General features: G+C 36.3%; 3 protein-coding genes across 5 annotated transcripts; 2 read left to right on the top strand and 1 right to left on the bottom strand.

Moving 5' to 3' along the window:
• Positions 1–4,622: 4,622 nt before the first annotated feature.
• Positions 4,623–14,118, top strand: DNAJC4_2 (DnaJ sub C member 4; the record flags this gene model as incomplete). 2 transcript variants are annotated; one of them, XM_051211575.1, is made up of 4 exons in its annotated part: positions 4,623–4,706; positions 10,902–11,090; positions 11,127–11,350; positions 13,817–14,118. In XM_051211575.1, the coding sequence occupies exons 2-4, from the start codon at positions 10,920–10,922 to the stop codon at positions 14,007–14,009; spliced, it is 588 nt and encodes a 195-aa protein (XP_051071649.1). In that variant the 5' UTR covers positions 4,623–4,706; positions 10,902–10,919. The 2 variants fall into 2 exon arrangements, with proteins under 2 accessions (XP_051071649.1, XP_012800418.1); XM_012944964.3 differs by having other exon boundaries at positions 13,814–14,009.
• A 15,859-nt stretch (positions 14,119–29,977) lies between these two features.
• On the top strand, positions 29,978–38,851 carry MS3_00003718 (uncharacterized protein; the record flags this gene model as incomplete). 2 transcript variants are annotated; one of them, XM_012939568.3, is made up of 8 exons in its annotated part: positions 29,978–30,134; positions 31,638–31,732; positions 31,765–31,837; positions 31,874–31,973; positions 32,579–32,683; positions 35,509–35,757; positions 36,797–36,976; positions 38,006–38,156. In XM_012939568.3, exons 1-8 carry the CDS (start codon positions 30,035–30,037, stop codon positions 38,154–38,156), a joined length of 1,053 nt encoding a protein of 350 aa, XP_012795022.3. In that variant the 5' UTR covers positions 29,978–30,034. The 2 variants fall into 2 exon arrangements, with proteins under 2 accessions (XP_012795022.3, XP_051071648.1); XM_051211574.1 differs by having other exon boundaries at positions 29,978–31,973; positions 38,006–38,851.
• A 139-nt stretch (positions 38,852–38,990) lies between these two features.
• MS3_00001175 (uncharacterized protein) lies at positions 38,991–57,701 on the bottom strand. The gene is made up of 4 exons (XM_051208667.1): positions 57,654–57,701; positions 57,523–57,600; positions 45,713–45,810; positions 38,991–40,567 (listed from the first exon to the last, which is right to left on the bottom strand). The coding sequence occupies exons 2-4, from the start codon at positions 57,590–57,592 to the stop codon at positions 40,349–40,351; spliced, it is 387 nt and encodes a 128-aa protein (XP_051071647.1). The 5' UTR covers positions 57,593–57,600; positions 57,654–57,701; the 3' UTR covers positions 38,991–40,348.
• Between the last annotated feature and the right edge of the window lie 347 nt (positions 57,702–58,048).

Genomic DNA, 58,048 nt, shown 5'->3' with positions numbered 1-58,048 from the left:
CTCGTCACTGTACATCAACTTCATTGATTGTGAAAAGGTATTTGACAGTGTAGATAGGAGGACGTTATGAAAACGTCTTTGACACTACAGAGTTCCTGAGAAGATTGTCAACATTATCCGGAACTCATATGATGGACTACAGTGCAAAGTCGTGCATGGAGGACAGCTGACAGATGAATTCCAAGTAATGGCCGGAGTCAGACAAGGGTGTTTATTCTCTCCCTTCCTCTTTCTTCTGGTGGTCGACTGGATTATGAAGACCTCGACATCTGAGGGAAAACGCGGAATACAATGAACAGCTCAGAACCAATTAGACAATTTGGACTTTGTAGATGACCTAGCCCAAATGAATAAACTATAAAGATTCAGGAGTCATAATAAGCAGCGACCTCGAAAGCACGAGTAACTGTAAGGCTATTGTTGCCGAAGGCTTTAGGGTATTATGGGCTATTAGGTCATTCCAATATTTGGACAAGGAAATGTTTAAATTATTATACCAGACATTCGTCAGGCCACATTTGGAATATGGTATTCAAGCAGAGAGTCATTATCTCAAGTATGAGGCGGATATACTGGAACGAATCCAACGACGAGGGATAAAATCGGTAGGAGATTTCTCTGGCCTATCTTATAAAGACAGACTGAGACACTTCAACTTATTTCTGTCGTCTTACCGTAGAATATGAGGTGGTCTAATATTGACTTATCGTATAATGAACGATAACCTTGGTACCAATACGTCTTATCTTTTTCTTTCGTCTTGGACTGATCATTTGTGAGAATATTCTGAGAAGTTTCGAAGACTGAGATCAAATCGTCTACGACTGAAGTCCCGCATCTCACATCGAGTACTGAATTACTGAAATTCTTTACCAGAACACGTAATATCAGCACATCCTGCTGATATATTCTATACGAGATTAGACACCGACAGTGTTAAAAATTACAAGGATCAATATAGGTCGACAGATCTGTCCTTATTACTGAAGACTGAAATTTTGGAGCTTTCTAAGATTATATAGAAAAGGTCGATATCTAGAGTATGACTAGAAAAGATGTTAAGGATGATAAAATTGCTGCTCATTTCCTCACATTCATCAGATAAGTTACTCATAGCTTACGAAGAACTCTGGCATTTACTGATAAGCCTACCTCGTTTCCCTACGCAACTCGAAGGACTACTATCGAATCACGTAAAGTGTACTCATTTCGAATGCCGTTAAAGAGCAAAATGTCGAGCGGAGAAGCTGATGCGCGCGAGGCGAATAGAGAGTCCAGTCATTTAGCAAAATACGAGCACAAATATGTGAAATATGTGAATATCGTTGAAAAGAGGGGGAAAGAAGTGAACCAGAGAAGACAGATGAGCCAACTTATCTTGATAAAGCAAAACTTAATATTGATATGCGTAAAAGCTACCAATGAGTACTGTCCGTTCTTATTTCCCAAATTACGCCTTTCTGATACACTAAAGATGGAAGGAACACGACAAGATTTCACTAACAAAATGCTTAAAAATGATTCACCCGTTGACTATCATTCCTGATACCATATCCTAGGACTAGAACCCCTCTGAAAAAGGAGGCTTAGGTCCAATTTGATTATGTACTTCAAACTTCTCAGAAATCCCACTTATTCTACATGTATTATAGTCATTAACCAGGGTCAACATATATATAACTTTTGATGTAAAGTATCTACGGTCAATGTTAAGTAATCCAAATCGAAACTCGGGAGGATTTCCCCACAAAGTATTCACTAATATGGAACGTTGCCCCCTCCATGATATGCATGGCAGATGGGTTATATACGTTAGCGTTAGAACGCTCGGTTTTACTTTGTCCAGTGTTATAACGGTTGGGTTTTTACGTTTACATGTATGGGACGTCAACTTACCTTAAACGATTATCTACACTAGATTCCCTCCCATTGTCTTTTCTACAGGACTTCAGCACAACTCAGATCAAGAACACGTGATTAGTCTGACTAGAACGTAAATACATTTCCACACCAAAAACCCGACACAATCCAGCAGCAATTAACAATCAGTAACAAGTGATTAATAATAATAAGGATAGGGGGATATATAACTCATCTGACACCTGTCAGACTATCTACATGTCTGACTAAGCAAACAACCAATCATTATCATTCTCGCCCACACAGTAATACTTCTTCATGATGCCACTGCTTGTTCTGGTCTTCTAGCACGTAGGAACATGTCTGAGGCCTAAACAGATATCATAGATCCTCTGAATTTTCGAATCGCATTAAGATCTGAGTTTCATGACTCTTTCCCTCTATGAATTGTTAAGTACACCTTCGTAGGTATCGTGGCTGACCCTAAATGAAAAACGGGAATAATGAAGAATATGTATTAAAAGATATAGTTATTAGCGTTTGTTAGGGCTCCTTTCTCTTTTGATGCACTTTCGGTTTTGATCAACAGCCTTCTAGACTCCAAGTGTGACAGTCCCTCATCATTCCACTCAGTTCCGTCTCGTTACACACCACATTTTATTTTTATTTATTACTTAACTCTCTTATCTGGAAACTCATTAAACACAGTCCACCCTAATAATGACAGCTAGTATGAGTTTCATCTACTAATTTACCATACTTCGGCCGAAATCTTGTTCTGCCTTTTTCTCATCCTTATAGCATCACGTTCGCATTACATAGCTATGGAGCTTCTTCGTACAGGTTTTACAAATGCATAGCTCATATTATGCACCTTTTAGTTGCTATTTTATATTAACCATAAACTTATCAAACAGTTGCAGTAGATAAACACCTGGGAGCAGAAAAATTCTAACACTTGAATGCCATTGTAGCGGTAAATAAATCCCCAAAATAATTAGCTCTGTAAGTTTTCGACATTGGATGCTGACCACATGTTTTAGTGGACTCACCTAGCTGAAGGCGCTCGGTCATGCATCCGCACCAGATCACGAGTGGGAATGCCGTGCTCAACATCTACTGCAATCGCTAGCCAGATTAGATCAGACGATTCTCGATATATTGATAGTTATCAAATATATCTTCTAATCTCCTCGATTCTGTCTTTCGATTTTTCTTGGTGGGTACGAGTTATATTAGGTGTTATTGGTTAAAGCGTTGTCAAACACTGAACACCTGTGCCATCTTCACCATGCTTGGACGTGATGTGGGTTTGTCATGATCCCAACGTGGACTCAATTACGCTTTGAACAGATCGTGTAAACTGAGAACTCATAGTACATTACAAACGCATATACCTAATTGCTGACTTTCTGGCATATCTGCGCGAATATTCTGCCGTTTATTTTCACTGATTTTACCCTACATGAGCTGTATCTTATCTGTAAACCAATGTTTTAAATCATTGAGGATGCCTGTAAAAATGGCGTACCCTCGCTCTATCAGAAATATGTGAGTATTACTACGTCTGTTGATCGATATGATATCGAAGACACCAATCAAACAATTATTGTCAGAGGTTCAAAACAATGAGCAGGCAGAAGTTCTTAAGTCACTGAGGGTTAATTCTAAAGTCACTGTATAGACATTTACAGAATTAGAAAGGAATAAACTAATAATTCATCAGATCAATACAGAAAGTGCAATGTTATTAGATAAGGGCTCTGGAGAACCTCGATCGAACTTCAATCCGGATTGTCTTGTATGATAATGGAAATATTGAACAATGGCCTTAATATACAATCACAGTCTTCATGGACATACCCAGTAGTGCCTACCAGAAGGAAGACTGGAAACGTTAGGTTTTGTGTTGGTCATTAAAAACTAAACACAATGGCCCCTTCTGATCCCACTTATTGATGAAACTTTGGAGGTACTATCGAGGTCCAAATGGTTTTCAACCTTGAGCGTGGCATTAGGCATCTCTCAGGTCAAGGTACATCCGAACGACAGAGCCAAAATGACAACTGTCGTCCCCAAAAAGTTATACGAGATCCGGACAATGCCTTTCAGAATGATCGATTCCCCTGCCACCTTACAAAGACTCATGCAATTCGTCACGAAGGTCCGAGTCCAGAAGGTGTGCATGGCTTGCCTACCCTTGGGAACACCCACATAACGAAAACCTTAATCCCAATTAAAAATTCTACAACCTAATCTTGGTTATAATTTTTAACTCCAAAACTCTTAAACACCTACTTAAGCTTAGTTCCAACACTAACCTAAGGGGTAACACCCAAAAACTGGAGACACAACATAGCAGAACGAACTGTAGACACAACTTCTACTCCTTAAGAGTTGTCAAATGCTGGAATGCGCTGCCGATCGAGTCAGTCCAAGCGACTACCCAGGAGTCCATTAAGAGGTAACTTGATCTATTCTTAAGGACTAAGGATAATATCACACTATGATTTACTAATTCCTATTTCCTCTTTTATTGTTAACATACCTAGGTTCCTGCCTGGAGGATTTGGTGATCCCCTGCTACTAGACACGGAAGCCTGTTGAGCGAAAGCCTCTTCTATTCCGTCCACAACCATTTGAACCATTTGAACCTTGCTTAAACTCCTTACTTTAATTCATAGCCTGAAACATCAACCATAAACCTCTATCTTTAACGTCAGAAATAACTGACAAAAATTGAATTATTCATACCAAAACTCGCTACACTTAAGTAATTTTGCATCACATCAACAGTCTGCTTCACAAGGTCATCGGTACTTGACCTCGTTGTAAACTACAGAAAGGTAGCTCTGATCACTGGCCGACTGTTTGGTCTTTGTTTATCTCGATTCTCTTTTATATTTTAGAGCGAGATTACATTAACTGAGAAGTCTAGACACCAGCTAATGCATTTTATTGCAGATCTGCAATATATATAGCTGTTAACATTTAAAAGATGCCTGAAGTACTTCGAAGTACTGCAGTTATGTTTGACTGACCAGTCGAAATATATCAAGTCATATATTTTGGCCATTCGAATAAAATGCTCTTAATGGTCATGTGGATCTTTGTATGAAAATCTCTCCTCATATAGTGTACAGTTTGTCCAGGGAGATATATATCTCCCTGGACTGATGAGTCATCAATGTTGTGCAACAATGTCGTTTCATTCGTAATTATAATTTCGCTGGTATTCTGATAACTGCTCTGGTACCATATCGAATTTGTTTTAGTAAGACTGATGCACATTATTGTACCTAGTTATTGAGTTTCACTATCCCTGACGTAATAATTATGCTTCGTAGTTTGGAGGATTTACATCCTTTTGATTACCTAGCTGGGCGATTCCCTTAGGTTCAAATGGTTGTGGACGGAATAGAAGAGGCTTTCGCTCAACAGGCTTCCGTGTCTAGTAGCAGGGGATCACCAAATCCTCCAGGCAGGAACCTAGGTATGTTAACAATAAAAGAGGAAATAGGAATTAGTAAATCATAGTGTGATATTATCCTTAGTCCTTAAGAATAGATCAAGTTACCTCTTAATGGACTCCTGGGTAGTCGCTTGGACTGACTCGATCGGCAGCGCATTCCAGCATTTGACAACTCTTAAGGAGTAGAAGTTGTGTCTACAGTTCGTTCTGCTATGTTGTGTCTCCAGTTTTTGGGTGTTACCCCTTAGGTTAGTGTTGAAACTAAGCTTAGGTAGGTGTTTGAGAGGATGCCCAGAAGTGTTAAGAATACTATAAGCCATCAGTTCACCTCTAAGACGTCTATACTCTAATGGGTAAAGGTTAAGTGAAAGGAGGCGCTCTTCGTAAGGTTTGAATTTGAGTCCTCGAACTAATTTCGTGACTCGCCGTTGGATACGCTCCAAGGTGTCCTTCTCCTTTTGAAGTGAGGGAGGAAATACTATGTTTCCGTATTCTAAATGGGGACGGATAAAACTATTGAAGATTATATGGAAAGTTCTTCCGTCAAACTGGCCAAAAATGCGCTTCAATGTTACCAGTGCAAGGTTTGCTCAGAAGGCATTTTTGTCACAATCAGCATAAGACTTTAAATTGTGGGGCACCAAGTCGTTTTCGACTTGGGATAATACGATAGAGGAGTTTCCTAAGTCATAACTGTAGTCTGCTACATGTCGCAGATGGACTACTTTACACTTTGAAGTGTTAAAGGTAAGTCCTTTATCGTCTGCCCAACTTTGAAGTCGAGTCAGATCCTCCTTAAGTGCCTGTATATCCTCTTGGTTGCGTACCTCTTCCCAAAGTTTCACGTCATCAGCAAAAGTAATACGTTTGACGACACCTGTTGTGAAAGATCATTTATATATATCAAGAAAAGAGGTCCTAGTACTAAGCCCTTGGAGACCCCACTAGGACATTCCATAGCCTGAGATAAAGTAAAGTTAACCCTGACCCTAAAATGTCGAGTTTTCAGATATGAAATGAGCCAATCAATTAGAGATCGCCTGATACCCAATCGTTTGAGCTTATTGATAAGACATGTATGGTTAACCTTATCAAAAGCTTTTGAGATATCTAGGTAGATGATATCAAACTTCCCATTGTGATCGAGGATGCTTGTCCATCTGTCCACCGCAGTCAGCAGGTTGGTTATACAAGAGTAACCCTTCCTGAAACCATGCTGTTGGGGTGTGAAGAAATTTAAGGACAGTAAATAGTCATTTATACCATCACATATCAGGGACTCCATGATTTTTGAAGGTATTGAGAGAAGAGCCACCGGTCGGTAACTTGAAGGTTTGCTGCGTCGACCTCCTTTGAAAATTGGTGTGATGTGAGCAAGCTTCCAATTTTCCGGTAGTATTCCTCGGCTTAGCGAGTGTAAGAACATCACGCTAAGCGGCGTTGCCAGGATTGAGGCTGCTTCCCTCAGTATGGCAGAATGAACCATATCCGGGCCAGGAGAAGTGTCAACTCTTAAGTGCTGCAGTTTCCGGAACACCAAGTCAGCGCTCAGGTACACCTCGGAAAGTCCTTTGGAGTTGCAGATGAAGCTTTCGTCAGTATAGTTTATGTGGGTCGGTCTAAATGTCCGAGATTATTGTTCAGCCAAAAGGTTAGCGGCGTCGTCGTTGGTCGGGCCATTAAGACCTAGCAGTTGGGAAATTCCTGTTTTGGCTTGATGAAGAGAGGCTGCATAACGGAATAAGCTTTTAGGATTAGAGGCAAATATTTCCATAAGCTTTGTCTGGTACTGAAGCCTATCTTCTCTTATAACTTTCGTGCATATGTTCCTTATATGTTTGTATTGCCTGTACGCTCCGTCGTTGTCAGTTCGTTTGTACTCTGCCCAACAGTGCCTTTTGCGGCTTAGCAGGCGAAGAGTGCGGTTCCTGATAAATGTAGGTTGCTGATAGCTGTGGGGGACCGTTTGAGGAACTGAATGATTTGTAGCACTTAAGAGCGTGTGCAGTAGGAAGTCTCAATGAGCATCCACATCAAGTTGAGGGTGAACATCCACCTGTTGTAGATAGTCCTGTGGAGCTGACACATTCAACCGTTTGAATTTCCAGCGCAAGTTGTTGGTGGGATATCTTAGCTCAGTTTTGCTGACGAAATTGAAAGCTATAACGGCGTGATCGCTTTTGCCCAGGGAAAGTCAGGATTGAAAGGTTGTCAACTAGAAATTCTTCATTTGTAAATACCCAGTCTAAACGCGATGGTGTCTGACTGTTTTTCCAACTAGTTGCCGACTTCACATTTTCGTGTAATCCCAGATCCCTAATGAGGTTGAAGAACCAAGCTTCAGTTGAGTTTTCACCTCCAATATACGTATGTTCCGCAAAACTGACTCCTTCCAGCATATGACTGTCGTACTCGATGTCGGCGATAGGCTTTCTATATATGACTCCGACTAGACACCTCGAAGTAGCAGACAATCTTACAGAGCACTATATGGATTCCTCAAGATCGTTAAACTCGAGATTCTGAGCTTGGTGTACCTCCAAGCAAGATCGTATGTACATGGCTACTCCACCCCCAATTCCCGATTTTCTGTCGTTGCGAAACAAAGACATCCCAGGTACTGCTAACTCTTGGTCCGAGAACTGAGATGTCCAAGTTTCAGTTATTTCTATCAGATGAGCCTTATTAGTATTGCTAAGTTCATGTAGCTCATCCATTTTATTCGGTAGACTCGCGGCGTTCATGTATAAGCAGTTTATGCTTTCAATTTGAAACGTGTGAGCTTCTTCCTGTTTGTCTGTATGAGCCTTATGTGAATGGACAGGTAGCCTACCTATATAATGTTTGCCGAGTTGGTAGGCCCTGTCCTTTACACGTTTTTTTTATCATCGAGACAGTCCACAAGTGGAATGGTCAGCTCCAACTTGCTTTTGTGCTTTTAGTTCAGTAAGTGGACTAGATCCAGTCCTTCTTCGAAAATGCTATGGTATGTAATGCTTTTACTGATAGTCAGTCAATCAGCTGAAACGCAGGACCAGGCACATATCTGCATCGGTCCAAGTTGCCATACCTCATTAGCACAGGAAGATGAACAGCGAATTCATAGAAGTAGTTAATTCAGTGGTGGTAATACATAAAAGAAAGATTGCATATAAGGACATAGTACAGGAAGAAGGAATTAGTTCGTAGATAGAAAGATATGAAGTGATTTTAATCTCTTAGTTTAAGGGAAGACAGAGAGTGTATACACCTGCGTTATTGTGATCGATTCCAAGCCGCCCCTACCTTTCTCCCAACCATCCCCAACCCTAGTCACCATTGTGTGTCGTGGTAGTCGGTGTTCAGGCATACGTAACACGTGACCCGACCACCTCAGTCGATGAAGATTCGCAACCGCATCAACTGATTTACCGTCATTCCCTATTACCCTGCGTCTAACCTCATTATTACTTACCCGATGATCCCAACAGGTGTGAGCAGTATTTCTAAGACATCTATGATCAAATACTAGCAACTTACGAGTATCTTCTACTCTTAATGGTCACGTTTCGCAGCCGTCAATTAGAACAGAACGAACTGCCGGATAGTATACTCGTCCCTTAATTGATAGACGGATATCTCGCCTTTGCTATAGGTCACGTAAGTTGGCAAAGACCAAACGAGCTTTTCGAATCCGTACAGAGATTTCATCAGACACCAACCCATTAGGACTGATCACACTTCCAAGATAAGTGAAGTTCTCGGTGTGTTCGACTACTTCACTCCCTACCCTTAGTTCAGGTGTTGACTCAGACCAGTCCTGAAGCAACAACTTGCATTTAGAGGGGAGAAACGCATCCCAAACATTCTGGCATATTCAGTCGACGAGAGCGTTATTTCCATCAGTGGGTCTGTGATGAAGTTAAACAAAAATGGAGAGAGTGGACAGCCTTGCCGGACAGTAATTGATGCAGCCACGACCGAGTTTGAAGCCAGCCTGATTTCGTCGTGTTTGCAGTTCACGAGTCTTAGTTAGGCGACCGGTAATTATTGACGCTAGTATTTTAGATGCTATATTAATCAAATCAGTCCTTCTATGGTTATCACAGGATGATTTTGATCCCTTCTTATGTATTAGGACAATCAGTGACTGCGATCAGTCAGGTGGGATTACGTCCGACTCCAAGATTTTAGCTAAAATGTTAGTCGACCTAATCGCTAAAACTGGACCACCATCCTTAAAGACCTCTGGAACCAATCCATCTGAACCAGCTGGTCTTCCTTGTTTGAGATTAACTATAGCCTATTGAACTTCAGCTGGCGTCGGGGACCTACTTCAATGTTCCATTCACGCTGTCTGGGAATGGTGGGTAGTTGCAGAGTAACTGAAGGCCGGCTGAACTGCTCCTTAAAGTGTCCCACCCATCGTTCAAAATGTCTGGACTGTGAGAAGATAAGAGTGTCCTCTTCTTCCGAGATAGTCTCATATTTGACTTATAAATTCCAGTTTCTTTTATTAGTCTGAAAAGTTATCCTGTTCTAACTACAACCGCTGCCTTTTTCATTTCTTTTGCCTTCGTTGCACACCACTGCTCACGGTCGTTCCTTAGACTTTTGGTTAACCTAGACCTGATTTGTGTTTGCTGTTGTTCGTGTTCAGAGCATGATGGGATGAGTTTACGAGAATCTATCAGTGCATTGTTAATCCACTATCAGACCACTAACTAGTAACAGAACGTTAAGGAACAACTTAAATGACTTAATATTTCTTCCCCTATAGGTTCTTCATGTTTCCATGCATTAATCATGAGCTAGTAATCAAATGCACTGTCCTTATAAAATTTGATAACCTCTGCTTCTTACCCTAAGCCTTTTAATGTGGCTAGTTTCTTTGACCTCTAGGGATGATTTAGACATTTACCACTGTCGTCTACCTTGACTTACTCGACTGACTAGAGTTGGTGTTGATGATGGGGATTATATTTAATCACTGCATTTTCGTGGGGTTTTTGTTTGTTTATTGGATCTGCTTGAAGTCGTATACTTTCCGGTTGAGATATACAAGGTAGTTATATTTTCTGCATTTGCATAAATGCATATACTGAACGATTTGTGGAAGGTATTCGTTTTTATGGTATTTATACTAAGTTTCTTGATGATAAATAATAACTTTCCATGATAGTCAGTCTCAGCTTAGTTAAGAACGCTGTATTGTTAGCACCAGATGCGCATCTGCGTATTATACAAATGCTTTTACTACTGACTTTTTATTTCACGTTTCTGTGTGTATGGCTTAACTTATTATTTTATCCCTGAAATTCAGTAGCCACCTATTATCCTAAACTTAAAATTGGTCAGCGGTTGTGTGCTTCAATTGAGATTTGTTATTGATGGGATTATGTGGTTACGTGCTGATATTGTCTAAAAAGACAATACTAGCTCAGAGAACTCAACCCCACTAAAATTGTACGGGAACTTTAGCAATGAAAATTAGAACTATTACGCTGTTTCTCCCCTGGTTTTAGACAGTTATTAACGAAATATCATAAAACTGTGTATTTTAAGTAACTGAGCTTTTTTTTCTTATTAGGGAATTGTAATCGATCATATGTTCCTAGCCACTTCTGATAAAACTAGAAGATTAACTCATACTTTTCGTTGGGTATACAAGTATTTCAGCACATTGACAGGAGTTAGAGATTACTATAATATCTTAAATGTCAAAAGTACAGCATCCCCAGAAGAAATTAAAGCTGCCTACTTAGATCTATCTAAAAAGGTTCTATTTACGTCTAATTAATGATACCTTTATTAGTACCATCCTGACAAGTGTTTAGATGATAAAGCAAAGATACATTTTGCCGAAGTAAGCGAGGCGTATTCGGTCCTTGGGAGGTCGGAATCTCGTCAAGAATATGACTTAAATAGAAAAGTCAATGCTTTTGGAATTAGTGCTGGTGCTTTTCGAATGCATTATCCTCATCCACCACCTGATCTTGACAAGGTTGGTTTTGAAGCTTATGGGGACGAAATGCGAAGGTTAGTTCTGTTTGCTATTTGACTGTCCAATAGATTATTGTGTCCACAGGTATTCATACTATTTTTATAAGCTTTACTAGGTACAAAAATGTATAAGAACTCTTTGCTTGGTGTATAAGTTTATGTTTCAATGGATAAGACCTTAATAGGTTGTTGTGTGGATTTGTAATATTGGCCCCTCACTTTCTTTATTGTTTTCAGATTAGATTCACTTATCCTTCAACAGGGTTAAGCATTTAGCCTATTAAAAATTAAGAGTGGTAAAAGCACTGAATTTTGAGCAATTAGGTCAGGTTTACACCACTTGATTTAACCATTTTAAAAAGCTGGTGTACTGAAAGCATATATCTTACTTACCTTTCGTATCATATATGTATCTGCTCACTTTCCTCCTCACATTCGTAAAATTACAGATAACCATGTACGATTGTTAATGATAAATTACGTTCCAACTAACCAGGGAAAACTCACTGTGTATACGTTGTGTGTTGCAACTGAAGTTCCTATTTTCAATTCATCATTAAGTAATAGTTACTAGTATCTAAAACAAATATTTTTTCCTATCAAAGATTACGTGATCATGCCATTAATTAGTTAGATGGGTTCGTAATCAAGTGCATGTACATTAATGAATAAGTTTAGCTCGTGTTTTAGTAAAATATACTTAACATCAGTTTAATTAACCTTTGAAACCTTAACTCTCACGAGTTCTTCATAGCGAATACAATAGCAACCAATGGATCACGCTTTTCTGTGGTAATAAGTTTTAATTATATTAGTTATTAGAGCAATGCAAGACACTTCTTTTATATTGATTAAGACTGATTGACCAAGAATATCTGTATTTACTGACTGTTTTGATTAAAACTGACGGAATATTTCACACATGAGTGTGCTTCGGGAGTTAAGTCCTTCCGTAACTTTTATCAGGCAATCGACATTGTGCTGGACCATTTCTGTGAAATATATACATTGCTATTGATCAGTATGATTTCGTTTAAAATATATATATCCTAACAGTTAAATAGAGAAAGAATGTGATAATTTAATTATATGCTCACCAGTATCTAACTGTAGGTAGTAAACCTTAAATTATAGTTGTTCCGTAAAGATTAGATCTACTACACAATACCATTGCTTCACTTGGTGTTACACAATAACTATTAATTAATGTAGCTTAGTAACTGTATATTTTTATACTAATTGGCCTACGTGGTTAGACAATACTGGTTCCCATTTTAAAATTGAATAATAAATTGGGATTAGTTGGTGTGGTTACAGTAATCTATCGCCGCTATCTCGTTATCTGGCTGAGGTTTTAAAGACACTACTTGGTTCTTGTTATGCTCGATTGACTATCCTTATTTTGTCAATTTATACGTTCAAAACTAGAAAAGTTATTGTCTTTTTGTTTTCCTACGACTAACTAACAGGTTTTAAGATATAATACCTGTTAGCTATCTCCGGCGATTCATCCTAGTAAACGAAAATAAAATATAACCATTCAAAATGTTCTGTAGTTGATTTTCATTGACTTTTGAATGACCGTAATTGATATTTTTAAGTGCTTTCATCCATGTATTACCGATAACAAAAATAACTGATTTTGATTTGAAATTATGTGTTTGACTCTTTAACCTACTCAATTGATTGGCAGTTTTATTGTGATGCTCCAATATCCGGTTATGTAAATGAGACTAAAACTCATTAGGTTATATTAAGTTTCTGTGATAATCATACAAACTGTTTTTCATCATACATATAAATGAAACGTCGATAACCGTGTTTGTCTTTAAAAGTTTAAGTACCCAAACTCTTGTTTTCTTTCATGTATACTTTAGGAGTGTGAAGGTCGCCAATGTAAATCTTGAAATCCAAATTGTTGATATCAAAGGAATTAATGATTAAGATAATACTTCTAGTCGTCATCTTTCTAATCGAATTTGTATCGGTTTCGGTTATGCCGTTGTTGATATGTTGACTGAATTAAAACTAGTCTTAGTTGGCATATGTATATTCTGTGCAGATAGCCTTGATATTAGCCATTGACACAAGTTTATATGAAATAGATGGACAGGTTCCAGATAGAGCGAAACGCGCGTCTTGGATTCTACTGCTAGCCAAATGCCATCTTTTTGTAAAACTGAACTATCTGTCTAGTTACATTCAATGAATTAACACCTTTACTATTAGACCACAATTGATTGATCACTGGGTGGTGATCAGTGTCATGTTACTTTACTATTAGAGTTTTGATAACCCAATAACTGTTCAATCTTCTTTACTATCAACAGTTTTGTCTGTCGAAATATAATCTTCGCATTTTTTTCCCTATGTCCTTCTGGTTGTGTTTTCACTCTAATCTTATGGTATATGAATTAGTTTTTTCTTTTTTGTGTTATTTGTTCTTACAATTCACACAATTTTATTTTAGTTTTCTTGCTCTCTTTCCATTCGTATTAGAAGATGGGTGGAAAAAATGACACAGTGGGCAAAAGCACAAGGTCAGTATGAACTCGAAAGAGGCAGAGCAATGAAACCTAGCACGGGTGTTTATCAATTTGTCCCTCCAATAACCGGATATACTCATACTAATGGTCTTCTTTTCATTTCTACATTTTTAGCTGGTGCTGTATTACTCATAAAATCACTGTCATAGATACATCATATATATTTTCATCCTTTAAATTTTTAAAAGTGTAACTATCTGTAGATCGATTCATCTTGTAACTAATCAGTAAATTTATATAAATACTTCTCAAAAGTAATTTGTAAACTTTTATTCCTCTAATACTTTCTTCACAAAGTGCAGAAAACTTATAATCCTACGATTTTTGTCTATATGTATATATTGCGCGGATGAGTGTACTTCCAAAAATATGAACCTGTATTTGAGTGACCCATAAGGGATTTCAAAGTGCATACTTTTCAGCTAAACAGTGAGGATTTGTTGAACGGAGGTTTTTTTCCAAAAGTTACCATGGGACTTTTAGCTCTTATGTCGCTTTATAAACTAGATGACCATTTTGGCCTCATAAATAGTCATTGTAGTGTTTCGTGTTATGATATTCATCTCTGACCGAGGTTGAAAGTGTATGTTAATAGATCCTAATTGTGGTCCAAGTGTAGTGCACTCGCATCGAGACCTAGAAGTTTTGAGTTGAATCTCTATCAGAATGGGCTGTTGCCGACGGTTCGTGCCACCCGGTCGTTGCTACTACCTTGACATGGTGGTCGGGCTTGCCTACCGTGATGAACCAATCGAACTATAATGGCTGGGAAAGTCGTCCTTCAAGGCCCCGTCACGTCAGGCAGGTCGGTTAAAGACGGATAAGACTAAAAACAGCAAACCGAATGGTCGGGGGAGAAGTCGCACCGATGACTGCACAAAGGTGTGATGACAGTAGGGTGCTTCCCTCAGACAACCAGCATGACAGCGATGCTGCCTTCCCACAAGGAGGGGTGGGGTTAGAAAAGGTCGACCCTAGAAATGCACACATCGCTTTATCACACGGATATCCGTCTCCGACGGTAAGGTTTCAACAATTACGGAGCTAACACGGAAATTACTCACATAGAGGTCATGTGTGACCGACCTCAAGCAGTTGTCCCTTGGGCACTGCGGCCACGCTCTCAGGTCACTAAGACCACCTCTAATCCAATTTCCTTTTCAGGTACCTCCAGGACAACCCTTCCACGGTGTGGGCGACTGGGAAGTGATAACCGCCCTCATACCTCTAACAGCACTCAAGACTACTGTATTCATAATCAACCTCCGTCTTCACTTCCTATTATTCCTCCTACATCGACTTTCAACTACAAACTTCCGCACTTGACTTCCTTCTCAAGTGTCACCATAGTCAACGATTCTAGTGCGCAAAACCCTGTCCCAGGTCTACTGAAACCTCGCTCTAAACTACACATTGGAGCCTTCAACGTACGCACATTATGTCAAATCGGTCAACAGGCTTCCTTGACTAAAACCCTAGAGTCTCTTTCCATTGATGTATGCTGTGTCTCCGAAACACGCATACAGGATTCCAGTGTGGTCATTCACTTTACCTCACCTTGGCAAAACGGAGAGCCGACGAGATACACCCCCCGTGTATCTGGTGACCCGATAACCAGTTCTCGTGGACTGGGAGGTGTAGGCATAGCACTAAGCATGAGGGCGGGACAAACACTATTAGGATGGGTTCCCGTTGACAGTTGTCTATGTGCTGTTCGGTTAGACGGCTCTGTAAGAATTCGGAAGGATAGAGACACACCTCGTTGCCTTTTCGTCATTTCTGCCTACGCCCCAACTGACTGCAGATCGGATTAAGTGAAAGATGAATTTTACAGAAAGCTTTCTGAACTTCTTCAGTAAGCTAGTCGTTCAGACATAGTACTCGTAGCGGGTGACTTTAATGCTCAAGTAGGTAGCCTAAGCCAAACAGAAAGGTATTTAGATGGGTATTTTAGTATTCCGGCACAGCGAACAGATAATGGTGATGGTCTGCTGCAACTGTGCTCAGACAATCGCTTATTTTTAGCGAACACAAATTTTAAGCATAAGGAGAGATATCGTCTGACATGGAGACCCCCTACACCAAACCAACGATGGACTCGAATTGACCATATTGCCATCGGTCATCGTTGGAGAGGGTCGGTAGAAGACTGTTGCTTGTTCTAGAATATAAGTTTAGACTGTGGTCATGCTCTAATACGAGTATGCATTTGCTTGCGCCTCACTGGACGCACAAAAGCTATATCAAGGAAACCTATTAGAATTGAACTCAGTGACGAGGATGACCCCGATGTTGCTTGGAAAGATGTGTATACGGCACCGACATTAATTAGTAAGTTGAAACAAAGAGTTACGAAAGCCAGTAGAATTCTGAAACATCTGTATTACGGATGAAGTCTCGTAAGCTCATTCCATCAGTCTTTCAGCACAATAAAGAGCAAAAATGAGCAGTGGTGGGCAACGAAAGCAAAAGAAATGAAAAAGGCAGCGGTTGTAGTTAGAACAGGATAACTTTTCAGACTAATAAAAGAAACTGGAATTTATAAGTCAAATATGAGACTATCTCGGAAGAAGAGGACACTCTTATCTTCTCACAGTCCAGACATTTTGAACGATGGGTGGGACACTTTAAGGAGCAGTTCAGCCGGCCTTCAGTTACTCTGCAACTACCCACCATTCCCAGACAGCGTGAATGGAACATTGAAGTAGGTCCCCGACGCCAGCTGAAGTTCAATAGGCTATAGTTAATCTCAAACAAGGAAGACCAGCTGGTTCAGATGGATTGGTTCCAGAGGTCTTTAAGGATGGTGGTCCAGTTTTAGCGATTAGGTCGACTAACATTTTAGCTAAAATCTTGGAGTCGGACGTAATCCCACCTGACTGATCGCAGTCACTGATTGTCCTAATACATAAGAAGGGATCAAAATCATCCTGTGATAACCATAGAAGGACTGATTTGATTAATATAGCATCTAAAATACTAGCGTCAATAATTACCGGTCGCCTAACTAAGACTCGTGAACTGCAAACACGACGAAATCAGGCTGGCTTCAAACTCGGTCGTGGCTGCATCAATTACTGTCCGGCAAGGCTGTCCACTCTCTCCATTTTTGTTTAACTTCATCACAGACCCACTGATGGAAATAACGCTCTCGTCGACTGAATATGCCAGAATGTTTGGGATGCGTTTCTCCCCCTCTAAATGCAAGTTGTTGCTTCAGGACTGGTCTGAGTCAACACCTGAACTAAGGGTAGGGAGTGAAGTAGTCGAACACACCGAGAACTTCACTTATCTTGGAAGTGTGATCAGTCCTAATGGGTTGGTGTCTGATGAAATCTCTGTACGGATTCGAAAAGCTCGTTTGGTCTTTGCCAACTTACGTGACCTATAGCAAAGGCGAGATATCCGTCTATCAATTAAGGGACGAGTATACTATCCGGCAGTTCGTTCTGTTCTAATTGACGGCTGCGAAACGTGACCATTAAGAGTAGAAGATACTCGTAAGTTGCTAGTATTTGATCATAGATGTCTTAGAAATACTGCTCACACCTGTTGGGATCATCGGGTAAGTAATAATGAGGTTAGACGCAGGGTAATAGGGAATGACGGTAAATCAGTTGATGCGGTTGCGAATCTTCATCGACTGAGGTGGTCGGGTCACGTGTTACGTATGCCTGAACACCGACTACCACGACACACAATGGTGACTAGGGTTGGGGATGGTTGGGAGAAAGGTAGGGGCGGCTTGGAATCGATCACAATAACGCAGGTGTATACACTCTCTGTCTTCCCTTAAACTAAGAGATTAAAATCACTTCATATCTTTCTATCTACGAACTAATTCCTTCTTCCTGTACTATGTCCTTATATGCAATCTTTCTTTTATGTATTACCACCACTGAATTAACTACTTCTATGAATTCGCTGTTCATCTTCCTGTGCTAATGAGGTATGGCAACTTGGACCGATGCAGATATGTGCCTGGTCCTGCGTTTCAGCTGATTGACTGACTATCAGTAAAAGCATTACATACCATAGCATTTTCGAAGAAGGACTGGATCTAGTCCACTTACTGAACTAAAAGCACAAAAGCAAGTTGGAGCTGACCATTCCACTTGTGGACTGTCTCGATGATAAGAAAAACGTGTAAAGGACAGGGCCTACCAACTCGGCAAACATTATATAGGTAGGCTACCTGTCCATTCACATAAGGCTCATACAGACAAACAGGAAGAAGCTCACACGTTTCAAATTGAAAGCATAAACTGCTTATACATGAACGCCGCGAGTCTACCGAATAAAATGGATGAGCTACATGAACTTAGCAATACTAATAAGGCTCATCTGATAGAAATAACTGAAACTTGGACATCTCAGTTCTCGGACCAAGAGTTAGCAGTACCTGGGATGTCTTTGTTTCGCAACGACAGAAAATCGGGAATTGGGGGTGGAGTAGCCATGTACATACGATCTTGCTTGAAGGTGCATGTGGTATTTGAACGAAGTAATGATGCCTTTGTACTGGTTGAATGCTTGATTTCGAATTCTAAATACAATACATTCGTTTTTGCCTGTGTCGTCCTAACTGAATTGCGTTAATCCTGGAATTCCTAGTTCATACGACAATTAGAATACCATATTGGCGTCGCGATGGAGCCTGCAATGGAAAAGTTAGATATTCATTCAACTCCTGAAGCTTTTGAGGATTACTTGGAAAGGTTCGAAATTTGGAGCATGACCAAGAAAGATGTTAAAGGTGAGAAAATTGTGGCACATTTTCTGACATTCATTGGGAGAGAAGCGTACAGCTTATTAAAAACTTTGGCATATCCAGAAAAACCTATCTCACTCCCCTATGCAACTCTTAAAGAGCTATTATTAAGTCATGTAAAATGCACCAGTTTTGAATGCCGTGAAAGAGCGAAGTTTCATAAGATGGTTCGTCAAAATGACCAAAAGGCTCGGGAATTCATCCTTGAATTACAGAAACAAGCTGCCAAGTGTAATTTCGGTGATCAACTTCATGTGCAACTGAGAGATCGATTAATTGCAGGAATTAACATAACGAGTTTGGAAAGAGAGCTATTAAAAATGCCAAACTGTTCCTTTCAAGATGCTAGAACTGCGTGTATTAACTACGAAGCAGCCAATAAACTTGATATCCAGTCGATGAAGATTTCTAATACTTTGCTTAGTCGTCGTGATGAACTACAATCTCAGGGTCAATCAAACTTTCGTTCATTTAACAGTGATTCCTATTCTCGAGTAAATATGAAAGGTGTTTCAACGAGGAATTACAAGGCAAATCACAAAGGTGAGATGAAGTTTGGTAAATGTTTACCTTATGGAAAGTTTCGTGCTAGCAATTCATGTGTATTTGTAATGCTAAATGTTTTAAATGTGGTAAGGTAGGACACTTTCAGTCAGTATGCAAAGCTACTGTCCATTTTGCTTCAAGCTGTACTAAATCTTGTAATTTAAATCTCAATAATTCGGATGTTTCTAGTGATCATTTGTCTTTGTCTACTATTTCGAAAGGTAATGCTCATATTCAGAAGCGACTATATACATCGCTTGGTTCATTTCATGACTTTATTCTGGACACAGGCAGTATAGAGTCCATTATTTCATTCAAGAACATGAAAGCTTTAGATCCTAACGTTGTTGAACGACCCACTGAAGTATCAATACTGGGGATTACTGGACACAGACTGCCTATACGAGGATGTTGTGAATTGCTAATCAGAGATGATAATTCTTCATACATACCTTGTGAATTTTTAGTTAGCGAAACAGGACTGTCAATTTTGGGTTTAAAGAATTTGAAAAGGCTTAAGGTGGAGTTGTCCTTCATCGTTTCTAAAGAAAATTCTGATACTTTACTTAAAGATTTGATAGCTATGTGTGCTAAGTGCAGTAGAGGTATGAAAATTAAGCCTATAAAACTTCAAGTACAGGGTGATCCCGTCTTTCTTAAAAGACGAATAATTCCTTATGGTCTTCGAGAAGCAGTACATAAGACATTAAACGATTTGTGTGTGAAAGTCATAATTGAACCAATTCAGTCTTCAGCATGGGGTACTCCTATCGTTACACCACTGAAGTCGGACGGCAAGACCCCTAGAATTTTTGGTGACTATAGATTAACTCTGAATTCCCGTTTGTTGAAGCAAACGCGCACGACGGTAGAGGCTGAAGATATTTTAAATCGACTTCATGGTTCCAAAGTGTTCTCGAAAGTTGACCTAAAAGATGCTTATTTTCAAATTCCTTTAGATGAATCTTCATCTATTTTGACGACAATTAACACTCCGTTTGGTCTGTTCAAATACAATTTCCTTCCATTTGGTCTAAGTTGTTCTCCAGCCATATTTCAGGAAGTTATGAATAAAGTAGTTAGTGATCTTGAAGGTATTGAAGTTTATCAAGATTGTCTCATTGTTCATGGCTCTAATAAGGTAGTTCATGACCAGAGACTTATTGCTTTATTACGTCGTTTAATTGAAAAGAATATTACAGTTAATCCAAATAAGTGTTCATTTTGTGTATCTAGTTTTGAATGCCTTGGATACCTAGTTGATGGTAATGGTTTTAGACCAGATATGAAACGACTAGCTCCACTGACTAATGCACCGTCTCCGAAAAATCTTACAGAATTACGTTCACTAGTGGGTGCTCTTCAGTACTACTCCCGTTTTATTCCTAATTTTTCTTTTCGTGCAAATTGTTTATTTAATATTTTGACATCCAATTCATTCAAGTGGAGTGAGGAACAAGAGTCATGCTTACGAAGTCTACTGAAGTTTCTTCAAAGGGATGCTGTTCTTCGAACGTACTCCCCTAATGTACATTCTGTGCTTATTACTGATGCATCACCTGTGGGAATTGGTGCAGTTTTGGAACAGGAAGGTAGACCAGTTATTTGTGTTTCACGCAAACTTACTGTTACTGAACAAGATTATTCACAGACTCAGCGAGAAGCATTAGCTGTGTTTTGGGCTGTTAAAAGACTTCATAAATATTTATTTGGAAAGAAATTCACTATTGTTACTGATCATGAAGCTTTAAAGTTTATTTATCATCCCGAAAAATCCTTAGCACGTTCCTCAGCAGCTATGGTTCAGCGATGGAGTATTGCTTTGAGTGCATATGACTATACGGTTCAGCACAGAAGTGCCAAACAGATTCAACATGTTGATTACATTTCTCGAAAGTCATTACAAGATAAACCTATTAATACTTCGGATTGTTTGTTAGTGCAACCTTTACCAGTGAGACGTTCAGATTTCATTAGAGAAACTCGCAAATATTTTGGATGTATACTCAGTGCTATAAGGAAAGATTGGAATGCTAATTTGAAACGTAGATTTCCTATCTATTTTTCAAAGCGGGATGAGCTATCTACTACTCCTGATGGTATTCTGTGTTTAAATGATCGTGTTGTCATTCCTCCTTCATTGCGTAAATCTGTTCTTGAAAATCTTCATAGTGGTCATTTAAGTGTTGAGAAAATGAAGTCCTTGGCAAGACTCACATGTTAGTGGCCAGAGATAAATGCAGATATATGTCGTACGGCAAACAATTGTGGGAAATGTCATCAGTTGAAAAATCATCCTTCGAAGTATGTGCCATGGCCAGTATCGTCTGAGGCCTGGCAGAGGATTCATGCTGACTATTGTGGACCATTTCTTGGCAAATACTACGCACTAGTAGTCATTGATTCTTTTTCAAAGTGGCCTGAAATTTTTTTACAACTTCACCAAATTCTGATTTCACGATACAAGCATTGGGAAAGGTGTTTAGTCGAGAAGGGGTTCCCTTGGTGTTGGTGACTGATAATGACTCACATTTTGCTGCAGATACAGTCACTACCTGGTTGAACGGTATAGGGTGCAAACATCTGTTTACTGCTCCCAGACATCCGTGTTCTAATGGTCGGGCAGAGAATTTTGTTAGGACATTAAAGACTGCTATTGATTCTATAGTCCCTTCAACAATTAATGGGCTGGAAAGGGGAGTAGATACCTTTCTATTGCAATACAGAAATGCCAAACATTCGGTGACGAAGGAGACTCCAGCGAAGCTATTGAAAGGAAGAATTCTTCGGTCAAATATGAGATGTTTGGGGTCTGCAGAAGTTACATACTATCGAGGAAATGATCTTCGACCATCTACGGGTATTGTTCTGAAGAATGTCGGAAAATCGATGGTGAGAATTCTAGACATCGATGACTTAAGTACACACAGTCGACATGTAGATCAAATACAAATTCAGGTACCAGGTGAGTCAGTTCCAATTTCGATTGTTAATTCTAATGCTAATGAGCACATTCTAGATAATACAGAATCCTTATCCAATACAATGTCAGACAGACTCAGGATGAATTTGAGAAGAAGACGTACAATTGATTACAAACACCTAGACTCCAATTTAAGCTGTGGCGGATGTGGTGGTTGAATGAACTAATGATACCTTTGTACTGGTTGAATGCTTGATTTCGAATTATAAATACAATACATACGTTTGTGCCTGTGTCTTCTTAATTGAATTGCGTTAATCCTGGAATTCCTAGTTCATACGACAATTAGAATAAAATAGTACACCAAGCTCAGAATCTCGAGTTTAACAATCTTGAGGAATCCATATAGTGCTCTGTAAGATTGTCTGCTACTTCGAGGTGTCTAGTCGGAGTCATATATAGAAAGCCTATCGCCGACATCGAGTACGACAGTCATATGCTGGAAGGAGTCAGTTTTGCGGAACATACGTATATTGGAGGTGAAAACTCAACTGAAGCTTGGTTCTTCAACCTCATTAGGGATCTGGGATTACACGAAAATGTGAAGTCGGCAACTAGTTGGAAAAACAGTCAGACACCATCGCGTTTAGACTGGGTATTTACAAATGAAGAATTTCTAGTTGACAACCTTTCAATCCTGACTTTCCCTGGGCAAAAGCGATCACGCCGTTATAGCTTTCAATTTCGTCAGCAAAACTGAGCTAAGATATCCCACCAACAACTTGCGCTGGAAATTCAAACGGTTGAATGTGTCAGCTCCACAGGACTATCTACAACAGGTGGATGTTCACCCTCAACTTGATGTGGATGCTCATTGAGACTTCCTACTGCACACGCTCTTAAGTGCTACAAATCATTCAGTTCCTCAAACGGTCCCCCACAGCTATCAGCAACCTACATTTATCAGGAACCGCACTCTTCGCCTGCTAAGCCGCAAAAGGCACTGTTGGGCAGAGTACAAACGAACTGACAACGACGGAGCGTACAGGCAATACAAACATATAAGGAACATATGCACGAAAGTTATAAGAGAAGATAGGCTTCAGTACCAGACAAAGCTTATGGAAATATTTGCCTCTAATCCTAAAAGCTTATTCCGTTATGCAGCCTCTCTTCATCAAGCCAAAACAGGAATTTCCCAACTGCTAGGTCTTAACGGCCTGACCGTACCTTGTACCTGAGTGACTGATTGACTGAACGTTTATTGTTAAATGTACGTGTCTTAATCCTACCTCTACTATAGAATTAATTGACTCTGCAATTCAATTATAAACACTATATAGACATTCTGCGTTTCTGATTGACATTACTTTATGTGTCATTATTTTTTTCCCTTCGCTTCACTCTTTATACCGGTTCTAGTAGTATGTCATTTGTTCAAATTGTGTGAAGTAGCAAAGAACAGAATTCGCAAATCACTGCAGTCTATGGATTTATACTTCGTGAGGCGGAGTTACATTTAGCTATTTTACATGCTATCCTCCAATAAAAGCACGCGCTAAAGAGGAATTTAATAAAACAGTAAAATAATTATTGTAATATTAATTAAATACATCAAGGGGCCTACAGAAACAAAGGCAGGATAATGAAAAACAACCAGTACGTTTGGAAATGATTTATTTTGATATTGAGTGCGGTTGCAAGCGATGAAACGTGTGAACGTACTAAGCAGAAGTACGGCCAGTTAATTGTCGTTAAAGTGTGTATATAACATATTAGTACTGTTAGATTTGTTGTCTGGTTTGATATTAAGTGAATTTATCTTTGCATGTTAAAAAGCACTGCAAACGTAATAGACAATCTAAAAATAGTGAAATGTTGCTGATTTGTTTTCGGAATACGCCACTGCTAAGAGAGTTCAACGTCTGTGTCGAGGTATCCACAGGTATTTCGTTTGATCCTCCCATCCAGTTTCTTCATTGTTCTCTAGTTGGTAGAGATCTCTAGAAAAATGGCAAATCCCATAGGCGTAGCTTAAACACACTACTCACCTCAGTCGAAGATTCTTCGTCCTTTTGAGACTTCCTCCTGCCGTTGTGCTGTGTTCGAATTACAGTTCTCGTTAAACTGTTTCGGGGTAGGTCCACTATCGACTTAGTATGGAAATAATATAGGATTCGTATACAAAATGCAAATGGTCTGAACAGGAATACGTAAAATATCGCTTAGGGATACTACTATTTTGGTACTTTTTCAATCATTCTTCAAAATAAATTTGTGTATGGATGTTTATTAAATAAAAAAGATTATTTCAGCGAAGAGTTCTCTTTTCGGCGAGTTCATTTTCAAAGCTGTATAATCGCAAATATATACTTATTTTCACAGGATGATAATCATACTGATAATAAACTTCTATTAGGCATGTTGACAGTAGGGTTAAATAAACAAAGTTAATAAAAATTCTTTTAAAAGATCAAGGGAAGTTTAATAACCGTTTGATCGTTAATGGCACAAGTATTCATCAAAAGATAGATAGAGAGACGGATAGCTCAGCATGATAAGACAAATGTTGAAATTGAGATTAAATGTAATGAGGATGATCGTTGGAATAAAATGAACCAGTTGGGAGTAGAAAATTTAAGGGGGAGATGGACGGTGAAGCAGATGGATGTGAAGGAAGAAGAGTATGAAGAAAGTGAATGTTAAAAATAAAAAACATTTATCCAACTTCAAAATCTCTTAAACGCCATGAACAAAATATCATCGATTCTATCCACCCACTCATCCCGATACTGGAATTTAACATTTCACAAAGATCTCCGGTGTTATATGAATTTTCACCCGATGAACGCAATGTTTTCACTGAATATGTCACCACAGTTACTGACAAACGCAAGAAACAATTAATATCGAACCTCATTAAAGGTTTAGACACCACGGAAATACATCATAAATTTCCTAGCTATCCTGAAAGGCATGTGTTTAATCACTATTCAATTTCCTTAACAAATGTACAATTAGAAGTCTTATCTTTAGGTATAAAATTCTGTGACATAAACGAAAAAATTAATAAAATCCATACCTATGTTCAGCTCGAGAATTCGATCAAACAAACAAATGGTTTTAAACCAGTCTCTGACCAAGAATTTCAACGTTTCATATCTACTCTTCTCGATAGCTGCTTTTAATATATTAACACATAAGTAATAGGCAAGAGTCTTCTGACGAAAGAACATAGAAATCAACTAAAACTACTTAGAAATAGTAAAGACTTAATTATTACACGTCCAGATAAAGACGCTGGTTTACTGCTGCTAGACCGCAATAATTATGTTGAAAAATGACAACGTTATTATCAGATGACACCAACCAACGTAACTGACTGAAGTTCCTAAGAGAATGAAAAATGATCAGTTAATCGAAGAACATGTCTGTTAGCGGATGAAACCAACAGGATCGATAGTACCACGATTATACGTTCTGCCAAAAATACACAAACCCGGCCTACCACTCAGAACTATTCTCGATATGTCAGGAACCCCTTACCACTCTATAGAAAAGTGGCTGACAAATCTCTTAGAACCCTCAGAAAACACATTTGTAAACACTCTATACGTGGTACTTTTGAATTTATTGAGCACATAAAATAAGTGAATATAAATGACAAAATTATGCTATCTCTGGATGTCGAATCATTACTCACTAATTTTCTACTCACAGAGAGCATTAATTTCATCTGCAAGTACGTAAATAACAATGAGATTAACATCAGAACACCGGATGTTTAGTTGAAGAAACTGTTACTGCGGTGCACTCGCAATGTACATTTTACGTTCAACGACGTAATTTATAGACAAAAGGACGGTATAGCAATGGGATCCTCTCTGGGTCCATTACTTGCAGATTGCTTAATGGTCAGTATCGAAAACAACCAACTCAAATTGACTATAGAAAAACTTCACTTGTATAAAAGATACGTAGATGATATCTTTTTCGTTTGTGACAACAAATATGACTTGAGTCATCTTCTGAAGACATTTAATAATTGCCACCCAACAATAAAATTCACATTAGAAATTGAAAACAAACAAAATATTCACTTTCTTGACGTGGAAATGACAAGAAAGAAAGACGGTACTCTAAAAAGATCTGTAGTGACTTACTTTTATCACGAGAACACGACTGCTTTAATGAAAACAATTATTATTATGCCCAATTGTACCAGTGACTGTTTTAATGTGCTCTTTGTTTAACTGTGCTAAAAACACTCATTATACTTACTTCAATTGTGACCTCGCGCGAATCCGGTTGCGCTCAGTAACCATGCTTGTATCCTGGCATGATCTCGGTATTCTTTCGATACCACGAGATCGCCAGCAAATATATCTCGACTTGGTCCATTAACTGCCTTCTGATATTTGGCTTCCTGGAGATTTCATGGATATCCCGGCACGCATTCTTTTGTAGTGGTGTTCATAGTCATTCGCGACTCGACGCCACACAACAGATCTATCTACAGGAAACCCATGTGAAATGACCAACTATCAAGTTTCCACAGCTGGGTCCTCCTTAAACGAGAAAAAAACCTGATAATAACACTCGCAACAAGAATACAACGAATCTGTAGTCACGACATCATAGAGAAAGAATTGGAACACCTGAAGGAGATACTTGTTAAAAACGGATATCCTTCGATTTTCATTGATAAGAACACAAAGCCAAAAACTCCGAAAACAAAGATAACTACAGTAGAAAAGAAAACTTTATACATGAACATCGAATTCACAAAGTGACAGAGCCATGCATACTCTAAAGAGGAGAATTTCCGATTCTTCAAAAAGAACATTCCCTGCAGCAACTTTACGAATGGTATTCTCCAGCTGATCATTGTTCATTAATAATCTGAAAAATAAATTGTCGCATCTGGCCAACTCAATGTGCATTTATCAATTTACCTGCTCATGTGGAGCTAGGTTTATAAGTCGTTCGATGCGTACTTTATCCCAAAGAATTCAAGAACATTGTCCGACTTGGCTAAAAAGAGGAGGAAGTGGCTAAATAAGAAGCTCAGTAATTGAACACCTTGTGAACACAGGTCGCTCAATCAAGGTAGACTTTGTATTCAAGGTCATCTATAAGGTAACCATAAGTATCGCAAAAACAATTAGACTGCATCTTCTTTGCATTGCCGAAGCACTAGCCATACATCTGGAAAAACCAGAATTGTGTGTGCAAAAACGACTGGTACAACCTGTTCTTCTACCATGGTCCTGATGTCTTATAATTTTTAATATTATTTTTAACATTCACTTTCTTCATACTCTTCTTCCTTCACATCCATCTGCTTCACCGTCCATCTCCCCCTTAAATTTTCTACTCCCAACTGGTTCATTTTATTCCAACGATCATCCTCATTACATTTAATCTCAATTTCAACATTTGTCTTATCATGCTGAGCTATCCGTCTCTCTATCTATCTTTTGATGAATACTTGTGCCATTAACGATCAAACGGTTATTAAACTTCCCTTGATCTTTTAAAAGAATTTTTATTAACTTTGTTTATTTAACCCTACTGTCAACATGCCTAATAGAAGTTTATTATCAGTATGATTATCATCCTGTGAAAATAAGTATATATTTGCGATTATACAGCTTTGAAAATGAACTCGCCGAAAAGAGAACTCTTCGCTGAAATAATCTTTCTTATCTAATGTCTTAATGGGTGTATTCCGTATATGAATGTTCAGTGTTAAATACACACCAAAATTTTAGAACTTCGGTGTTAAGTTGGAGCTGTTTAATCCGTTGTGCCCACGTAATCCTCTTGGTCGCATGTGAAAAATCCTCTCTGTTACTTGTCAGTTCATTAATTATTTTATCAAATAAACAGTCTAATAATTCATTTAGTGGTTTATCAACAAGACAATCTCGTTTTGGCCTGCTGATTCCTAATGCGTCTGTTTCTATGTCCTTGCACAACGGAATATTTAGGTCTTCTTGAGACAATTTTGAATGGATCTTCGAATAGAAGATTGTGTGGTACTTTTACTCTGTCACGCCTCATCCAGTCGCGAATGCAGGCGCCCAAATCTGTGGGCACATATGTAGCTCATGGCTTGTTATGTCATTGATCTGTCTACCCAATAGTATACAGGAGGTTAGCTGTCTCGATGTAGATTAAAGCCTTGACGCAATAGGCTTACTGGCTTAACCTCGAGGCCAGAAATGCCTGAATCCGAACTGAGACTAACTGTCTTAGGTAGAGAGAAAAAGAACATTCTACCACCCGGTTGGTTGACAGTGAGAAAGAAGACGAGTTAGCTGGAACACTACTTGATTTGTTTCCGACTTCGATTGGAGTAAAGGGTACATAAATAAATAGATTATTAGCATGACCACAACACACAAACAATTAGAACAATGCAATTATGTCCAAGCTAGGAATTCAGATATAAAAATTGAGTACCAAAGGTTACGTTTAAATTACAGTAGCTTTGAAACTAAAAAGAGTATGCTAGTGGTTCATGCATCAGACAAAAGCTTATGGCTTGTAGAATAAACTAGCGGCAAAACTAAATGTTAGTATTATACAAGTTTTGAATTGAGTGGAATAGTGTCCCCCAAAGTAGCTTCCATTGTTTGTCATGGCTTCTTTATTTCAGTTCACATCATCTTTATTTTTGACAAAAAGGGTTATAACTGTCATTTATCTAACTGTACAGGTGAAGGAAACTGGCTAGCGCTGTGATCCTCGTGTAGATCACCAGCACAGATGATCTGTGTCTAATGATTGTGGGCCCACTCGATTTAGACGGAAATGGTGTGACGAACTAGCCTCGTCAATGTCACATCTGATAGTTAGTACATAGCATGGAACAGCATTTTGTCGCATCCAGGTAATATGGCTGCTTTGACGACCATACAACACAAAGGACTTTATTACAGAAATATGTTGGCAAGATTAGGTACAAGGAAGATAGTGAGACCACCGCCGCATGAGCCATTCCATAGCGTTGCTACACTACCTGTCTTCGCCTGCACTTGTTGATAAGTATGGAGTAGAAAAGCTACGTCATCTGCATAATCCAAATCGTCTAGTTGCATCCAAGCTGTCCATCCTGTGCTTTCCCTTACATGTGGAGGTTTTCATAGTCGAATCGACCGCCAGAAGATAGAGAAAACGGGGGAACAAATAACATTGTGTGACCTCGGTCATAACCTGGAGTGCGTCAGTCAGCTGTCCCCTACATATGGCACTGCGATGTAATCCATCGTATGAATTCCGTGTGATGTTGACAATCTTCACAGATGCAACACAGTGTCGAAGATGGTTCCATAAGTTTATCCTATCTTCATTGTCAAATGCTTTCACATAATCAGGGAAGTCAATGTATAGTGACGAGTCCCGTTCAGCCGACTATTGAACATTAGTCAGTAGTGTCGTTAAACGACTTCTTATCACAGAATCCAGTCTGTTTATCTCGAAACTCCGTGCCTGCTGGATCATTTATTAGTTTCAAGCACACTGCCGTAAACTTTTCCTGGTACTAATAGTGGAATGATATCTCTGTTGTACTCACCTTGCTGAGATCTCCTTTCATAGGTATCTTGACGAAGCATCCTTCTTTCCAGTCTACCGGCACTTGTTTTGCCTACAAAATCTTTCTTCAGAGAATATGGAGCATCTTTGCAGTTGCTTCCATATCTGACTTCAGTGCTTCAGCTCGTGTGTTGTCTGGTCCTTCCGCCTCAAAGTCGGACGGACAACAGGGAACTAGTTTTAACGTTTTGAGGCACAAAGTGAATCACTGACATTTCACACAGAAGCTCGTGAAGCGGGAGCTACTTCTTTCCGTCCATTAGAATTTGACTATTCGAACCGTTTGTGGAGGTATTTATGAAAGCTGTCGTTACCGTGAAGGGTTTGTGATGATGGCTGATAAGAAGGAAATATACAGATCTATTGCCCGTTTCTTCGATAAAGAGATAAATTCCCATGTCTACTCTTCGGAGATAAATGAGGGTCTTGAAGGTAAACATACATACACTAAATTTGCGGTGGGGAAGTCATTACTTTTCGTATATCTTCCTTAACGAAAATGTAGTATCATTGTGAGAAAACGGTGATATGTATTTCTGAGTAGACTGGTTACAAACGTAGCAATATCGTCGGATGAATATCAGCTAGTGTTTTAATATACGGTTAGGAGACTGTACAAACCAATCATGAAGAGGGATAGATGATACTTCCAACTGTCTTATGTTCAAAAGTTCTCGAAAAAGGCCATGTAAACTGTAGATAAATTTAGAGGGCCCTAATTATTTGAACAGAGAGAAAAGCACTAGCGTTGTGGAACCTTGCTATAGTCGGGAAATTGTGAGGTTTCTGGTTGGTGAGTAAGATTCAGTAAGATATTCGTTAGTATTCGGAGTTTTTGCGTCGTTCTATGCAGATCCAAGCCAGCGGTCTTTTCAAGTTATTAGTGGTTGAGGATTCGTAAGAAAGCTGTCGTGATTGTCGGAATTCCCGCTATTCTAGTTTCTAAAGTTGTTGGTCTCGTATTTAGGGTCTGGTAGCGGAACAACAATGTTAAGCCTCACTAGTTCTGGCTTCAGACACACCGTAAGGGCCAGCGTAATATCAGGTTGGGGAGAAGAGTGACCAAGTCAACATTGTGATATTAGTGTAACCCGTTTAATGAGTTTAGGTGTATTGCCTTGACTCCAAAGCTCATATGTAGGGTCTGTCGGCACTGACCAGGTGCTATAAACATAGTGGGTGGAATTATTCCTGAATCTACTACTTATAGATTAAAATTCTGCTTTCTTCAACTACTGCTACCACTCCTCCTCTATGTATAGTATGGTATCAGTCATTAAAGTTACTGTTATTTGGTCTCACAAAATCGGTTGATTTTATTTCTCATGTTTATCTGAATCATGAACATAGCACTACGCCATACTTGTCACCTTCCAGTTTCGTCTATTTTCCTTTAGCTTTCCAACTATTGGTAATGTTGTCTTCAAACATTCTTTAGTCAATTTTTCTGTACCCTAGTGTGAATCTGGGGAACGCTGTTTATTAAAGTGGTTGATATCCACTTAACGTTTTTGTTAACTGTTCTTTGCCAATGATTTTGTAATTAAAAGTCACATTCTTGATAGGTCACCTCTTTCTTGAAATTTGTGTCCCAAAAGAGCAAGACTGACTGAACAACATGGTAACAGACCATGTAGTTACAGATACAAACTTAAGATATAGAAAATTACTGTTTAATTGCTTTTTGTGTGACACGTGGAGTAAGTTGGGTCATTTGGAGCAAACTTGATCGTTCTGATATATGCCACAACTACTCATTGAGTTCTTGGATAGAATATTGAAGGAGATACAAGACATCTTAACAAGGCTTCAAAAGGACGTTCCTTTACTTAACTTGCTTCAGTATTATAACTTGCCTATGTATTCAGGTCATTTATATTTGCTTATCTGAAAGAACTTATCTTAGAGTAACTATTCAGATGACTTTTGTTTCAGTTGCGAAGCAGTGTATAGAAACAGCTTTTCATATATCTGATAGTGAAGTCGGTGATGTTCCCGATTTACAAACATTATTTAAATCTCAGTCTCAAGTAATTACTCACCTTTTAAGTCATTATTACAGAAAAAACCTGATATTCTAACAAGCGAACCCTCAGAAGAAACCAAATCAATGGCAGAAGCATTAAAAAATCAAGGTATGACTATTCTTTTTTATTAAGCTGCACCTGCAGGCAATCAATGCATGAAACAGGAGAAGTTTGGGGAAGCTGTAGCCTGCTACAGTAAAGCTATTGAGCTGTCCCCGTACAATGCCGTATTTTACTGCAACAGGTATTTACTGAGTTTTATGGCATTTTACAGTTTATTTTGAAATCTGACTGTAGTACGCTACCATAGAAATGTCATTACATCTGAAATAACTTCCATACTACTGAAATTGACCAGATGAGTTATAGCTTTATTTCGCGGGGATGACAATTCATGTTTGTTATACTTCAGCTCATATGTAAACAAAATCTATAGAAAAAAACCCATTAAGCTAATTGTCCACAACCAACTTGAAATGCTTATAGTAGCTCATAATAGTCCACTGTTGTAATTGTTGGTTTAGAATTCCATAATCAAATAGCTTATAAGAAAATCTGTTCCAACTAATTGCTCTTTGTAACGTAATATGGGGTTATAAATAGTTGAATGAATATTATTTTTAGTATTACACATATTATGGAAGTTGCTTACTTCTAGAGCAGAGGCGTATCATGTAACTGCCCATTTTTTAGATCACAGCGAACTGTAAACCTGGTTTACAGGGATGTCATGTTCTTAAGAGATTATATAGTAGATCAACTCAGTGAATTACTACTACTAATTTTCATGTAACCTCATCTCTCCATTACCTTGAAAATTGTTGGTCACTTTATTTTTTTTGTCTGAAGAGCTGCCGCCCACTCTCGATTAGATCATCACCAAGATGCAATTAATGACTGCTTAAAGGCTTTAGAAATCGACCCATGTTACAGCAAAGCATATGGCAGAATGGGGTGAGTGTTATAAATTTAGACCTTCATTTTTTACATACAATCCTATTATTTGTAACCTTTTAAGGTCCCCTTAGACTTATTATTTTTTATTATTTTTATCAATGAATACACCATAAAAGTACTTTGATACCTGTCGTAAGGTTTGTTCGTTTGAATTTTGATTACTACTGGGAATCACTTTTAGTCTCGAATTTATCAAATATTATTCAAGGTTTGTTAATATTATCTCCTTGAGTGCGGTTCAGAACAGTATATCATTTACTAATTAAGAATACAGGTCCATGGCATCAAACGTATTATCTGTATTTAGCACTTTGCAAACAGCACCAACTTTTTTTCACTGAATAATTTCACTAAACATGACATATTTCGGAAATGTCAATGAGTTTACTCTCTCCAGTGATAGCTAGTACCTTGAAGTGGTCAGGCTTACCTACCGTGATGGCTCAACTGAGCTATACTGGCTGGGACATACGCCCTTTCAGATCCTACCATGCCAAGCAGGTCGGTTGGAGAACGATAAGACTAAACGATCAACTCGAAGTACTAGGGCGAAGTTGTACTGCTGACTGTATGGAGGTGTGACGGTATTAAGGCGGTTCTCTTGGACAACCAGCACCTGCAGAGATGTTGTCTTCTCACGACGAAAGGAAGCAGTTAGAAAATGTCACATCTCACCTAACCCTACGGATTTTTTCTCTGGTAGTAAAGCTTTTTAAAATACAGAGCTAACACATCAAAACTTCCCACACAAAGGCCATGCGCGACCTGTCCCGATTAGTTGTCCTTTACTCTGGTCATGCTCCCAAGTGACGAAGACCACTACTTTTCCGATTCCTTTTGCAGGTCCTTCCACGATGTGGAGAGTTCGTAAATTGCAGTTGCTCCCATACCTCTATCAGCACCCGAGATCATTTCCTTCACGATCAAATCCCACCCTCACATCTTAATAATTCTTTTATCCTTATGACTAATCCTTGGTTGGAGACTTTGAATGACAACTCAAAATCGTTCTCAATGGCTTAAGTGCACTCATTCTTTGTCTTCCCTCAAATTCTGAGATTGTAAATTCCTCATAACTTTTTTGTGTGTGTTTATTTCGCTGACTTGTATTTTCTTTTTGGATCGTATCTTCGATGCCTAATCTTTCCTATTACCACTGATACTGTCGCTACCTCCACTGTTCTGGGATTTGCCTTGACAACTTCATCTCTCTGTGCTAATGGGGTGTGACAACTTGAGCCGATGTACGTACGGGTTCTACATTGTGACTGATTGACGACTCATCCTTGTTTATCTTTATCAACACGCGCCACCAATGGTGATGATTGGAGTTTACGAAATGTCTAGTGTCCCGAGACGACACTCTAAACTACGTGTTGAGGCTTTTAGTGTTCGAATTTTGTCATTTAGGACAACAGGCTTCTTTAGCTAGGATTCCAGACTCCCACTATATCGACTTCTGTTGCGTCTCCAAAGCGCATGTACATGACCTGAGTGTGGTCATTCACTTGACCTCACCTTGTGAATATTATATCAGCGCGTAAGATCCCTCTGCCACTTCCACTGGCTTTACGGGTGTGAGCATAGCATTAAATGCCCCCAAATGCCCTGGTACGGCCGAGAGTGGGGAGAGTCCGCTCTACCTCTCGAAATGCTCTCACATGGCGGGGGTGTTGTTTACGAAAATGAGAGGACGAAAAGCGAATGTCCGGAGCTTTAACCGGATTCCCAACCAGTGGTGCACATGGGCTCCAGTATCCTGCGGGAACAAATGGCGTATGAACCAATTATTAGTCACCGGCTTCCATGGGACTGCATCTTCTTACGATGCTCCACTGCCTTGTGGATCAGAACTTCAGGTCGAGGGCTCGGGGAGTGGCCCCCTAAGAAAACCACCTACTTCGGTCTAGGCATCTGGACAGTATCACAGTCCTCACACATATCGAATGAGATTTGTGTGGCGCATATGTATTTGGTGCCTCCTTGTACCAATATCTATTTGCTATAATAATAATAATAATAATAATAATAATAATAATAATAATAATAATAATAATAATAATAATAGATAGCATTAAGTTCAAAAGCAAAACAGGTTCTTCTGTAATGAATTTCAATAGACAGTTGCTTATACGCTATTCGATTAAACTAGGAAGGAAGAACGCGGAGGGATAGGGACACATTCCATTATCTCTTCTTTGTCTCGCTCTCTACGCTCTCACTGATAGCACCTCAGATGAAGTAAAGGATAAATTTTACCAGACTCAATAAGGCCGTCGATCATTCTGGGACACACCGAATTTCAGCAGCATCTGCTGAATTGATAGACTCTCGGAAACTCATCTGTGAACACGATGTGAGGCTAAGATAGCTTAAACGCAGGTTGATAAAAAGCCTATGCAATGATCGTGGGCAGTGGTAGGCAGCGAAAACAAAAGAGATGGAAAAGGAAGCGGCAATAGGTAGAAGCAGACAATTGTTCGGACTTATCAAGAGAATAGGTATTAGTCAGACGATTTATGAAAAAGATCCGATTATTATTTACTCAATCCAAGATATTGGATGATAAGTAGAACCCTTCAGGGAACAGTTCGACTGGCCTTTAGCCACACTTCAATTCAGATCCACTCTTTGACAAACACTGAATTACTTTTCCTATGTTATATGTTGTGTGAGTCAGATACAATTTTTATAGTTCCATAATGATGAAATTACCAGCTATTTTAGCAAACTTTTTACTTGGCATATAGCAATAGGATTAAATACTGGACATGTTAATTTGTATACACTTGGTAATTTTATTTGGTACTTCTTTATTGTAGTATTGCCTATTCTAGCATTGGTAATCACGCTAAAGCTGTTGAGTGTTATCGGAAAGGCTTAGAGCTTGACCCAAGTAGCGAGAATTGTCAGCAAAATCTATCAATTGCCGAAGAAAAATTGAAGAATTCATCAGATAATACTCAGAGTTCAGGATTATTTAGTGGTTTTGACTTAAATTCCTTTTTAAACAATCCAATGATGCAGAATATGGCTCGGCAATTCATGAATGACCCGAATGCTCAAAATATGTAAGTCTGATTAATGTTTCAAAGCAATATCCTGCGTTTCTATCTATATTTGGTAAAGGTTTATGCTTATAATTGTGAGAGGAATCTCAGAAATAAAATCAGGATGTAATTAATCTAAGCTGCAAGTTGATGGTATCCACATGAGTTAAATTTAAATGCTTTTTAAAGAGAGCAAGAACAAAGATTGGTGCAGAATAATATGAATTCATTTTATTTCGTTAGGTTCTCATCAGCTGCTTACAACCTAAATTATTTAAAATTCAACATTATTACAGATATTGACATATTTATATATAAGAGTGTGATTAAGAATCAATACATGTGTATGATGATGTAGCGAATATTCAGATAGAGTTAATGAGCTCATAAAATGTTTGATTCGAATAAATAAATAAAGTTTGAGAGGGAAAGTTCTGGAACATTGAAATAGTGATTAGAACTCATGAAAATAGATTAATGGTAATAAAGAAAATATGAATTGAAATCAATCAGTTATGTATGATGTAATTTATATTTCAGAAAGAGTTGCAATAATGACGTAATAAATAAATAAATAGGAGCAAATTAATAGAAAGAGTGGGGGTTATTGTTACCAGGGTAAAGAAAGATTTATTACTGTCTCTTTTTGTATACATAGGTCTGGTTTTAAACGCTTGATTGCTAACGCTTCAGCGAATTTCAAAAGGTTCGAGTTTGATTGTTTGTTAATCACCTTGAAGGACTTCAGTATATCAGCTTTATGTCCTGTATCAAGGAGATGTCTGGCGATAGCACTGTTGAATGCGTTCAATCCATTTAACCTTAAACTTTTGAAACCCGTCATCAGTAAAAAAATGTCGTCTTTAAAAAAAGATAAATTTCTGCAGCCCGTTTAAACGCATTGCGTTTTTTTCCAAGCAATTTGTAATTGTTCATTTTAGTAGTGTAGTACACCTAGTTTAGATGGTATATCTTATATAACATAGATCAAAACATTTTCTAGTGCCTAAAATTGAACAAAGTTATATTCTCTACCGTTCTCACTTTGCCATCAATCTAGGATGACTAATCTACTACGCAATACATTTGGAGTATCAGACAATCCAACTACAAATAATTCACCCCGTAATACTGAGGCTGATAATTCCAACGAATCAACAGAATCTAGTTCACAAAGTCATAATCCTAGTGGTACTGGTCCTAGTACTAATGGTCAAAGTATGGATGAATTTTTACGCCTGTAAGAAATTTGTTTTTTTTGTTCTTTATTACCTATTCTATTCACTCCATTTTTATTAAAAATAGGTTCATTCTAAGTATTTGGTCATCATTTGTATATTGTTTTATTTTTTGCACACTAATGGTGTTGTGCTTCAAAATGGATAATTCGATTAGTTTTATACTTTTGGCTGACTAAAGGAAAATTTTATGGGGAGGTGAATAAACGAGCACATAAACTTTGATAATACTCACTTTTCTGCACCATTTCTATCAACAAATAGATAGAATATCTTATTTAGAATAGATAGGTTGTAACCAGCAGTGGAATCCAGGACGCACGTTACGCCCTATTTGGAGCTCACCAGCCGGGGGCACCTGCATTCCGTTGTTGATATTCATACTAGGACTTGAAGCTGGTACCTTTCGCTTTAAAAGTCAAATTCTTTATCCACTAAGCTACTGAGACCAGATAGCCACTAAATTGTTCAACAGGTATAATGTTTATGTCGTCATTAGGAAGGGTTTGGCCTATCCCATTGTCGATATTAGGAACTAAATTTTGATTAGTCTATAATTTTGAAAGTGTAATAGTGAGCAGGCTTTTTCAGACACTAGAAACCAGTAAAATGCGAATAACTACTTGTTGGATGCATTGTTGCGGAAAGTTATATCTTATTCTAGTTCATTGACATATGAGATACTTTGTTGTTTTGTTTATCTCTCATTTTTCTACAACTCTTACTTCAGTATGTTACTTTTATAGTCTTTCAATTTTACTTTGATGTACATTTTGGAGTTATTTTGTTATAATGTTATTGGCACATGAGGATGAACATAGACTAGTGTATTATCTGTATCAAACCAGAGCATAGTTTGTCAAATGTAAAATATATTAAGTATGTGTTGATGTTGTCTGGAAATGAGGAAGCAAGCAGTTAGTTAATTAGTCATATATTTATCTCTATCACATACCTGTTTTATTCTTAATAAAGTAGTTTTCTATTATCATACAATATTTGTGTATTTTCTTTTAATTGCCTATTTTTAGTGGTCAACAACTTGCTCAACAATTGCAAGCATCCAATCCACAACTTGTTAATCACTTACGTCAAACATTTCATACCAATGTTAGTGGACAAAATTCAAATCCGGAAAACAGTACTAATTCCAATGATCATAACAATACAAATTCCAAATAATACTTGCCATTTTAAATGATAACCGGTGTTTTGTTTTGCTAACGTGTATTATGGCAAAACTCAGTTGTAATTTTCCTAAATTTAATTTTGAATATGATACTTCTTTTTGTTTCTTTTTTAGTAAACAAAATAGGGATGATTGTGCTAACTATTCATTGTTTTTCCCCATTTCCTTCTGATGAAAATCATATTGTGCATGCTATATTGTTTTAGACTTTGTTCTTGTCTTCGCTGTGTAGTTTTGTTATTAGTTTTAATTTTACGTATGAACTAACGAATAAAAGTTTTTGTGAATCATCGAAAAGTGGTATATTATATTTAATATGATATTTATAGAAAAGATTTATTCTTAATTGCGTGTGCAACGTGTAATAATCAATAAAACTACTTCACATATATTTTTTGTTGTCTGTTTATTAAGGATTATATAAGAAACCTAGGCGTTTATTTGGTTACATTTTATGATTGTTATGTTTGCCCAAAGCAGGGAATTCTCAAAGTTCATTTGTTCTTAACACCTACTATTCTTAGATCATTAGTTGCATATTGGTACATAATTAGACCATAAATAGTCAGTTGTTATGATGGGTGACGTCCGAGATCTGATACTGATACTAAACTTGCTACTCAGTAACCCCCATAAATCGACTACTTGGACGAAAGGACAAGAGCGGAAGCGAAAGTCTGTTAGGCTACAGTAATCATTCATAAATACTTAAATATATACATTTCTAACCCTTTTCGTCAAGTGACCTCATTTGGCCACTTCTGATTGGCTCACTATAACAGTATGTTTATTCCTCTAAATATAGATACTCATTTTTTATTTGCACTCTCTTTGAATGATGGTGTTGGATATTGTGATGAGCAGTTTGACATGTACTGGTCCTTGGTTATAAACGTAAAGTCTCTTTCGTAGGTGCTAATGTCAAAAATTTGTGTACAACAATCATGTATTACATAGCCAAAGTGGCTATGTTAAGTTTACCATTTGAGATGTGTATGAGACCAAAGCTGCAAGTAAAATACATTATTCATCTCAGAATAATAAGAATTAGTTTAGAGACAAATGAAGGGATAACTGCTTGTTTTATTTTAGTGTGATTGAGAAGTCTGTGGTAATCCGTTTATTTTAAAAACGTATTTTGCCACATACTAATGGCTGAGGTACCTTTGAAAACTAGGGAGCATGAGGCATTTGTCTTCTGCAAGTATGAGACAACTGACCAGCACCCACCGGTCTTATGGTTTTATATTGTATTTTAAGCTGTCTTATGTCAAGTACAAATGGACAAATATCTATAGTAATTAAAACAAAATCGGTAGTTCGTAATGATTTTTATTTCAGTGTAAATTTAAAATGTCATACTATGGAAAGTCATAAATGACAACAACCGTTTTACCCACTGAACAATGGTGAAGCTTCTTTGTTTGTGGAAGAATTTCGCAATGCATTCAAAAATCTTGAGAAGGAATTATTTCATTAAATTAAGTAACTACTTTTCATGTAGCAAACAAAACAACGGTGAGACTATAATTTATGAACGACCTTTGAGCAACGCTAAAATGACTTTGAAAATGTCCATCTACTTACCAGAGCTATAAATTAGTGCGAGGAACTATGATTAGGATTTACAGTTGAACGTTAGGATTAGAAATTATATTTAATGTTTTCATCACGAACTGACATAAGCTATAATGGTATTTGGCCAAATGAGTGGATGAATCTCGCACCAAAATCGAAGACCTGCTATCTTAAATCTGATTGGTTCGTCCATAAATTATAATCTCGCCAAAATAACTTTACAGATAATGGCACTCGACTTCTTTATTTGAAAAACAAAATCTATCTGTAGGTCACCTATTATAAACAATTCTCATCATAATTAGCTCATAATTCATGGTCAGGTGGATTAATCAATAGGTCATCTTACTACATTGGTGAGATTTAAGCACATAAAAAATCAATACAAAGTAACTTGTGTGCAAACAATGGTGTGCGGATGATAAGATGAATGTAGCTCATTAAAAAATAATGAAAAAAAACAACATCAATAAAGTAAACAAGTGGAATACTACTTCATTTAAATGATTACATTGTTTTATTCAAAAGTTATGTTTATCTTTGACAGTTGTTGATTGATAGTATGTATCCTTTAAAAGTGTGCTTAATTTGAGTAGTGTTATAACACTTAACAAGTTAATAAGATAATTAAGCCAGATATGAAAAGACCAACTATTGACTTTGAAAACTGAACATTAGATGCATTGCATAAGTCAGTAATACAACAATTTTCTTCCGTTGTTGTATTATACCAAGCAATGTATCTATTTACACAAGTTTCATTCATTTGACCACATGATTTTGCAATATTTATTGTCACCATATTCTTACTATAAGTAAGTGTAGTCTTTATGTAAAAGGAAAATAAGAAAGCGGATCATTGTACATTGAAATATCTGACATAATACTACTTAAAACAAAGTGAAAATAAAGACATTGTACGTGTATAAGTATTTGAAAGTAGTTTTTATCTGAAATGTGATCACATCATTAATTGCTAACTCTTTCTATATTCCGATTCTCTGTCAGTATGTTTCTTCGGATAACCTAATGCTTTAAACCTGAGCTTATAAGCTCGTAATAAGTGGTAATAATCTTAAAATTAGTGAATTCAGTGGTGAGACTATAATTTATGGACGACTTTTGAGCGACGTTAAAGTGGTCTTGAGAATGTCAACCAACTCAAGAGGGCTAAATGTGAGTTATAAAACTGTGTGAAGAATAAGGATTACGATTTACAGTTGATGATTAGGGTTAAGAATTAGATTTAAAGTTTTCATCACAAACAAACTTCAGCTAAAATCCCGAAACGCCCTTAACCAAACAGATGAATGAATTTCGCGTCAAAATTTAAGATCTGTTATCCCAAATCTGACTGACTCGTTCATAAATTATAGTCTCGCCAATTAGGTTTAAGTTACTTACGCCTGTTACTCCTTGTGAAGGAGCATAGGTCGCTCACAAGCATTCTCCATCCAACGCTGTCCTGGGCAATCCTTTCCAGCTCCTTCCAGTTGTTATTCATCCTTATCATATCTGATTCCATTTCCCGAAGTAATGTGTTCTTTGGCCTTCCTCTTTTCCGCTTCTTTTCAGGATTCCAAGTTAGGGCTTGTCTCGTGGTGCAGTTTGATGATCTGTTTAATGTATGTCCTATCCACTTCCAACGTCTTTTCCTAATTTCCTCTTCAGCTGGAAGCTGGTTTGTTCACTTCCACAGAAGGCTGTTGCTGATAGTATCCGGCCAATGGATGTTGAGTATCTTGCGTAGTCAACCATTTATAAATACTTGTACCTTCTTGATGGTGGTTGTTGTAGTTCTTCATGTTTCAGATCCGTACAGTAGAACTGCCTTGACGTTCGTATTGAAGATTCTCACTTTGATATTGGTTGAAAGTTGTTTCGAGTTCTATATGTTCTTCAATTGTAGGAATGTGTCCCGTGCTTTGTCAGTCTTCGCCTTCACGTCTGCATCTGAACCTCCTTGTTCATAGATGATTCTTCTCAGGTATGTGAAGGATTCTACATCTTCCAGAGTTTCGCCGTCAAGAGTGATTGGATTGCTCTTCTCTGTTTTGAATTTGAGGACCTTGGTTTTCCCCCTGTTTATGCTGAGGCCTACTGATGCAGAGACTGCTGCTACACTGGCTGTCTCTATCTGCATTTGTTGGTGTGTATGCGATAGGAGGGCTAGGTCATCTGCGAAGTCCAAATTGTCTAATTGGTTCTGAGCTGTTCATTGTATTCCGCGTTTTCCCTCAGATGTCGAGGTCTTCATAATCCAGTCGACCACCAGAAGAAAGAGGAAGGGAGAGAATAAACACCCTTGTCTGACTCCGGCCATTACTTGGAATTCATCTGTCAGCTGTCCTCCATGCACGACTTTGCACTGTAGTCCATCATATGAGTTCCGGATAATGTTGACAATCTTCTCAGGAACTCTGTAGTGTCAAAGACGTTTTCATAACGTCCTCCTATCTACACTGTCAAATACCTTTTCACAATCAATGAAGTTGATGTACAGTGACGAGTTCCACTCAACTGATTGTTCGACGATGATCCGTAGTGTCGCAATTCGGTCTGTGCACGACCGATCCTTACAGAATCCAGCTTGTTGATCTCAAAGTTGGGCGTCTACTGAGTCCTTCATCCGGTTCAGCAATAGTCTGTTAAAGACTTTTCCTGGTACTGACAGTAGTGTAATGCCTCTGTAGTTTTCACACTTGCTCAGATCTCCTTTCTTTGGAATTTTGATGAAGTGTCCTTCTTTCCAGTCCGTAGGCACTTGTTCCTTCTCTCAAATCTTTTTGAATAGAAGGTAAAGCATGTTTGTAGTTACTTCGATGTCTGACTTCAGTGCTTCAGCTGGTATGTTGTCGGGTCCTGCTGCTTTCCCGCTCTTGATTTGTCTGATGGCCATTTTGATTTCTTCTTCAATCGCTTGTTTGCTTCTATGTACTCAACTTGTGCTTGGAATTTATCTGCTCGTGTTCGGCTGTTGTTAATTGCTGTCTTCTTGCTTTTCCTTTCTTTGATCCTGTCCGGTGTTTCTATAGAGATCCATTCCTTATGATGATGCTTCTTGAGGCCCAGAACCTCTTGACACGTTGAAGTTAATGCTTCTTTGATACCTTTCCAGTTGTCCTCCATAGTAGTTTCTTCCTCCTTCAGTAGATCCTGTAAGGCTTGGAACCTGTTGTTGAGAGCTATCTTGAACTCACTGAGTTTGTCAGTATCTCGAAGGAAGGCCGTATTGAACCTTTGTAGTGCTGTTTGTCCACTTGTCCAGTTCTTCTTTAGCTTCAGTTTTAAATTGACCACAACTAGGTGGTGATCTGAAGCTATGTCAGCTTCTCTCCTGGTTCTCACATCTTCCATTGTCCCTCGGAATTTTTTATTGATGCAAACATGATCCATCTGGTTTTCTGTGGTATGGTCCGGTGAGATTCATGTAGCTTTGTGTATATGTTTGTGTGGAAATATCGTGACGCCTATGACCAATTTGTTGAATGCACATAAATTTGCAAATCTTTCCCCATTTTCATTTCTCTCCCAGTCGATGTCGTCGCATGATATCTTCATATCCGGTGTTGTCTATTCCGACTTTGGCATTTAGATCTCCCATCAGAATAGTGAGGTCCTTTCTTGGGCACTTCTCTATGATTGACTGCAGCCGCTCGTAGAATTGATCTTTAATGTCGTCGTTGCTATCATTGGTGGGTGCATAACATTGAATAATATTCGTTGTGATCCCTTCCTTCTTTGTTTTGAATGATGCTTTGATGATTCTGGATCCGTGAGATTCCCATCCTACAAGTGCATTTCGTGCTACTTTGGACAGCATTAGATCAACTCCCTGACTGTGTGGAGCATTTTCCTCTTCATGACCGGAGTATAGTAGCATCTCTCCCGTATTTAGCCTTAGTTGTCCAGCTTGGGTCCAGTGGGTTTCGCTGATTCCCAGTACTGCCAAGTTGTATCTCCTCATTTCCGTTGCTATTTGACTGGTCTTCCCGGTCTCCCACATTTTTTGCTCTGGTTTTTAGAAGGGGCATCGGCCTCGTGGCTTCCGAAGGAACTCGGCTTTCACCATGAGGCGTCATAGTTCTTCTAAATGAAGACCTTCTAATTCCCAGAGCAGAGTTTAAAGGGTTTGAATTATTTTTCCTGGTTAGCGTTTTTTAGAGAGTTAGTTTTCTACGGGATGGGGACTCTAACCCCATGCCCAACCCTCCTCCTTTACCCGGGCTTGGGACCGGCAGTAACTTTAGAAGAGCTACAGGCGGAGTTAATTCGGTTTAAGTGAATGAAGTATTTCACATTATCTGAAAAAAAGTTTGTGATTACTCAATAATACTTTGTATTTACCTTTTTATTTGTTACAAACTTATTATAGTAGGTCTTATTTATGGATAAGCAATAAACATATGCAGATATGTCAACTTGTTAGCTGTTTCTAGACGGTTAAAACTAATGAGAATAATAAGTTGTATTGAATTTCAATACTAATAAATGAATTTCTTCTTAAATTTAATGTCTATAAAATACAAGAACACTGTAATGAACGAGAAAGCAGGTGGGTACAACCAAGTGTATTTTAATATAACATTACATAATCGCTTAGTAAAATCTGAGAACCATACATTCAATGTTTCATTTGCAAAATGTCAATCAATTGTCTCGGACTTTGTTGTTTCTTCGTCTCCACATCAATTATTTTCTGTTCTCATTCTCTTCTCGTTGATTTTCTTAACCTTCTGACTCTGGTCATTTCACTTTCAACTGGTGATACGTACTACTTATATCTGCCGAAATCTGTAGCACACGCCACAATATAGCGAATTATAGATGTGGCATGATAGCCAATAAACTGTATTTTATTTATCATTATCACATTATTTATGAGTGTTCAAAGAAATTATAGAATAATTTATAGTCACTAACAATGGATTCTTTTTTTTTACAAACTGAATTGTTTTATTCACCGTTCCATAATACTCGCTTAACTGAAACAATGGAGAATGGATGCATTGCATTGATAACGTAGTCTGCCGACCATGTTTATAGAATAATGACTTAAGTTGATCAGTAGCATGATTCAAATTATTTTGTATAAGCTTAAATTTTCTTACAATAGTTTGCAATTATAAAAGCCCTGCCTACTGATCCAATAAAATGTGGAGTTTCAGTAAGTTTCGTTACTTCTTATGCAAATGTTATGAAATGTATTAGATCTATAATAGCTGACTATAACTGTGGCATTGCAAATGTGGTCACAGACTATATTTATATTCTTTTCTAATTGACATTAAAGATCTTATATTTATTAAGTTCTAAGAAAATACAATTTAGTATGATTTGTGTTAATACAGCAAAATTGATTAATAGTAGTTTTATAAAAAATGAAGTTGACAAATAACTTTATCCGTCCATCTAGATCAACAGATTAATTAAAGAAATAATGTATTGGTCTTGATTTACAGCATGTTCAGTCATAACACAACTTTAGATATTTATCTTTCATAATTTCTCCGTCTTCTATTATGAATATTATTGATGATTTCTTGAGCTATTATATTTTATAATCATTGATAGTGAAGTGTTTTTATAAAACGTTTACGACAATTTTGAGTTGAATTTTTGCAAACAAAGAGAAGTAGATAGTGAAGTCAACCATCATGTATTTTTATTCGTTAATTCTAATTTTCCCATACTAGGACGAAATAGCCATCCAGTGCTTTCAGGTTTTCCATAGTGGTCTAACTTTAATTGACTCATGAATTCAGCTATTGAATTTTAAACATGAAGTTGATAAAATGATTAAATTGTGCTGATTAAAATTAACAAGGATTTCATCAGGTCTCAATTCTTTTCAAGCAAATGGGAACAAGAAACTCAGTAATTTTTTAACCAAAATTAGTAAGGCTTTATAAAATCTCCATTATTACAAATACGTAATGATAATTAAAAAAAGATTTACTTATGAACACACCTTACAAAAACGGCACTCTGTATTTAATGATACTCCTGTCACTTGAGAGCTGAAAGGGTTCGCGCATTCGTCGCAGACGTAACAACCAATATGAGCGTCTAAAAAATTATAATGGAATATGAAGCAGGATTACTTTATTTTCTGAATTAGTTTAAAATATTTAGGCGATTTCTATAAGTTACTTATGAGTAGGCTAATACAAAATATCAGAAGTGGTTTTATGGAGAATTTAGAAAGTTCACTGGTTGAAATCATAAGTCAATTGAAGCTAGACCACCATGGAAAACTTGAAGGCATTGGACGACCGTTTCGTCCTAGTATGGGACTCCTCAGCATTGCGCATCCACGATCCCACACCCCGCAAGATTCGAACCCAGGACTTATCAATCTCGTGCCAGGCGCTTAATCAACTAGACCACTAAGCCGACGAAACGGCCGTCCAATGCTTCCAGGTTTTTCATGGTGGTCTAGCTTCAATTGACTCATGATCCCAACCATTAAAATTTCTAAAATCTCCACAAAACCTATTCCGATAATAATCATCTGCTCACTAGTGACTGACTTCAAGAGATACTCCTCGAGTTCTAGTGAAAAGCTGTTACCAGTAGAGTTCAACCGTGTCTGTTGTGAGATATCAACTCACTGAAGACAATGGTGTACGGTGGCTCAACTTCGTGGATTGGTTGAAGTTAGACATTAACACCGTTAGGTGCCGGCTCAGTGGTCTAATTGGTTAAGTGCCTGGCGCGAGACTGATAGGTCCTAGGTTCGAATCTTGCGGGGTGTGGGATCGTGGATGCGCAATGCTGAGGAGTCCCATACTAGGACGAAACGGCCGTCTAATGCTTCCAGGTTTTCCATGGTGGTCTAGCTTCAATTGACTCATGATTTCAACCAGTGATAATACAAAATATGTCCAAATTAATAATTTGAAAAATGATCAGGTTAAAGGCAAAGTGCATCGTTTAAAGTCATAGCATGTGAATTTAGGATTGTCAAACAAAATAGAATAAAATAATTGATGTTGATGTGACTCACATAGGATGTTAATTTGAATCAGCTTATATGTTAAGCGAAAATTTAAGAACCACGATCAGAATATAGTCTTCCATTAAACATTTGACTGTAATGGCACTATTATTTCTCTCACCCTATTTGACCCATATTGGTTCTGATCATGGATCTTCATTTTTCACTTAACATATAAGCTGATTCAAATTAAAATTCTATATGAGTCACATCAACATTAACAAGTTTATTCTATTCTGTTTGGCAATCTTAAATTAACATGCTTCAACTTTAAACGATGTAAATTGCCCTTAACCTGGCCATTTTTGGGATTAATAATTTGGATATATATATGTAGAACCTGAAGAGAATATATCAAAAAGATTATTCCTCGTTCAAATATTAGTCTTTTAATATGATGGGAATCTTTAAATGATTAATACAAAATAAGTAAATTATAGGGAGAAACAATTCAAATATGAGTGATTAGTTTAGTAAGTAATTTTTCCATGAAGTAGTTATGAGATAAATTTAATTGTACATATCAACAGTGCAGATTGATAATTACTCCAAAAATGCCTTCCAAGAGATTTACGCACTAATCTGCACAATCATACTAAACTTGCTATATTCTAAGAAACTGCGATGTTGTTTTCATCTTAAGCAGTGAACTTACATACGAGTATTTCGAGTTTAAATTTAACATGATAATGTAATGTAAGCATACCAAAATTAACTCATCACCATACCTATTTTTGTAAAAACCAATCTTAGTAGCTTAAGTCATTGTTATAGAATAGATAGCTAGTCAGACATTCTAGTCATTTGTAACAGGGACGTAAAAACATTGAGTTAGTCCATTTTATTTAAGAAAAACCTATACAACTTATTATTGTCTACAATAATAAGCTTATGATGTATTCATTCCTAATGTATTTTTTGCATTTATCCATAGTAAAACACGTTTTCAGACGTAATTAATGATCTACAGAATATTCAAACAGCTGTCGTTTGTTATTCATATCAGCCTGTACATTAATGAATAACTTTTCATATCTCCTTTTATACTACTTAAACATATCATCTAATGATACTGATCATTTTAAAGATGACATAATCGATTAATATTGTATTAAAATCGATGTAAATTCTAACATTTTCTATAATGATTTCGTTTTTAATTACAGTAAGATCAATTAATCATATTATCATTAGTTTAAATTGAATTTTAAACATGGTTACAATAAGCGACAACTTACTTCTCAATATGTTATTTATTGAACGAAAAAAAATCAACTAAATCTACTGGCGAGACTCTAATTTATGGACGAGCCAATGAAAGGCGTTTTATAGATTTCAAGGTTACGGTGCCAACTTCAGTGCTGAATGCTAACGTACGATCGGTTCACAGGGAATTTTGTACAAAACGTGATAATTGAGCGGCTATAACAAATAAAACGGCAAGACTATAATTTGTGGACGAATCAATCAAGTATAGGATAATAGATCACTGATTTTAACGCGAAAGCCTTTCATTTATTTGGCTAAATAAATTTCTGGCGTTATAGCTGATGTCAGTTAGTGATGAAAACCCTATACATAATTCCTAACTAAGGCAAATTACGACAATTATCGAGAACTGGATAATAAAAGCACCAGTAACACTGGCTGCAGCCGGGTACTATAATATATACGTATGATTGGAGAGTGTACAGACTCCTACATAGGCTTGATTATGTGCATCGTGTCGTTATCCACAAGTAGCATTTTGTGCACTCAACAACCGGAGTGCACACAAACAATATTGAAACTATGTGGTCGAGGCTAAAAGAGTTTTTGAGACTTTATCATGGCTCCAGAGCCCGACTATTCTGTAGCCGTATGGATGGTTTCCTCTACTGCATGCATTAGGATTTTAGAACCTCTGAACCTTTTTCTAACCTTGACAAGTTTTTGAACCACGTATAAGAAATGTATCCACTTTATTTCCATGGTTTTGTATAACATATTTTTACTCAATACTGACTATTTGCTGATTAGCTAATACTTCTCAAGGTCACTTATGATTCGTTCAAAGGTCGTCCATAAATTAGAGTCTCGCCAGTCTACTAAATACATATTTCAATAATACTCTTGAAATTTATTGTTAAGGCTAAAGAAAATAGTCATAGTCATTTGAATTTCAGTTATGAAATCAAATAATTTCAATTTATTAAATATTTAAACAAAAAAATTTACTTTTTTCTCATTTGATAGATTTATCACTTACAAATTTGTTCTTCTTTTTAGTTAGTTGAATGAATCAAAAAAATTAATTAAGAGAAGAATAAAAACGAGAAAAAAATTTTCTTTTTAATATTGATTCATAATTTCACTAATATTTGAAATTTATTAAAAAAGAAAATCATTTCAAATGAATACGTTTTCTTTTTTTAAAGTTAAAACTCTATTTATCAGTGAGATATTTCTTTTTTTTTGCCCAAAAGTTTTGTTTTTTCTTCATCATATTTTCTAAACTTTGGTTGATTATTAGAAAATAAAAATGAGATGATTTATTTGAGTAGTGAGTTTCTAAAAAAGTGAAATAATTAGACAATAAGATGTAAATGAATAACAAATGGTCATATGTTACGTTACGATTAGATAAACAAAGGTTGATCAACACTTAGTTATAGACATATATATGATCACAGTTACAAATCATTGATCAATTAATGTAAATATTTTATTCTTACTGAAGGTTAACAATATACTGAATAGCTCAGTAATTATGTCTCAAATTGTGAAACTGAATGATGTAGGTTTCAGGTCACTGTGGAATACTGATTCCCTCAAAATTGTGGGTACGCCTTGCTAGTATGAAACCCAATTTTAAGGTTTCCTGTCGATCAACTTCAACTATCGAACAATGCACAAAAAATAATTACTGACAAATTTTATATGTCTGAATTTGGGTCACTGTACCTTCTGTGTAGTACTGAAGTGTTTAGTTTAACAAAACATCTAGTAGGATAAACACAATTGTAGTATATTGGATAAACAGGTTATTGGCCTAATGGTTGATAACAAACGTCTTTTAAGGAATATAAAGACCACATCTTCCATGGTAGATAGGTAAATCGTGTTGGAAACATTTTAAAGGCCACTTGTTAACCTAGAACAGTATATACCATCTGCGATCAACATCTAACAACGGCTTCAGTAGTATTCAATAATTCTTAACATGAGAAAAATTCTCAAATTATCCAGGTCATTGTAATCCATTTTTACCTATTGGGTTTGTGCTTAAGTCAGTTTTAGAGTAGAATGAATGTGTAGAGTACAAATTATTTCGTTTACTAATTGTGCAGATCGTGAATGGGAAAAGGATATGTTAGATATTTTCAGTTTACTAAATAAGATCTGTTGTTTTTTACGAATACATAGAAGGCTGTTAAGATAAAACAGGAAGCTCCGCTTTACCTACACTTTTCGAAATTTCATAGGTTTCTAGGGTCATTTAGTCATCTTTATCTTAAAATAAAACTGTCGAAAACCGTCAGATTTGGTTATCGTAATCAAATATGATTACTAAGACTGAATTTTATTCATTCTACTGTGTTTATAAATTAATAACTAATATTGGGTCATTAGACAACAGAAAATTATGAATAATTGTAATGGTCAGTTTTATGAAACTACTGGTATGAACACTGCTATCAAAGTATGATTTTCTGGTTCCCAAGTCTTTGAATTTCAACTCTTAGATTTACATGATTACCTATCGTTAATACAACATGGGTAAGGATGGAATTCTCCTAGTGGATACACTCAGTATAAAGTAATGTGATTGTAATACGAAGATAATTAAATGATAGGAAACTTATTTTTCGACCATACTGCTTGTTTGAAAATTTGATCTGGCAAAACTATCAGAAGCTTAAATAAATAGGATAGTTCTTGTGCATAGACAGGTTGTGTCAAGTTCATTTTAAATGAGAATTCTTCAAGGTGTCTTTTTGATATAATTCAGTATACCTTGATTATAGACACATTAGAATCTTTTAAGCTCTATTCTGAAAGACTGACAATAAATAGGAACTTATTTACATTCAATGATTAATGTTAAAATTTTGCAACATTAACATTTGTTTCTTATTCTATTCTTAAGGAAAGTGTTTACATTACAATAGAAGACAGAATGAAGTTAACTAGTGTTTTAAATTTCTAACTAATACAATTTATAAAAAAAATACTTGGTAAAATACATCATATAACTTACATAGAACTCACCATCTAATAAATAACCACACATTACTTAATTGTATTTACTAGTTTACACATGTTCGGATAGATACAAATTTAAATAACTATACATAAAATATATGACAAAAGATCAATCTTTAAAATCATCATTCATTTCCACATAAATTTCCAGGGATTCATACATTTTTACAAAAGTCCAAACTATAACAAGTACATTATCTACATAATAAGTTCAAGCACAATTTACCCTTGTCTAGAATCTAAGTAGATAATTTCAATTCAATTTTAATTCGATGAATAATATTAAACATTGTTACTTTTAAAAAGAAAATTAAAATTCTGCCTTGATTCCCTCCAAATTAATACAATCACAAACAAGTTGTGTAATATTACTCTACTGTAATTTATACATTGACTATTTAGATAAGTAAATGTATAATTCAATTATTCAAAATACATTAGGTACATAAATAATAGTTTGCAGAAAGAATTTTGTTTTATAATTTGCAAAAATAACTACTTATAACCTTAATTAGATCTCATTGATTCTAGTTAACAAAAACCTTTCAAAGTATTTTTCTCTTTTGGTTGTTTCATTTTTCAATATAGGGTTATGGAGATTTTACTGTTTACTGCAAATCAATAATTACTGTTTTATTGAATTTGTTAGGTATATTTGCATTTCAGAATGATTTAAACATAGACATGATTAATTGTTAAATTGTTGTCTATGTATAAATTATATAGACTGGTTTAATGACCGATTATAACTGTTGTCTATTGTAACTCAGTAATTAGGAACAAGTTCATATATATTAAGCTCTAAGCCGAATCTTGTCGAAAAAAGATAAATAAAACTCTGATTTATTTATATACGGATAATGAATAAATATTGGGATATCCAGTGTGTTTCATCAGACTGTGTTTGTTGTTTCCATCATATACCATAATACTGATAAGAATGATATAAAAATATATGAATATTACTTTATACTTTCATAAGAAGCTCTTTTTAGATAGTGAGTTTTGAAAATGTCAAAGCTTTGTCAGAAGATAATCATATTATTGTACATTATCTGTTTCTTCTTGAATATAAAGATTTTCTGCAAAACATGCTAATCTCAGATTTAAAAAAGTGACAGGTTATTGTCTTTTTTTGTTTTACTTCACTAAGAAACTGTCATGAAATAAATTCAAGTTATTTAACAACTTCCAAATACTTCCATCTGTTATCAACATTAATAATTGATTCTTCATAGTTTTATTCAATAAAGATAATAATCAAATCAAATAATCGAATAAGAAAATTTTGATGTCTCTCACAAAATGAAAAGTATAAGTTATTATCTTGTCATTTATGATATCACAACACTAGTGAATACAAATTGTTAGACTGTTTTTATGAAAGTACAGAATTTATTGAAAATCGATGAAAAGGTTTTATAAACTAATACGATTCTAAATTCACTTGGGATTGTTTACTCGAATCTTTCTATTGATGTTTAGAACTGACGTTTATCAGTCTTTTATTGGCATATGTTCATACTGTGCGTTTTGCTTTAAGTCACGAACATTATGTGCAAGAAATGGATGGTGGCTAGCAGTGGAATCCAAGGCGCACGTTTCGTCCTATCTGTGACTCGTCAGCTGGATGCACCTACATTTCAGAGTTGATACTCACTCTGGGACTTGAACATTTGGTTTACGAGTCCCGAATAGGACAAAACGTGCGTCCTGGATTCTACTGCTTGCCACCATCCATCTTTCCTTATTATATGAATTCATTTTATCGCATTAAATTCTGATTGACATTTTAATAGTTTTATTTATCAAGTGAAATCTACCAACAAACACATGAATGAGACGATAAAGAGAGCTATGTATCTACCATTTTGAAGAAAGTTCTGCTCTTAAAATTATGATTCCAAAGTGATGCCACTGAGGAAATTGTAACTCAAAGGCTACGAAATATGGTTTAGAAAACATTTTCTATAGCCTAACTGAATGCTGTTTTTTCAAATTGCCCGATAATAAAAATCATCAATAAAAACACTGTCTGAATTCTCCACATCCATGTGTATTTACCTATTCAACTGTTCTTATGGAGCCAGTTACATACGGCATACAATTTGGGAATTGTGTCATCACATAACCGAAGACCATCTGTCTTGATTGAGCAAAGGATAGGTGAGGTAAGAAGTGACAAAGAGTTCTATTCTCGCTCGCTTGGTGGGCACAGGACATCAGGGTAAATTGAATTAAGCTTCTAAAGTTATCTGCCGCACTCCATCAAGGTTACCACATAGTTTACGAGTTCGTCTTTTGTATATTGCTCAAGCTATCGCAATCTATGATCACAAACCAAAACTTTTTATCCAAAAGACGTTTGTACAAAAACTCTCTCTATCTTACCAAACGACGATTAAACATTTTCTTTCAAAAATATTCAAACCATTTTCTAATTTCTTCCGCTTTTGTGTTTTTAGATTGTCTCAACATCTTTCTCTTGATTCTTACATAACTACTATAATACAGACCATTGACCGTTTTTTTATATCATGCAATGTAGCAACAGTTTAACTTTTCAAACAATTTACTATGATTATTATAATTCTCTCTCTTCCAATTACTCAATATTATTTTATAATCCCTGTAACATATAATCATTATGGAATACAACTACTCGGCAAGTGTTATTTATTGCTATAACTCATTTATATATATATAGTCATTACGAGAAACTAATTGAAAAAAATTTCTTCGCTCTATTCGTTCATTTTATCAAATAATCATTTTAATCAGTAACAAGAGACAGATTGGTAAATTGATAATGATTCGAAAAAAGTTGATATACAATGAGTTAGCCCATCATAGTTGAAGATTATGTCCAGCGTGTGCTGATGTACCTGATGTTTAGTTGTACAAGAAGGAAATTTTGATTTTAATATATTGTGACAATAAAGACTTATCTGATTTTCCCTGACAAATATTCTTCATTGGTGTGCACTGTTATTGAGTTCTCTGCTCACTGCATGTATATTATATATTGATTATTAAAACCCTGTCTAACATACTCCAGAAAATAAAAATTTGGTGATTATTCTTCCTTTAGTAATAAGGCTTTATATGCACTATTTAGCCCATTGTATGTATCAGCTGATTACTCCAAAAATGTATCATATACATCGGTTATCATGAATTACTAATGAACTAGTTACAGAAAAATTCAAAGTTATACTTTTACAGAATATGATATTTTATTATTATTATTAAGAGAAATGTAGGTAAATGAGAATGTAGTGGTACAAAATATGAAGCTTCTCAGACCACTGAGAAAGCATTCAATGATTCCACAGATCTAACTAATACAGGCACACTACTTGACTGCAGGTCTCTGGTAGATCCTCTGTGGGATCGTGAAGACTCACTTTTAAGGAGTCTCATAATAGGTCAAAGATGATGTTCAGCTCTTCCTCATTTACAGTATTTATCTAATTATGGTTAGTCAATATTATAAACTACAAAATAATACTTTGATGTGAGAAAATGAGTAGTGATTTAGTAGTCTCCTTTTTTTAACATACTATCTTGCTGTGTTTTACAAAATGTCCTATTGATTGAAGCGCATAGGATTTAAAGTTAATGATTTTTCATTTTTCGAACAACTGAAAAGTTGTTTTTGATAAATCTCAAAAAATGTTTTGATGTTTCATTTTACATTATCTTTAAAATGACAGATATTATTAAAATTTGGAAAATAGTAAAAAGTTGTTTCAATAAAATATTTTCATTACTAATTAAACAGTTTTTAATAGTTGAGATCATGAGTCAACTGAAGCTAGACCACCATGGAAAACCTGGAAGCATTGGACGGCCGTTCCGTCCTATTGTAGGACTCCTCAGCAGTGCGCATCCACGATCCCGCCCCCGCGACATTCGAACACAGGACCTATTAGTCTCTTCCGGGAATGCTTAACCTCTGGACCATTGAGCCGGCATCCAACGATTTTAATGTCTAACTTAAACTAATCAACGAAATTGAGAGCCACTCACCACTGTCTTCAGTGACTTACTATCTCACAACAGACTCGGTTGAACTCCTTTGATCACGGCTTCTCACTAGAACTCCAGGAAATACTTATTGAATCCAGTCAATAGTGAGCATATGTTGGTTAATATAAAAGGGAGTCTCACAATAGACTGAAACGATCGTAAAATGCTTTCAGGTTTTCCATGCTGGTCTAGCTTCAATGGACTCATGATCTCAACTATTAAAATTACTATAATCTCTACAAAATCCATCATAATACTGATTAAACAGTCATGTAAATTTTTTACTACTTTCTTATTCAATCTAGAGATACATCTGATGAACACTACATGTTATGTTTGTAATTCAGACTATAAATTCAATTTTCTTAACTCAAATATTTCCATGGGAAAGATCACTTAAAACTTTTAATTATCGTTATTATTCTATTCATTTATGCACTTGATCATAGCTGAAAACAAAGTCTCATCTAACAATTGGACCCATCAAAACTTAAGCTAATAAACATTAAACTTTCTTATTTATAATATACAAGTTTAAACAAACCATATAAGACAGTTATTAACAAACTGCAAACATATGGAAGATATTGAAATTGATAAAGATTTTTTAAAACAGTTTTTTTTCTAAGAATACAGTCGTCATTCAATATCAGATAAATTGGCATAATATATAAAGTTAAAATTTTTATTCGAAAATCAATCTTTATATTTTTCTACGTTGAAGCCTTAATCAGTAATATTTTTGTCAAGTAAATCATAACTAGGGAACATAATAATAATAATAAATTCTAATCTAATAACTTGTTTTTTGATTATCATATGATTTGTTGATGCTTTATGCAGTGATCGATTATATTTCAAGTTTATCTAAATAAATTCTCAAGACAAAAATGTTTACATTTAGAATGTTTGAGAAAAAAAAGGAAAAAGAAAAGTTTTATGTTGACAACAAAATCTACAGGTCTTAAACTTAACCTTATGTTAGATTGTTACTATGGTTCAGTAAATAGTTTTGAACTACAATGAAACAGTTAACTGGTACTGTTTGACTTTGAATGATTATTTTTTACCTGTTGTTCGTACTTAGAGTAAAGTATATATAAGACAAAATAATATAACCAATAAGTTAATAGTATAAGATTTGTGAAATGCAGTATGGCAGTATGTTTTAAGTTATACGATCGAATTGAAGTATAATTACAGGGAACTTTTAGAAAAAAAAGTATAGTAATTATCATTTTTAGGACCCGTAACTAGCGGCAAAATTATGTTAGTATTACTAAGTAAGTAGTATATCATTAATTAACATAAATCACTAAACATGTGATATTAGGTAAAAGACAAATCCTTATAGTGGAGTTGTATGAATATTTAGTATATTTCTATTGTAGCTATTAATTGGATCCAAGACTCATGTTTCATTGAATTGAGGACCCACCAAGTCAATGTAACTGTATCAAAGTGTTAATATTCATATTTGTGATCAAAAGTATTTTTCTGAATTCAAATTGTAGTGAAGGAGAATACAAGTGGGGACAATCGAATGTATTCGAACATACAAATTACAGGACATCTTGGTAAAATTTGAGAACCATATAATAAATACTACATTTGAAAAATGTCAGTCAATCGTCTAAGGCTTCATTCTCTGTTCTCGTTTCCTTTTCTTCGATCTTCTTGACTTTCTGCCTCCAGGCATTTCACTTCCGATTAATGAGACATACTACTTATATCTATTGACATCAGTAGCATACAACACAAAATCAAATTATTACAATTGTATTTATTATTACATTCTAGAGTATTATATTAAATTTCACAATACGTTTCTTTTCTTTTCAACCATCTACCTAACATTGAATTATTTGTTTGAATTGTTATAAATAATAAATAGATTTGATGGAATTTTATTCTTTGAGCTGGATGGTTTGGTTGTGGAGCTTTCATCATGCTTCTGAACAACATCATCAGCATAAAATTCAGGTAAAAGTGAAGTGTTCCAATTTATCCTCATGTGGTTCACAGCTTGTCTTGTAGACCTCCAATTGGGGGATACAACCGAAATAAACAAGTAAACAATGACAAGTTTAAGATAAACAGGAATCATTCAACATCAAGTTCTACAGGACAAGCTGTGAACTATATGTGGCGGAATTCGAACACTTCATTTCGATCTGATGTCATTCAAAAGAACGATGAAATTTCCATGATTAAACCATCCAGCTTAGAGAACAAAACTCCATCAAAATCATTCACCTGACTTTCTCCACCATCTTACCAATTAACAATCTTATAAAGTGTCAAATTTCTAACAATATTCTCTTTCCACAAGTATATTGTTTTACTCACTTTTCTTTTTCATTTCTTACAAAAGTGTAAAAATTTTTTCGCATATTAAGTTCATGAATGTCATAATATATAATTAATATTAGTTAGTGATATGTTTTAACATATTCAATGAAATAATAATTACAATATTATTTTCATTATTCTACAAAACTTACCAACATTATCTTTTATAATGACAAGTAAAATAATGTAAGTGAATAGTTTGAGTCCCTCTCGGTTTTTCATATTTTCCTCTTCATAAAAAACAAATAAAATTAATATACTGCAATAATGATAAATTATATACTAAATATTATCCTTCATAGAAAATAATTATTCCAAAATAAAAATGTTTATCTCTAATAATAATGGATATTCATTTATATATATATTTTCGTATATGCATAGAAATATGCCATATTTTTTTTCTAATATATTTGTTGCTAGGCTACATGTAAAAATAGTATATCGAGTTGATAATCGAATGCTTATCATTTAATAAACAATTTAATAAAAATTATTGATCATTCAGCAGAAAACTTTACTACATAATAGTTTTAAGTACTTTTACAGTTTAGTTTTTTATTTTTTATTTTTTTTAGAAACTCTTATTTGCTCATTGTTTTGTTTAAATGTTATGTCGATCAAAATTTTTAATCTAGAAAAAATAGATTAAGGGTTTTTAATTGTCAATAAATGAGA

The sequence above is a fragment of the Schistosoma haematobium genome, chromosome ZW (assembly GCF_000699445.3).
Source record: "Schistosoma haematobium chromosome ZW, whole genome shotgun sequence".
In the NCBI taxonomy this organism is placed as follows: Eukaryota; Metazoa; Platyhelminthes; class Trematoda; order Strigeidida; family Schistosomatidae; genus Schistosoma; species Schistosoma haematobium.
The sequence above is the reverse complement of the archived record's forward strand: the minus strand, read 5'-3'. Positions and strand labels throughout refer to the sequence as shown.

Bases quoted from the DNA above. Each gene is read 5' to 3' on its own strand.
- MS3_00001175 (XM_051208667.1), bottom strand. From the start codon at position 57,592: ATGAAAAACCGAGAGGGACTCAAACTATTCACTTACATTATTTTACTT. The intron at 45,811-57,522 runs GTAAGTTTTGTA...ATAATTTTTTAG, and splicing joins CATTATAAAAGATAATGTTG to ACGCTCATATTGGTTGTTAC. The intron at 40,568-45,712 runs GTGTGTTCATAA...TTTTACATAAAG, and splicing joins CAGAGTGCCGTTTTTGTAAG to ACTACACTTACTTATAGTAA.